This window comes from Rhinoraja longicauda, chromosome 3, assembly GCF_053455715.1.
Source record: "Rhinoraja longicauda isolate Sanriku21f chromosome 3, sRhiLon1.1, whole genome shotgun sequence".
NCBI lineage: Eukaryota > Metazoa > Chordata > Chondrichthyes > Rajiformes > Arhynchobatidae > Rhinoraja > Rhinoraja longicauda.
This window is the reverse complement of record NC_135955.1, coordinates 13,360,153-13,428,016: the sequence shown is the minus strand read 5'-3', so window position 1 is coordinate 13,428,016 and position 67,864 is coordinate 13,360,153. Positions and strand designations below refer to the sequence as shown.

The window sequence follows — 67,864 nt, the reverse complement described above, 5'->3', positions numbered from 1 at the left end:
AGCTTTGAAGAGGGATTTCATCGGATTTGTTTTTAGAAGTCATAAGAAAAGTTCTTTCTAAACAAGGGGTTATAACCATGGGGGACATTGGCACATTGGAATCTGGGCATCATTTCCCATTGAGACACATCCAAAACTGAGGCTATCTCAATTCATCACACAGACACCCCTCTTCCCCCCCCCCCCCCCCCCCACCCCATCCCATTGATTCCATCTCCACCTCACGCTGCCTTAGGAAGGCAGCCACCATAATCAAGGGTCCCTCATAGCCTGGCCATTCCCTCTCCAGCCCGCTCTCGTCAGACAGAAAATACAAAAACTTAAAAGCACGTCCCACCAGATTCAGGAACAGCTGTAATCAGACTACTGAACAGACCTCTCATAAGCCAAGGCTGGAGACCCATCTCCCAACCAGAGACACAAGGAATTGCAGGTGCAAACTCCCACAACTATCTAGACTCCACTTCTTTCCATTCCGTCCCCCTGCAAAGACTCTATCCCCCTACTCCCAATTCCTCAGTCTACGCCGCATCAACACCCCACGATGAGGTGTTCCATACATCTGAGAGGTCCTCATTCTTTAGGGAACAGGGGTCCCCCTCTTCTATCATAGTTGAGGCCCTCGCACATGTCTCTTCAGTACACCGCACTTGCTCCCCCCTACCCCCAATCGCAACAGGGACAACATACCCTCCGCCCAGTCCTTACCTTACTCTATTCAAGCCAACACAGTTTGAATGTGGACACAAGGAACTGCTGATGCTAGTTTACAAACAAGACACAAAGTGCTGGTGTAACTCAATGGACAATAGGTGCAGGAGTAGGCCATTCAGCCCTTCGAGCCAGCACCGCCATTCAATGCGATCATGGCTGATCACTCTCAATCAGTACCCCGTTCCTGCCTTCTCCCCATACCCCCTCACTCCGCTATCCTTAAGAGCTCTATCCAGCTCTCTCTTGAAAGCATCCAACGAACTGGTCAGGCAGCATCTCTGGAGTGTACATGAATAAGTGACACTTCGGGTCGGAAACCTTCATCCTGATTGCCAGCTTCGGGGGGGGTAGAAGAAAGCTGGCAAAGAGGAGGGACAAGACAGACCGGACAGACCATGGCCATAGGTGGACACAGGCATTGTGGGGGGTTTTGACAGGCAGATTGCAGGAAAAAGGCCAGAGATGAAGAGAGAAGTCGTAAGCCCAAAAAGGATAAAGAGTTGTGAATTGTTAAGCTAGGGGATAGTAAAGCTGCGAATTGTGTAGCTATTGGAGAGGGTTCAGATAGAGGGGGAGGGGGAGCAAGGTCAACCAGGGTTTGACCCGCTGAGTTACCCCAGCATTTTGTGTCTTTCGTTGGATAAACCAGCATCTACAGTTCCTTGTTATTATATTAGCACATGCCTGGCTAACCTATTGCTCAAGCCCACTGGGTCAGGAGGTCCACATGAGGAAGTTTAGTAATAAGTGGATCCGACTGGAACGAACTCCCTGAGGCGGTAGCTGTGGCAGGTACTATTACTCTCATTTAAAAGAGACTTGGACAGATCCATGGATTGGAAAGGACAAAAGGGATAAGGGCCAAATGTGAGCTGATGGGACCAGCTTAGATCTGAGTTGAGTTTAGTTCGTCTGCGTTTCATTTATTATCACGTGTACCGAGGTACAGTGTAAAGCTTTGTTGCGCGCTAACCAGTCAGCGGAGAGACAATACATGATTACAATTGATCCATTCACAGTGCACAGATACATGAGAAATGGAATAACGTGAATAACGTTTAGTTATAACGCAAGATAAAGCCAGTAAAATCCGATCAAAGATAGTCCGAGGGTCTCCAATGGGTAGATCGTAGTTCAGGACTGCTCTTTAGTTGTGGTAGGATGGTTCAGTTGCCTGATGACAGCTGGGAAAAAACTGTCCCCGAATCTGGAGGCGTGCTTTTTCACACTTCAATACCTCTTGCCTGATGGGAGAGGAGAGAAGATGAAACGGCCAAGGTGCGACTCGTCCTTGATTATTGGTGGGGTATAAATTGAGTGAATTGAAGGGAGGTTGGTTTGTGTGATGGTTAGGGTTAGGGTGGAAAAAATTGGATGGGGCTGTTCCAAAACCATGCCGTGCTGCTTAGATGGAAGGGCCTGTTTCCATGCTGTATGACTGTATCGCTGTGGCATGGGAGCACTAGTATTCCCGTAAACTGCATCAACATCAACAACAAAGGGAAACGAAATGACTAAGACCAGTCACCTACGGAGGAATGAGAAGATCTTGGTCTGACTGCCTGGCTGCCTAGCGCAGTAACCCCAGTGACCACGTCGCTTGCAATGGCAGCGTATTGGGCACTTTGAACACAGGAAGCACCTCGTAACACGGAACGGAGAACATTGAACACGAGAATGCAGTTCCAGGATTTAAACCCAACAGTGAGCAAAAAAACTATTGTCTATTTTGAAGCAAGTGCCCTTGTCCATCTTGTGGGCAGAGGTCACAGGTTAGTATTATTGCCACATGTACCGAGATAAACGTGAAAAAAATATTGTTGTGTGTGCTGTCCAGCTAAATCATATCATGCATGTGCACAACACACAGTTCAAAAGATAAAATAAACAGAGGGCAGAATATCGTGTTGCAGCTGAAGACACAAAGTGGTGGAGTATCTCAGCGGGTCGGGCGGCATCTCAGGAGGACAAAGCTAGGCGAGATTTCGGTCGGGACCCTTCTTCAGACGGATAGGCGACATTTTGGGTCAGGACCCTTCTTCAGCCACTTTTGTAAACCAGCACCTGCAGTTCCTTGTTTTAACCCCTCTTCTCCCCTCTCCCTTCAGGCAAGAGGTACAGATGTGTGAAAACACATGACAGGTGGTCAGCATCACCTGATAGTGAGGTTTGCAGATGATACAACTGTGACAGGGTGGGTAGTTAGGGCAGTGGATGAGGTGATCGTCAAGTGGACTTTAGAGTCTCAACCAAAGACCAGGCCTGTCAAATCCCTCCACAGGTGCTGCTTGACCCAATGAGTTGCTCAATCACTTTGTGTTTTGCTCAATGTTTCAGCATCTGTAGTCTCTTGCACCTCCATGGAATGATACAGCGTGGAAACAGGCCCTTTGGCCCAACTTGCTCACACTGACCAATGTGTCCCATCTACTCTAGTCCCACCTGCCTGCGTTTGGCTCATATCCCTCTAAACCTGTCCTAACCATGTACCTGTTTAAATGTTTCTTAAACGTTGTGATAATACCCACCTCAACTCCCTCCTCCGACAGCTCGTAATGTAGAAACAAAGAATTGCAGATGCTGATTTATGCCAAAGATGTACAAAAAGGGCTAGAGTAACTCAGCGGATCAGGCAGCATCTCTGGAGAAAAAAGGGACATTTCGAGTCAGGTCTGAAGAAGGGTCCCGACCCGAAACGTCACCTATTCCTTTTCTCCAGAGATGCTGCCTGACACGCTGAGTTACTCCAGCACTACGAGTCCATCTTCTGGCAGTGCATTCCATGTACATACCACTCTTTGTGTAAAAATGTTGCCCTTCAGGTTCCTATTAAATCTTCCCCCAACCCCACCTTTAACCCACATCCTCTGGTTCCTGATTCCATTGGACAGCTTTATCATGCACACCAGCGAATTCCTTACCAGCAATCATGATTATAGTCCAAAGTACGTGCAGCTTTGGCTGAGAAATACTGTAAGCTGGCAGTAGGCCATGAGCAAGTTTGTTCTTTCCAAACCACAGGTGACAAAGAGTCAGGTAATTTTACAGAGAGCAAACACTTAAATGGTGTTACAGTAACACTTCACCTCAGAAATTTCCAACCGTAGGATATAACCTACTCATTCACGGGCAGAACTGACTTAAGAGAGACAAGGGTTAGACATGTTTAAGGAGCAGGTTAAGAAGCCTGGCAGGACTGGTGCAAGGATGACACGGAGCATGTATGCGTTTTCAAACTTCTATACCTCAGCTGTCAACAGGCAACTGAGGAAGAGTCTCGACCTGAAACGTCACCCTTTCCTTCTCGCCAGAGATGTTGCTTGTCCTGTTGAGTTACTCCAGCTTTTTGTGTCTATCTTCGGTTTAAGCCAGCATCTGAAGTTCCTTCTCACCCACCCTCTCACCAACTAGAGAAAGATACTGACCTACCATCTACATCGTTGAAGACCCTCGCATTATCTTTAATCTGACTTTGCTGAACTTTATCTTGCACTAAATGCTATTCCTTTATCCTGTATTTGTACACAGTGGATGGCTTGATTGTATAGTCTTTCCGTTGACTGGATAGCAACAAAAGCTTTTCACTGTACCTGACATGACAATAAACAAAACTAAATGTTTCCCTATAGCATTACAACTGTAGAGAAAGTGCAGGAAAAAAAATGTGCAAGGGCCACAACAAGGTAGATTGGAAGGTCATAATGTGCACATATGGAGCCCCTGCCTCACAACGTGAGGCCCCCGGTTCGAACCTGACCTCGGACGTTGTCTGCCTGTGTAGTTTGCACAATCTGCACTCGGCTTGCCACCAAAGTGGATAACCACACATTTATCCACATTATACTGCATCTGCCCACACACCCAACCTATCTAAGTCACCCTGCAGCCTCAAAGTATCCTCATCGCAGCTCACATTGCCACCCAGCTCTGTGTCATCCGCAAACTTGGAGATATCACATTTAATTCCCTTGCCTAAATCGTTAATATATATTGTCAATAACTGGGGTCCCAGCACCGAGCCTTGTGGCACCCCATTAGTCACTGCCTGCCATTCTGAAAAGGACTCGTTAATTCCTATTCTTTGCTTCCTGTCCATGTCAATACCCTACCCCAATACCATGTGCTCCAATTTTGCACACTAATCTCCTGTGTGGGACCTTGTCAAAGGATATTTGATCGTCTATATACACCACACCCACTTGCTCTCCTTTATCCATTCTACTTGTTACATCCTCAAAACATTCCAGAAGATTAGTCAAGCATGATTTCCCCTTTATAAATCCATGCTGACTCTGACCGATCTGTCACTGCTTTCCAAATGCGCTGCTATAACATCTTTAACAATCGACTCAAGCAATCTCCCCACTGCCGATGTAAGGCTAACTGGTCTCACCAAGGCCCTGTACAACTGCAGCAGAACCTCCCTGCTCCTAAACTCAAATCCTCTTGCTATGAATGTCAACATACCATTCGCTTTCATGATCATACAGAGAAATGGGGAATTATAGACCAGTTAGCCTAACATCGGTAGTGGGGAAAATGCTAGAGTCAGTTATTAAAGATGTGATAGCATCACATTTGGAAAGTGGTGAAATCATCGGACAAAGTCAGCATGGATTTACCAAAGGCAAATCATGTCTGACGAATCTTATAGTATTTTCGAGGATGTAACTAGTAGAGTGGATAAGGGAGAACCAGTCGATGTGTTATATCTGGACTTTCAGAAGGTCTTCGACAAGGTCCCACATAGGAGATTGGTGTACAAACTTAAAGCACACGGTATTGAGGGTTCAGTTTTGAGGTGGATAGAAAATTGGTTGGCGGACAGGAAGCAAAGAGTAGGAATAAACGGGTCCTTTTCGGAATGGCAGGCAGTGACTAGTGGGGTACCGCAAGGCTCAGTGCTGGGACCCCAGTTATTTACAGTGTATATTAATGATTTGGACGAGGGAATTGAATGCAACATCTCTAAGTTTGCGGATGACACGAAGCTGGGTGGCAGTGTTAGCTGTGAGGAGGATGCTAGGAGGCTGCAGAGTGACTTGGATAGATTAGGCGAGTGGGCAAATGCATGGCAGATGCAATATAATGTGGATAAATGTGAGGTTATCCACTTTGGCGGCAAGAACAGGAAAGCAGAGTATTACCTGAATGGTGACCGATTAGGAGAAGGGGAGATGCAACGTGACCTGGGTGTCATGGTGCACCAGTCATTGAAAGCAAGCATGCAGGTGCAGCAGGCAGTGAAGAAAGCGAATGGTATGTTGGCATTCATAGCAAGAGGATTTGAGTTTAGGAGCAGGGAGGTTCTGCTGCAGTTGTACAGGGCCTTGGTGAGACCGCACCTGGAGTATTGTGTGCAGTTTTGGTCTCCTAACCTGAGGAAAGACGTTCTTGCCTTAGAGGGAGTACAGAGAAGGTTCACCAGATTAATCCCTGGGATTGCGGGACTTGCATATGAGGAAAGACTGGATAGACTGGGCTTGTACTCGCTGGAATTTAGAAGACTGAGGGGGGATCTTATAGAAACATATAAAATTCTTAAGGGGTTGGAGAGGCTAGATGCGGGAAGATTGTTCCCGATGTTGGGGGAGTCCAGAACCAGGGGTCACAGCTTAAGGATAAGGGGGAAGTCTTTTAGGACCGAGATGAGAAAACATTTCTTCACACAGAGAGTGGTGAGTCTGTGGAATTCTCTGCCACAGAAGGTAGTTGAGGCCAGTTCATTGGCTATATTTAAGAGGGAGTTAGATGTGGCCCTTTTTGCTAAAGGGATCAGGGGGTATGGAGAGAAGGCAGGTACAGGCTACTGAGCTGGATGATCAGCCATGATCATATTGAATGGCGGTGCAGGCTCGAAGGGCCGAATGGCATACTCCTGCACCTATTTTCTATGTTTCTATGTTTCTATAATTCCCTGTTTTCTCTCTCCCTCCTTTCTCAAAAAGTGGGATTACATTGACTACCCTCCAGTCTTAGAAACATAGAAAATAGTTGCAGAGGGAGGCCATTCGGACCTTCGAGCCTGCACCTATTTTCTATGTTTCTATGACTGGAGGGTAGCCAATGTAACCCCTCCCCACAAAGGAGGGAGGGAGAAAACAGAATTATAGACCAGTTAGCCTTACATTGGTAGTCCACAGGAACTGATCCAGAGTTGAGAGAACATTGGAAAATGATCACCAATGCATCCATGATTTCTAGGACCACCTCCTTGAGTTCTCTAGGATGCAGACCATCAGGCCCTGGGGATTGATCTGCCTTCAGTCCCAACAGTTTACCGAACACCATTTCCTGACTAATGTGGATTCCCTTCAGTTCCTCCCTTCCACTAGATCCTCAGTCCCCTAGTATTTCTGGGAGATTATTTGTGCCTTCCTTAATGAAGACAGAACCAAAGTACTCGTTTAACTGTTCTGCCATTTCCTTGTTTTCCATTATAAATTCACCTCGTTCTGACTGTAAGGGACCTACATTCGTCTTCACTAATCTTTTCCTTTTTACATATCTAAAGAAGCTTTTAGAGTCAGATTTATATTCCCCGCAAGCTTTCTTTCATGCCCCTTTTCGCCCCTCTTAATTAACCACTTTGTCCTCCTCTGTTGAGTTCTAAATTTCTCCCAGCCCTCTGGTTTGCTGCTTCCTCTGGCCAATTTATATGCCTCTTCCTTGGATTTAACACTATCCTTGATTTCCTTTGTCGATAGGCCTTCCTCGTTTTATTTTTTCGCCAGACAGGGATGAACAATTTTTGGAGCTCATCCATGGGGTCTTTAAATCTGAACTAGGTTAGAGGGACAAAGTTTAAAGATGAGTGGGGCAAGTTTCTTTTTAATACACAGAGGGATGAGTCCCTGGAATGCACTGCCAAGGGTGGTGGTGGTGAATGCAGGTACGATCATGGCATTTCAGATAGTCACATCGGTGTACAGGGAATGGATTGCATGCAGGCAGAGGAGATTTGTTTAACTAGGCACAGTTACTGCAGGCTGAATGACGTTCGGCCTGGTTCCTCTGTCGTATTGCTCTGTGTCGACAACTTAATATTAAACCAAAGGCATAGATGTCCCATAAAATGTTGAACTACTTAAAAATTAGTGGGACATTCCACAAACTATTCCAACCTTAATTTTCAAATCAAAATATAAGTTTGCATTTCTAGCATCTGCAAGTCTGACAAAGCTTGATATGCTGGATGGAGCCCTTTCACCTGACTCAGCGGGACAGCCGGCATCTACGGAGAGAAGGAATGGGTGATACTTCGGGTCGAGACCCTTCTTCAGACTGAGGTCAGGTCAGTCTGAAGAAAGTTCTGTACCTGAAACGTCGCCCATCCGTGACCTCCAGAGACGCTGCCTGATCCACTGAGTTACTCCAGCACTCTGTGTTCTACGCAAGATTCCAGCATCTGAAGTCCCAGTATCTCCTGCTAAACCTTTCCTACCCCCGATACATGTCTAAATATATATGTTAAACATTATAATTGTACCACTTCCTCCAGCAGCTTGTTCCAGATATCCACCACACTCTGTGTGGAAATATTTGACGCTCAGGTTCCCTTTAAATCCTCTAAATTGTTATTTCCATCTCCCAAGACCAATATTCTCAGGGTGGTGAGTACCAGGAATACACTGTCAGGGGTGAAGGCAGATGCAATAGTGGCATTTATGAGGCTTTTAGATAGGCACCTAGATATGCAGGGAATGGAGCAATATGGATCATGTGCAGGCAGATAAGAGTTGGTCTTGGCAGCATGTTCAGCACAGACATTGTGGGCCGAAGGGCCTGTTCCTGTTCGTGTTCTCTAACGTTTGATAACTGCCACTTTGATCTGGCCCAAGACTTTCAGGTTTGGTTTAGTCTGGAAATGTTGGGCCTCAACGCAAATACCAAGACACCGGCAGCGGTAGAGTTGCTGCCTTACAGCGCCAGAGACCCGTGTTCCACCCTGACTACGGACGCTGTCTGTACTGAGTTTGTACGTTCTCCCTGTGACCACGTGGGGTTTTCCCCGGGTGCTCGGGTTTCCTCCCACACTCCAAAGACTTGCAGGTTCTCCCACCATCACCCAACCCCAGTCACCCTGCCTGCTCCTTCCTTCTCCCCGTATGCTCACTTCCTATCCCCGAGTCCCAGATTTCCTTTTATTCCCCCCCCCCCTCTTTCCTCTTCCACCCCCCCTCTGACTTTACATTTCACTCCTCCCCTCATCTGACACCTTTTTGCCTCATTTTCACCTCTAGCCTTTGTCACTTATTCCACCCATCAACCCCACCTCACCTGTATCCACCTATCACTTGCCTGCCATTGTCCCAATCCAACTCTCTTTTCCAGCTTTCTCCCCCATCCTTCAGTCGTCTGCCCATTCCCTCCACAGATGCTGCCTGGCCCGCTGAGTTCCTCCAGCACTTTGTGCATGGAAACAGAAACTACATCCTGATAGCTCCTTTCCAACTGTAGATAAGACCATTTGGTGACTCCCACGGGAGTGGTTGTTGGAAAGGCGCTTTTGAAGACTGATTTTCGGAATTTAACCGGCTGTAGGCTTGAAACAACAAGAGACTCAACGCCAGTCGAAATCTTTGGTTCTTGGAAGCTCTGAACTGCCCTCAACACTCGATGGAAACATTCCTTTCCGTCTCGGCGGCACCCAATGCTCTTATATTTTAGAGTGAGAGTCGCAGGTGGAAATCCCATTAAAACATTGCAGAGGGTCGTGCCTAGAAATGACAGGAGAGGCGAATGGGAAGTATTGCTCTCTCCCTGAAACTCTCCCCTTGGGCCATTGCAGCCTGACACCCAACCACCACACACACACACAAATGTGTGCCCGGAATAACCACCACACACACACAAATGTGTGCCTGGAATAAACACCACACACACACCACACACACACAAATGCCCGGACGAAGCTCGTGTTTCCACTGGCTGTAGGCGAACATTTTCCACTAACACCGAGAGAGGCTGCAACCTACACACACACACGCTTGACGCTTTGTCAAAACTCACAGTTTACATTGCACTTAACTCAATCCAACGAAACTCTATTAAAAAAATTAATATGAATGTTGCCTTACCCGAGTAAAACTCCCAGCGGAATCCAACTAAACGCTCTTTCAGTAGACAGTCATTTGGGATGAAGTATTTCCCTCGTTATTTGAGCCCCCCCCCCTCCTCCCCTCTCTCTCTCTCTCTCTCTCTGTCTCTGTACTTCCTCAAAACGATACAACGACTTCGCAGCGTCCTTCTCCCCTGAGACGCTGCCTGACCTGCTGAGTTACTCCAGCATTTTGTGAATAAATACCAACGGGTTTCTTTCTGCAAAGTTGGAAGCGGCGAGGAAGAAGTCGGTGAAGCCTTTGCCAATGATGTTTGTGAGAGTTCAGTTTCTGAATGGCATTCTGGTGCTGGATTCTCCGAGCGGGCACTTACTTGTGTGTCTAGCTAGCGCCTCTCCCCCCTGGGGCTGGGGACTGAGATGGTGCCTGGACGTGTGGAGGCGGAGTTGCCTTACTGCGCTAGGACTGCCTGCAGGCAGTGTTGCCCAACGAGAAGCGTCCAGCGTCAATAATTGTTATGTGTAACAGCTCAACAGCCCTGCAAACACAGCATACACAGATAAGGTATAGTACCCAACAATCCGATAAATGAATAACCACAACACTGGTACAAAACAAAACAACCCCAAATTCATTCGTGCAACAAGAGATTCATAGTTGAGGTTCGTCACAAAACACGGAAACAGGCCCTTTGGACCAACTTATCCCTTGCCAACTAACTGAGGGCAGCACAGTGGCTGGTTGTGTTGCTGCCCTCAAGTGCCAGAGACCCGGTTCGATCCTGACCACGGGTGCGTGAGAAAATAACTGCAGATGCTGGTACAAATCGAAGGTATTTATTCACAAAATGCTGGAGTAACTCAGCAGGTCAGGCAGCATCTCAGAAGAGAAGGAATGGGCGACGTTTCGGGTCGAGACCCTTCTTCAGACTGATGTCAGGGGAGGGGGGGACAAAGGAAGGATATAGGTGGAGACAGGAAGATAGAGGGAGAACTGGGGAGGGGAAGAGAGGAACAGAGGAACTATCTAAAGTTGGAGAAGTCAATGTTCATACCACTGGGCTGCAAGCTGCCCAAGCGAAATATGAGGTGCTGTTCCTCCAATTTCCGGTGGGCCTCACTAAGGAACTGGAGGAGGCCCATGACAGAAAGGTTAGACTGGGAGTGGGAGGGGGAGTTGAAGTGCTCAGCCACCGGGAGATCGGTTGGTTAAGGCGGACTGAGCTAAGGTGTTGAGCGAAGCGATCGCCGAGCCTGCGTTTGGTTTCGCCGATGTAAAGAAGTTGACATCTAGAGCACTTCAACTCCCCCTCCCAGTCTGACCTTTCTGTCATGGGCCTCCTCCAGTGCCATAGTGAGTGAGGCCCACTGGAAATTGGAGGAACAGCACCTGATATTTCGCTTGGGCAGCTTGCAGCCCAGCGGTATGAACATTGACTTCTCCAACTTTAGATAGTTCCTCTGTCCCTCTCTTCCCCTTCCCAGTTCTCCCTCTATCTCCCCTATATCCTTCCTTTGTCCCGCCCCCCTGACATCAGTCTGACCCGAAACGTCAGCCATTCCTTCTCTCCTGAGATGCTGCCTGACCTGCTGACCACGGGTGCTGTCTGCACAGAGTTTGGACGTTCTCCCTTTACCGGGTGCTACGGGTTCCTTCCACATTCCACAGACATGGGGGGCTTGTAGGTTAACTGGCTTCAGTAAATTGCCCCCAGTGTGCAGGGAGTGGATGAGAAAGTGGGATAGCATAGAACTAGCGTGAGTGGGTGATCGATGGTCAGAGGTGACCGCGGTCGCCTCTTTCTCCCCCTAGAATCTTCCTCTTTGGAATTAAAAGTTCCGAGTTACTCCCAGAAATTCCTGCCATTGCTGTTCCACCGTCATCCCTGCTAGGGTCCCTTTTCAGTCAACTTTGGCCAGCTCCTGCATCATGTCTCTGTAGTCCGCTTTGCTTAGCTGTAATACCAACACATCCGATTTCACCTTCTCCCTCTCAAATTGCAGATTAAAACTTATCATATTGTAGTCGCTACATCCTAATGGTTCCTTTATCTTGAGACCCCTTATCAAATCAGATTCATTACACAATACCCCTTCTCCTTTTCCCCAGAGATGCTGCCTGACCCGTTGAATTACTCCAGCTTTTTGCATCTATACAAAGAGGGAGAGACCAGGACCAAAGTCCATAGCTTCAGAGTAAAAGGACGTACCTTTAGTAAGGCGATGGGAAGGAATTTCTTTGGTCAGAAAGTAGTGAATCTGTGGAATTCATTGCCACAGACAGATGTGGAGGCCGTGAATTGATATTTTTAAGGTGAAGATTGATAGATTCTTGATTAGTGTGGGTGTCAGGGGTTTTGGGGCGAAGGCAAAAAGAATGGGGTTGAGGGGGAAAGATAGATCAGCCATGATTGAATGGCAGAATGATGGGCCGAACGGCCTTATTCTGCGCCCAGACTTATGAATTTATGAACTTGTACCAATAGCAGTAGCAAATTATGCGCTTAGCTCCATCTGCTGGCCATGAGCAGAAAGCCAGGTTCATTGCCAAGGTCACAGAGCTTCTATCAAACAATGAAAGGCACGCCACTCTACGCTGTCTTTCACATCCTCAGGAGTTCCCAAAAATCTTGACATACCTTTGAAGGCCCGTCACTATTGCAATACAGGAACTGCAGCAGGTCACTTCTGCATGGCAGCATCCCACAATAACCAGAGAACCATAATCTGAAGAAGGGTCACGACCCAAAATGTCACCCTTCCTTTTCTCCAGAGATCAGACCAGAGTCTGATCCGCTGATTCAATCCAGGGGGAGGGGGAGGGAGAGGGGGAGGGGGAGGTAATGTGTCCATCTTCGGTGTAAACCAGCATCTGCAGTTCCTTCCTACATCTTATATAGTCACTTTGACTGGGGTAATTTTTAGTTTAAATTAGTTTAGAGATACAGGGTGGAAACAGGCCCTTGGCCCACCGAGACCATGCCAACCACCAATCGATCACTCGTTCACACTAGTTCGATGTTCTCCCGCTTTCACATCCACTCCCTACACACCAGAGGCAATTTCACAGAGGCCAATTAACCTACAAACCCGCACGTCTTTGGGATGTGTGAGGAAACTGGAACATCCAGAGGAATTGCACGCGGTCACAGGGAAAAGGCACAAATTCCACACAGACCGCCTGAGGACAGGGTCAACTCTGGGTCTGTGGCCCAGAATATCTCGGGCGAGAACTCCACATCTCTTCCTCATGATGGATTCACCTGGGCTTGCTGTTTCACTGTCCCACACTGCTTCCTAGTAATCCTTATCCTTTATTTGTGCACTGATTTGTGCACTGTGGACGGCTTGATTGTATTAATTTACCGTCTTTTGTTTGACCAGATAGCACGCAAACAAATGTTTTTCACTGTACCTCGGTACACGTGACAATAAACTAAACTAAACTAATCTAATCCAAAGGCTAGGGCCAACAATGCAGACACCTGAGTTTGAATCCCGCCAATATCTGCCATACAATTTAAATAGACTGAATAACCTGCAATTTTAATTAAAATTAACTAATCGTTGGTCCATAAACGAGATATTCTCACAGTTTCCTGGCCAGAATTGTTAAAGAAAACTTTAAAACACAGCGTAAAGATTGGGTAGGGCAGTCAAGACTTTTCTTAAGAGCGTCAAATACAGCGATCACTGGGAGCGATCTTGTAGATTGCTCACCGAACAAGGATTTATCTGCTCCTTATATATAGAATATCCCTTTGATTTGTTGTTTACTGTTCCAAGCACTTAAGCATTTATTCCTTCTTCAGAATTGTCTTATAACAATTATAAATCGTGCCCCTCCGAAAGACACCGATCAACAAACGCATCTCAATCCCACCCTACAGTAGATAAACTGATGTCCTGTTATCCTTTCGACCTCTTTTTCTTGTTTTACAATTGCCATTTGTCCTTCACAATTCCCCCCTTTTGTACTTTTACAACAAAGTACAAATTTTACTCCCTATTTGTTAATTGTCCCCAATGTTTGTGATCACATGTACATTTTTTTAACAATTATTTCATGCTGTCCAATGCACATGTGATCACAAGGCTCTATTTGCAGGGTGACTAAGACCCTTCTAAACGTATGTTTCCCAAAACCACCTTGGTGCTCGACGCCCCGTACTTTGGGAAAAAGGGACACTTTGTTCCATCATCCTCACAGCAACATTCAAAAGCGCAAAAGCAACATACAATACAAGGATGATAATAATGAAAACAATGGAATCCTAACGATCCCAACTGTAATGTCCATTGTAAGACCCTGTTGTGGCTAGCACAATGAATATACATACGCCCAACATCTTGTAAGAAGATTTTATTAATGATCCATCACCAGGAAAGTTCTAGAAGGTCACCTGACCTCAGTCACAAGGCACAAGCCCATTGGCCAGCTTCTGCTCTTGGCCTCAAGGGAGAACTGGCATTTATATTACATATACATCACACCAGCCATCTCATTGCCCAGCCCCACAGAGACCATGTACCCCCCTATTACTGTTATGTAACTTGGCTGCCTCTTTCCGGATACCGTCAGCCAAGTTGATAATGTTTTATCTTGCATCAGCAATAACATTGCTGAATCACAGGTATCACATTCAGATCATAATACAGCACATGGTCCCACTCCTTCGGCTGGAAGGAAATCCAAAGCCATTTGGTTCTGCAGAGCAACTGTCCGAATGACCACCGTCTCTGCATTTATTTCTTCCAAGGTTAAGGCAATGTCATTTTTGCGGAGATTAGATTGATGCTCTCTCCCTCCACCATTTCCCACTCTGTACTAAGAGAACCTTTCAGTCTCAGTGACAGCCCTTTTGATCTGTGTTGACATTGAGTGCATTTGGGATAAGGAGGTGGAACGGCAAACGAAAGGCACCACATAGGCGAAATAACAGGAAGCTGACCAATTCTGGGGCACCCATAATCACAAACAAAGTAGGTACCATTGCAGGCGGTGAAGGATTCCACTGAGTGGGGGGACCAGGTGTCCTGGAAAGAGTCTCCAGTTGAACGATTGGGGGCCGTAATGTGACTGAATCCCGTGTGTGTACCATCAGAGGGACCATCAGAGACATTGAAATATTGATGGAACAAACTGTTCTCCACTTTGTGGCCTCCCCTCTATTGCCTGATATGGCAAATTGCCCCTTCTATCCTCCCTTCACCAGAGGTATTCATAAGAGTCAAGAAAGGGGAAAGTTGGGATTGGTTGTGTTTGGGCAGGTCCCACCCCAAGAAAGTACTTAAGGGGTAACCAGTTGATTTCCAACCCGGTAGAATAGTTGCAACATTCTCTCGAAAGAGAACCATCAGCCCTTCTGAGAATCATACAAGCAGACCGAAAGGTGGGAAATGTACCGTTCGCTCATTTCAGACACGTTGAAGGGGATAGGTTTGAAGGGGATACCTCCTTTCGAATGGGTGGGCACATTGGAAAGATTGTGGTGGAAGGAACTGCAGATGCTGATTTACACCAAAGATAGACACAAAATGCTGGAGTAATTCAGCGGGTCAGACAGCATCTCCGGAGAAAAGGAATAGGTGACGTTTTGGGTCAAGACCCTTCTTCCATCTGAGAGTCATGGGAAAGGGAGATACAGATGGTGATAATAGAGAGATATAAGACAAATGAATGAAAGATATGCAAAAAAAGTAACAATGATAAAGGAAACGATCCATTGTTAGCTGTGGTCTGTAGGTGAAAACGAGTTATACAATGAAACTCACGAGGATGAGTGAACTAGTACAACGACGAGGGTGGTTATTCCTTTCTGCATATGTACATAAAATATATAACAATGTATTAACATTTAGCTCCCTCTTGAGTCTTATATCGTTCCCTCCCCTCCTTTCCTACTCTTCAACAAATCTGTCGTGCCTTGTCACCACAGGGTATGTAGCAATCTTTACTTCAAACACCAGTTTTTGCAATTTTATAAAAGGTTGCACTGAGTCCTGCTAATCGTGTCAGTGTCCAGTTCCTTACACTGGGTTTCACTAAAATCATTGTAACTTGTTACCGTTTTGCTAAAACGTCAATAATACACAGTTTGATTCACTGATTCTTCACATATTTTCTGGCTAATTTCATTCTAGTCCACCAAGATCAGATAGATAATGGCCCCATCGCAGAAGCGTCCATGTCGCGGGGCTGGAAACTGGAAGTGTCCCGAGCTAATTCTGCTACCACCATCATCTCTTGTACAATTGATGGCTCCCACTGATTGTCGCCGGAAGCTTGTGCCCTTTTCAGGACGGACGATGACAGCGATGGGACATTTGAAACGTGGATGATGGACACGAAAGAAGACAGATGATAGTCAACTGGTACTTCGTTTTTCACTGTCCTGGTTCTTCACCGGTTTACAATGCGAAGCATGACTCCAGTTAGTTTTTCCTGCACATTTTACTGGAATATTTGTTATCAGAGGCACCTTATATGGAGTCTCCATTTTGGAGCAAGGGCATGTTTCTGTTTATAGACATTAATCAAATCCCCCGGACTTGTACTGTGACATGGCTCCGAAGCTACTTGCCTTTGCACCTTCTGTAGGCGTTCCCTTTTTCCTTTTGGGCCGTCACAATTCTTGCAGAATATTCTACCCATTTGTCTCCCTCTCCTGATAAAGTAACTTCCTACCGACCCTCTCGTCCTAATGGTGTTCTCATTATTCTTCGCATGAATATGGGTCTCAACCTGAAACATCACCCATTCCTTCTCTCCAGAGATGCTGCCTGACCTGCTGAGTTACTCCAGCATTTTGTGTCTTGCCATGATCATCTCATATGGGCTTTGTCCTGTCCGGCGGGTCCAAATTCATTCTCGTATTCATTATATACAAAGGGTGGTGCATCAGGCCATTTCAGCCCAATTTCGTGGCAATATTTTGCTAACTTGATCTTTTCCATGTCTTTATCATGCCTAATTATTTTAGTTGATGCAGGCAATGTAATTTCTGTTTAACTCCCAGTGCCTTGCAAACTACTTGCATTTATTCACAAAGTGCTGGAGTAACTCAGTCTTCAGTCTGAAGAAGGGTCTCGACCCGAAACGTCACCCATTCCTTCTCTCCCGAGATGCTGCCCGACCTGCTGAGTTATTCCAGCACTTTGTGAATAAATACCTTCGGTTTGTACCAGCATCTGCAGTTATTTTCTTAAACTACTTGCATTATTTCCCTTGTGTTATAATTCTGACAAACTGCATATCTGGTGCACTATCCCAGTGTTTGTGTACTAATTTAATCACCCCACCCCCTTTGCTCACGTGACTTTGTCCGTTAATAAATCCGTTAAATAAGGGAACATTTGTTTAGCGGCAATTTCCTGAATGTCCCTGAATAAATCCGTCGGCATTCCCAGAGAAATCATGAGATGGTAAAGGAAAGAATGAGTGATAAAGGGCCTCGTCGAAGCCCTTTTGGCTGTCTTATTAGCCATATCATTACCTCCTGTATGGACCGTACACTTTATCGCAGGTATTTATTCAGGCTTTTGTAGATGTTGGAGAAGAGTATCAATGAAAGGGCCTTTGCGAATGGGGTTTCTGCAGAAGTGCAGTGACCCCTCAGTTTCCACAGTGTGCCATCATCATGTACTACCACAAAGGCATAGCGAAAGTCCGTACAAATGTTCACACCGAATCCTTGGGCTGAAAGACATCCCCGTAGTTAAAGCGTGTAACTTGCCTTGTTGTACTGTGTAATGGGAGGGTAAAGGAGCATTCGCGATCACCTGATGCTGGGTACAAGCTGCATAAACTGAGACGGGATTACATTTATGATCTCGGGATACCATTACATCGACAAAATATTCCAGATCAACATTCACGATGGAGGGCTCCAAAAGATCGAGCAGGTAGTCTGGTTTCAAATGAGACAACCTCAAGACAATCATGGCAGATGCAATATAATGTAGATAAATGTGAGGTTATCCACTTTGGCGGCAAGAACAGGAAAGCAGAGTATTACCTGAATGGTGGCCAATTAGGAAAAGGGGAGATGCAACGTGACCTGGGTGTCATGGTGCACCAGTCATTGAAGGCAAGTGTGCAGGTGCAGCAGGCAGTGAAGAAAGCGAATGGTATGTTGGCATTCATAGCAAGAGGATTTGAGTATAGGAGCAGGGAGGTTCTGCTGCAGTTGTACAGGGCCTTGGTGAGACCGCACCTGGACTATTGTGTACAGTTTTGGTCTCCTAATCTGAGGAAAGACATTCTAGCCTTCGAGGAAGTACAGAGAAGGTTCACCAGATTGATCCCTGGGATGGCAGGACTTTCATATGAAGAAAGACTGGATAGACTAGGCTTATACTCGCTGGAATTTAGAAGACTGAGGGGGGATCTTATAGAAACATATAAAATTCTTAAGAGGTTGGAGAGGCTAGATGCGGGAAGATTGTTCCCGATGATGGGGAAGTCCAGAACTAGGGGTCACAGCTTAAGGATAAGGGGGAAGTCTTTTAGGAACGAGATGAGAAAACATTTCTTCACACAGAGAGTGGTGAGTCTGTGGAATTCTCTGCCACAGAAGGTAGTTGAGGCCAGTTCATTGGCTATATTTAAGAGGGAGTTAGATGTGGCCCTTGTGGCTAAAGGGATCAGGGGGTATGGAGAGAAGGCAGGTACGGGATACTGAGCTGGATGATCAGCCATGATCATATTGAATGGCGGTGCAGGCTCGAAGGGCCGAATGGACTACTCCTGCACCTATTTTCTATGTTTCTATGACAATCTCTGTCTTGCTCAGTAGGGAGGAGAGAGGCTGGGTTCAATAGCAGACACTTTTCAATAGTGATATCGCCATTTGCCAACAGTATTAGCTCATAACAAGTTAATCTAGCATTAGTAATATGTTGTGTAAGAAAGAAATGCAGATGCTAGTTTAAATCGAAGGCGGACACAAAATGCTGGAGTAACTCAGCGGGACAGACAGCATCTCTGGAGAGAAGGAATGGGTGACGGTTCGGGTCGAGACCCTTCCTCAGACTGTTGTGTTTGGTTTCCAGTGAGTAATACATGTGATTCCTTAGTTAAAAGTAACTAAGAGAAAACAAAGAATAAAAAGTTAATTTCCAAATAGATAACAAAGGACAAAGGGATTAGTGTGTGGTTCCACGTCACAAAACCTATTAAAGATACACTACCCCTTATAAACAAAACACACCACAAATATATTTCACTTGGAGGAGTAGTATCATTCAGCGACACATCCTATTTCATAAGGACTATAGGATTAATTCAACATTCTCCCAGAACCGGTCCCACAAGTAACAATCTTTGAACTCACTTACAATGTGCCTTTTGTTTTACTTATTTGCATACTAATCAAAATCCACTCGTCAGTTGCCACACTTCATGCAATGCGCTGAATCTCTCAGATATCCACACACTTAAAACAATACAATTCTAACTCAAAGTAAAATACTGCCATACACGCCCCCAAGGAAATCATTCAAATCCTTGAGACCCTGATACACCAAAAGACATTGTTCATATCAACACATACATTTACACATCACTAGTACCCCAATTCCAGGGGTCTAGCCACTTGCAAGTCCTTAGATGTTCCAAATTATGGTACATATAAAATGCCGGCGTTTCTTTAGGAGACTCTAATATCCTGCCTCCTCCTTGTCCCATTTTTCCTTAGTTCCCTCTCACCTCCTCCTTTGCTCTGGAAATTTCTAAAATTCCCTCTACTTCTCACTTTCCCTTGCCTTCAAGAATTCCTACTTTCACTTCCCATTTTCCTTAGTTCCCTAACGCCACCTTCTTTGTTCTGGAAATTTCTAAAATTTTCCCTTCTTCTCACTTTCCCTTACCTTCTCCTATTTTCACTTCCCCAATGAGACCCGGGGAAAACCTCGCTCTTACCTTAAGTGTTGAAAGCTGCCTTTCTGGTTCGGCTCGGATGACGTGTGCTGAACTTTGTTCCTCTTAGAATCTTTAAACAAAGACTCAACAAGCTCTTCTCCTGCTTTCTTCAGTCATGGTCAGCCGAGCCACGGCACTAGTTCTGCTAAAGAAAAATACCAGAGTGCAGAATATAGTTCTACAGCGTTATAGTGTCACAGTTAAAGAGAAAGTGCAGATTAAAAAAGTGCAAAAGCAACGATGAGGTAGATTGGGAATTAGAGACCACTCCTTTAGGTCAGCACATTGAAGCAGCTGGTGGAGTCGCTGCATCGCAGCACCAGACATCCGGGTTCGATCCTGACCTCGGGTGCTGCCTGTGTGGAGTTTGCACGTTCTCCCTGTGAACACGTGGGTTTCCTTGGCGCTCCGGTGGAATGTGGGAGGAAACCAGAGCACCAGGACAAAACCCACGCAGTCACAGGGAAAATGTACAAACCATCGTCAGGATTGAACCCGGGTGTCTGGCGCTGTGAGGAAGCAGCTCTACCTCTGCATCATTGCGATGCCCAAATTGTAGATGGAGTCAATAGTGGGGAGTCTGGTGTGTGTGATGGACCGGGCTACATCCGCGACTCTCTGTAATTTATTGTGATCTTGGGCAGAGCAGTTCCAAAACTGTAGCCCGACAGTATGCTTTCTATGGTGAATCTGCAGTCGTTTGTAACTAAGCCACACTTTTCCTTATGTGCAGGAAGGAACTGCAGATGCTGATTTATACCAATGATAGACAAAAAATGCGGTGCGAAAATTTGTGAACTTCAGCGGGTCAGGCAGCATCTCTGGCGAAAAGGAATAGATGACATGTTTGGTGAGGAACAGTCTGAAGAATGTTTCTAGCCCAAAACATCACCAATTCCTTTTCTCCAGAGATGTGGCCTGACCCACTGAGTTACTCCAGCTTTTTGTGTCAAACACTTTATCTTAAACAGGTTCTGCTTTCTCCCTCCCATAGGTAACTTCTTTTCCACTGTAGGGACATACGGATTGGCCAGGGGGTCTCGAACCCTCGGATTGGCTAACGGGTCAGGAGGTGCGGGAGCGCGGGGAATTCATCAGTCTGGCGCCAAACTCTCAAGATTAGGTAGTTAAGTAAGTGTGTGTCCTAAATTAAGTGCGTTGCGGTTTGTCACGGGTTTCACTGCAGAATAAACTCTATTGGCAACATCACCCGGTTTGGACTTGCTACATTGGTGACCTCGAACATGAGATTTGAAGAGCACAGCAGCATGTCACAGGTGGGAGCGAGCGCGGGCGAGGTTCACCTACCGCCGTTCTGGGCCCATCAGCCGCACCTGTGGTTCGTGCAAGCGGAATCCCAGTTCCATCTTAAGAGGGTGGAGGAAGACCAGGAGAAGTTTCACCACCTGGTGAGCTGTCTACAGCCGGAGGTGGCCGCGCGGGTGGGTCAGTACCTGATCAGCACTCCCCAAAACGAGCAGTACGTGGGGCTCAAGAGGCTCCTACTGAGGACTTTTGGCTGGAGCCAGAACCAGCGGGCTCTGAAGCTCCTCCATTTACCAGAGCTGGGGCAGCGGCTACCGTCGGAGTTGATGACCGAGATGCTGACATTGATGGGCGACCATCAGCCGTGCATGGTTTTCGAAGCGGCTTTTCGGGAGAAACTGCCCAGGGACGTCAGGTTAGTGTTGGCGGACGTCTCGTTTGAAGATCCGGTAGCGTTCGCCGAGAAAGCCGACGCGCTCGTCAGGGAGCGACACACCCGAGACGACTCGGTTAATCGGGTTTCGAGGCCCAGCGGCAGTCGGCTGAGCGGCCGAGAGAGCGACGCATCGGCAGCTATTTCGCAGTCAGCCCGACAAGAAGGGGCTGCAGCACCTGCTTATTGGCAGCGGGCTCGAGCAACAGGGCCGCATAGATGCGGCTGGTGTTTCTTCCTTCAGCGGTGGGGCAGTGAGGCTCGAAGCTGCAGAGCCCCGTGTTCGTTTCCGGGAAATGCCTTGGCCGATCGTCAGTCTGGCGCCAAACTCTCAAGATTAGGTAGTTAAGTAAGTGTGTGTCCTAAACTAAGTGCGTTGCGGTTTGTCCAGGGCCGTCTTAACGCATGGGCCTGATGGGCACTTGCCTGGGGGCCCACGAGCATAGGGGCCCCATGCTGATCTGTGTATGTTAAGTGACTTGCAATAAATAAATACTACTTTAAAAATGTAGGTTCAATAAGTGCTTTTTTCGCAACATTTTCGGTCACTAAGTGCTTCTCACAGCGATCTGTAAGTGCTTTTCGCAACAATGTAGCACCCTAAGTCCATCGCTAAGTGCTTTTCGGTAAGTGCTTTTCGCCGGCACGACGGTAGGGAAAGGGGGGTGGGGGAGAGTAACGGTAGGGGCCCCAGTACACTGCTTTGCCCGGGGGCCCATAATGCTGTAAAAACGGCCCTGGGTTTGTCACGGGTTTCACTGCAGAATAAACTCTATTGGCAACATCACCCGGTTTGGACTTGCTACACCACATCCATTGTGCTTAACATTCACATCTTTTGGCACATTCATTTACCGTCTCCTTATGTAACTCAGTCGTGCTGGGAAAGTATGTTGGGACATTTTGTGACTATAAACAATTGATAATGCAAATAAAGATCAATGTGTTGGAAATACAGCAGTAACTGGTCAAACTGAGAATAAAGGGGAGGCCATTAAAAACTGAGGTGAGAAAAACTTTTTCACCCAGAGAGTTGTGAATTTGTGGAATTCTCTGCCACAGAGGGCAGTGGAGGCCAATTCTGGATGAATTTAAAAGAGAGTTAGATAGAGCTCTAGGGGCTAGCGAAATCAAGGGATATGGGGAGAAGGCAGGCACGGGTTACTGATTGTGGATGATCAGCCATGATCACAATGAATGGCGGTGCTGGCTCGATGGGCCGAATGGCCTCCTCGTTCAAAAATATTTTCTATGTTTCTATGTAACCTACACAAAGTGCTGGAGGAACTCAGAGGGTCAGGCAGCATCTGTGGGAGGGGATGGACAGACGACATTTCAGATCGGGAGCCTTCTTCAGACTGATTGGAGCAGAGGTGCTAAAGTTTATGAACTTCAGCCCTGTAGCCAGAGTATTGCAGACTTCAAGTGAGGCATTGGGAAGCTCTCCTGCTGGTCATTTGTGGAATATCAGGGAATGTTGCCGACTGGCCCGCTCCAGACTGCGGGAGTACGTGCTGAGGGACGCACTGAATCTGTGTTAAGATCTCCTCTCATCCTTCTAAATTCCAGTGTATACAAGCCTAGTCGCTCCAGTCTTTCAACATATGATAGTCCCGCCATTCCGGGAATTAACCTAGTAAACCTACGCTGCACGTCCTCAATAGCAAGAATATCCTTCCTCAAATATGTGTTATCCTACTTTCTCAGTCATTCCCTACATACTGGGGTGAATTTACAGAGGGCCAATTAAGTTAATTTACCTACAAACCTGCACGCCTTTGGACGCGGGAGGAAACCGGAGCACCCGGAGAAAGCCCACGCAGTCACAGGGAAAATGTGCAAACTCCACACAGACAGCATCCGAGTGCAGTAATGGACCCAGGTCTCTGGCGCTGTGAGGCAGTGACTGCCAGCTATGCCACTGCGCCAGCTTTCTTGAACGATAGGCCCCAACACTACTGAGTATTGACACTGTTGAAATTATAGACACCGAGAATGCCTGATGAATTTTTGCACAGTGTTTGTTTTGTATATATTTTTATTTAATTTTTTGAAATAAAAGAAAAAGATCAGAAACTACAGGTTTATAACAGCAACAGCACAGAAGCAGGCCTTTGCTCCTGGGCGGGAGAGGAGGCATTCAGCTGCTCTCACTCGCCACCTGCTGGCCACTTCTGGAATACTTTAGGCCTCAGGACTTTTTGCAACACAGAAGGCAGCCAAATATAGACACAATACAATACAATATATCTTTATTGTCATTGTACACGAGTACGACGAGATTGGGAATGCGCCTTCCATATGATGCAATAAATTAATTAGCTAATCAGTATAAATTTAAATAACTGAGTGAAACAAAATTAGAAACAGTTTTAAAACATAATAAAGTTCAAGTAGGTCTGTGCCGGTTCACTGTGCGATAATAATAATAATAATAATAATATTCATTTATTGTCATTGCAACGAGTACAACGAAATTAAAAAATAGCCAATCCTGACGGTGCGTACAAACATATATGCAATAAATGCAAAAACAAATAAATACATAAATACAATTAAATACAATTATATTAAGTACAAGATTTTTTAACGGTGTTGCCTAGTGCAAAGGTAGTGTTCAGTTCTCGTATGGCCCTGGGGTAAAAACTGTTCTTAAGTCTGTTTGTTCGGGATTTGATCGACCTGAAACGTCGACCAGAGGGCAGATGAACAAACAGACGGTGGCCGGGGTGGGATGGATCTTTTATTATTTTGCCTGCTCTACTGAGGCAGCGTAGGCTGAACAGGTGCTCCAGGGAGGGCAGTGAGCAGCCGATGATCTTCTGGGCCGTCGTGATGACCCTCTGAAGGGCCTTCCTGTCCTTTTCTGAGCAGCTGGCATACCATGTGGTTATACAGTATGCCAGCACACTCTCGATGGAGCAGCAATAGAAGGACAACATGAGCTTCTCCTGCAGGTTGGTTTTCCTGAGGATCCTCAGGAAGTGGAGTCTCTGCTGTGCCTTCTTTACTGTGGTGATGGTGTTGGTAGACCAGGTAAGATCCTCTGCGATGTGCGTACCCAGGAACCTGAAAGCTGGTACCCTTTCCACACAGACCCCATTGATGTAGAGTGGGTCGTAGTCTACACTGGTTTTTCTAAAGTCAATTATAAGTTCCTTTGTTTTGGAGGAGTTCAGGACCAGATTGTTCACTGAACACCATGCTGCCAGCCTTTGGATTTCATCCCTATAGGCTGTCTCATCTCCTTCTGAGATGAGTCCAACCACAGTCGTGTCATCCGCGAACTTGATGATGGTGTTGGTGGGATGGGTGGGGGCGCAGTCGTGAGTGTAGAGGGAGTAAAGGATGGGGCTCAACACACAGCCCTGTGGTGAGCCGGTGCTCAGTGTAATGGTGGAGGAGAGGTGAGGGCCTATTTTGACGGTCTGGGGGCGGTTGGTCAGGAAGTCCTTGATCCATTGGCAGATGGTTTGGGAAAATCCAAGGTCGGAAAGTTTGGTGACCAGTCTGCTCGGGATGACCGTGTTAAAGGCAGAGCTGAAGTCGAGGAAGAGCATCCTCACATAGCTCCCCTGGTGTTCAAGGTGGGTCAGTGCAGTGTGAAGAGCAGTGTCGATGGCATCCCCTGTAGACCTATTTGCTCTGTAGGCAAACTGGTGTGGGTCGAAGGTGGGTGGGAGGCTGGCTTTGATGTGCTGCAGGACCAGTCTCTCGAAGCACTTTGTGATGACCGGTGTGAGTGCTACCGGACGGTAGTCGTTAAGACCGCTGATGACAGACTTTTTCGGCAGTGGGATGATTGTGGCGGACTTCAGGCAGGGAGGGATGGTGGATTTTAAAAGGGACAGGTTGAAGATTTTTGTGAAGACCTCAGATAATTGGTCTGCACATTCCCTCAGCACTCTGCCCGTCACACCATCGGGGCCTGCAGCTTTCCTGGGATTCACTGCTCTGAGCACGCGCTTAACATCATACTCCTGCACAGTGAAGGTGTTGCTGTCAGGTGCTGGAGAGGGTGTTATGTCTGCCACTGTAGCTTTCACCTCGAAACGAGCAAAGAAACAGTTAAGTTCCTCTGCCAGCGAGGCGTCGCCGTCGGCAGTCGTGCGGTTGCTGGTCTTGTAGTTGGTGATGTGCTGGATGCCTTGCCATACCCGCCGTGGGTCATTGTTGGAAAAGTGGTCCTCAATCTTCCTCTTGTAGGACGCTTTGGCATCCTTGATGCCTCTCTTCAGGTTGGTTCTAGCAGCACTGTATAGAGCTCTATCACTAGACCTGAAGGCGGTGTTACGGTCCTTGAGGAGAGACCTGACATCCTTTGTCATCCAGGGTTTTTGATTGGGATACAACCGGATGCGTTTGTCGACGGTGACATTGTCAACACAGTTTTGGATGTAGCAAAGTACAGTTGATGTGTACTCCTCCAAGTCCTGATCCTCAAAAATATCCCAGTTGGTCCTTTCGAAGCAATCCTGCAGCTGCGAGGAAGCTCTTTCAGGCCATGTCTTAACAGTCTTTATGGTGACTGGAGCTTTCCTCCTGAGTGGGGTGTATGCTGGAGTTAGGAATATGGACAGGTGATCTGACTGCCCCAGGTGTGGTAGTGGTGCTGACCTGAAACCCTTCTTAATATTTGAGTAAACCTTGTCTAGTGTGTTTTTCCCCCTGGTAGCACATCTTATGTGTTGTTCAAGTTTCGGGAGAACTGACTTTAGGTCTGCATGGTTGAAGTCCCCGGCTATGATGTGGGCTGCTTCTGGATATGTGCTCTGTTGTGAGTTTATTGCACCGAGCAGGTAGCCTAAAGCTGTGCTAGCGTTAGCATTCGGTGGGATGTAGACTGCTGTTACTATAACCCCTGTAAATTCGCGAGGAAGGTAAAAAGGCCTGCATTTAACTGTTAGGGACTCCAGATCAGGAGAACAGTGGCTATCTATGATTTGGATGTTAGTGCACCAGCTGTTGTGCACGTAAATGCATAACCCCCCCCCCCTTGCTCTTACCGGAGTCGATGTTTCTGTCCCAACGAAACGCTGTACGCCCGGCTAGCTCAATGGCTCCATCTGGGATAAGTGGATGAAGCCATGTCTCTGTTACTAAGAGAATGCAACAGTCCTCCACGAGTTTGTTTGCTGATATCTGTAGTTTTAGTTCGTCCATTTTGTTGATGATGGATCTGGCGTTGGTGAGAAACATGCTGGGTAGCGGTGGTTTGTGTGGCTGTCTCTTTAGCTTGGCAAGTATACCGGACCGGCAAGTATACCGTGACCATCCGGCTCAGCAGGACCGGTTCATAGCAGCTATGGCCCTGGGGATGAAGCTGTTCCTGAGTCTGGAGGTGCGGGCGTAGAAGGCCTTGTAGCGTCTGCCCGATGGTAGAATTTCGAACAGACTATTGCAGGGGTGTGAAGAGTCTTTGTGAATGCTGGTGGCTTTTCTGAGGCATCGTGTGTTGTAGATGCCCTCCAAGGCTGGTAGCTGTGTTCCGATAGTCTTTTGAGCTCTATGGACTACCTGCTGAAGAGCTCTCCTCTCTGCCTCCATGCAGCTGAGGTACCACACAGGGATGCCACAAAGTGCAGGAGTCACTCAGCAGGTCAGGCGGCCTCTCTGGAGATAAAGGATAGGTGGCATTTTGGGTCTGATCCCAGGCAAGCCGCAGGTTGCTGCAAGGCCTCCAGCCATCGTCTTCGTCCAATCGTCCAGAGAACCGACGTCCCTCTCCTCGCCCGTTCCTCCCCCTTCAGCCTTCGTACCCCAGAGGCTCCTCCCGCAGCTGACCTTAGGGGCGCAGAAGGCAAGACCCCGGTTCACTTCCCTACCGGCCCTTGGTCCTCGCGCACGTCGTCGCCGGCTCCCTCCTCTTTGCTTCTCCGGTCTTCAGGGGACAAGCAGGAGCCGAGCTCCGTGGTTTCCCCCACTGAAGCCCGCGGGTGGGTCTGTCCAGGCGGTTTCCTGGTCCACGGTGGGTGAGCCAGGACCGCTGTCTGGTGTAACTGTGGCCCACCGGGATCCTTCCCACCAAGGGCTCTGTTCTGACACTCACACGTTGCAGGAGCCAAATTGGGCCATTCGGCCCATCTAATGCACTCCACCGTTCAATCATGGCTGACCTACCATTCCCACTCAACCCCGTTCTCCTGTCTTATCTCCACACCGTTCTATGTGAGCTTTTTCTGGGGAGGAAACGCAAGCATCCTTTTTCTCTCTGAGATTCGTTCCCACTGACGTGTTTAGAAAGGACACAGATGAGATATCCTACCCTCCACCAACTCAATGTGAAACTGACCCGTCTATTAGTTGAGTTGTGACTATTTAGAGCATTTAACCCACTCTTCCCACACCCACACGCACACACAGGGGATGGACACAAGGGCCTCCCATGAGTGATGCGTTAATGTCACCTCCTGTTAGACTGCTGGTGTCGTGGAAATTGCTCGTCATCTGTGCCTTTTGGGCGACGTCACACACGTTGTCCCCAGAGGTACGAGTGTCCGTCACCCCTGTGAGTGAGATGAGTGGGTTCAACTCTCTAAATATTCACAACTCAGCTAATAAACACCTCGAAGGTCAGTTTCACATTGAATTGCCGGAGGGCAGGATTTCTCATCTCTGCCCTTTCTAACCACGTCCGTGGGAATAAATCTCAGAGAGAAAATGATGTGTAAGTTTCCTCCCCAGCAAACTAACAGAGAACAGAGTTTCCTTTAATTGATGCACAAGGGACTGCAGATGCCGGTTTCCAAAAAAAACACACAAGTGCTGGAGAGAGGGGGGGGGGGGGGGGGGGGGGGGGGGGAGGGTGGAGGGCTTTAGTTTCCAACGGTTCAATGGTTCTTTATTGCCACATGTGCAAACGCATGGTGAAATTCTTACAAGCAGTCCAGTAGAGTATTGCCATACCTAAGCACCATCCCCCGGTTAGCAAACTGTACAGGAATCGTCCACTGAGCCCGCATGCAAGAGTGTTGTATCTCTAAACTAACCTAAACTAAAGAGTTTAGAGATACAGGGTGGAAACAGGCCCTTCGGCCCACCGAGTCTGTGCTGACCAGCGATCCCCGTACACTAGCAATATCATACACACTCGGGACAATTTAGAATTTTTACCAAAGCCAATTAACCGACAAACCTGCACGTCTTTGGAATGTGGGAGGAAACCGGAGCACCCGGGGAAAACCGACACGGTCAAAGGGAAGATGTACAAACTCCATATAGACAGCACCCAGACTCAGGACCGAACCCAGGTCTCTGCTGCTGTAAGGTAGTAACTCTACCTCTGCACTACCACGCAGAATTGAGCCTTTTGGCCCATCGGGTCATTCAATCCTGGCTGATCTAACTCTCCCTCCCATCCCCATTCTCCTGCCTTCTCCCCATAGACCCTGACACCCGTACTAGTCAAGAATTCTCACTGATTCTGGAATGGAATACTTTATTATCACATGTGACTAGGCACGGTGAAATTATTTACTGTATACCCAACGTATACAAATAGCAGCCATCTAAAGCGCTGACAAAGTTACAAAGCACGCTGGCTCCTCCTCTTGTTCTCCCCCCCCCCCCCCACAATGGTTCCCCATTGCCCTTTGTTTCCCCACCCTCCCCAATTGTCCATTGTTAATTCTAGCAAGAATTAGATTTGAAGCTGCTGCTTCAGTTTTTAATATCTTTATACCCTGCGGGTTTGTGAACTTTTCTGGGTGGGTGGGTCACAGAGGGATGGAACGCACATCGTTCTGACTGAGAGCTGCAGAGACGCGATGGCTGGGAGCTCCACCAAATACCTGTTACTGAGATGAAATCAGGGGTTTCCACGACACAGAACAAACTGGTCAGCATGTGAGAAGATAAAAGTTTATCTGACTAGTTATTTGTTTCATTTGTTTGCAGTAGTCCCTGCAAGACAGAGTGTGGTGGGTATAAGGAACGAGCTGCCAGAGGAGGTGGTTGGGGCAGGTACTATAACAGCATGTAAAAGATATTTGACAGGTACATGGATAGGATGGGTTTAGAAGAATATGCGCCAAAACTTGGGCATGTGGGACTAGTGTGGATGGGGTATCTTGGTCTGCCTGGGTAAGTTTGGCTGAGGGGCCTGTCTCCATGCTGTATGATTCTATGACTCTTAATGGGACTAGCCCAGTATGCCAACTTGGTTGGCATGGATAAGGTGGGTGGAGGGGTCCGTTTCTATGATGTACAGTTTTATGAATATGACTCTAAGCCCCATAGCTTTAATCATACAGCAAAAATCAAACTGCTGGAGGAACTCAGTGGGTCGGGCAGCACCTGTGGAGGGAAATGGACAGACGATGTTTCAGCTCTAGATCCTTCATCCCATCTTGAAGAAGGGTCCCAACCCGAAACGTCGCTGTGCATTTCCCTCCACGGGTGCTGGCTGACCTGCTGAGTTCTTCCAGCACTTTATTCTTTGCTTCAGATTCCAGCATCTGCAGTTCGTTGTGTCTCAGCTTTAATCCTTGTTGTATCCCTGAGGGTCCTGCCTGAGATTTGGCCACTTTACCCAACCCCGTGACCATTCCTCCCTTTGATCACTGCTATCACCAGCGAAAACAAAACATTTTGAAGTCGAACGAGGGACCCGATGGAATTAACACGAAAAAAGAGAATTTCAGACAGAAGCCGAAGATAGGGGGGGAAGGAGGAGTGGGTGTCAATTAAAATAGGGATGGCACAGTGGTGGAATTGCTGCCTTACAGCACCAGAGACCCGGGTTTGATCCAGACTACGGGTGTTGTCTGTAAGGATTTTGTACGTTCTCCCTGTGACCATGTGGATTTTCTCCGGGTTAATAGACAATAGACAATAGGTGCAGGTGTAGGCCATTCGGCCCTTCGAGCCAGCACCGCCATTCAATGTGATCATGGCTGATCATTCACAATCAGTACCTCATTCCTGCCTTCTCCCCATACCCCCTGACTCCACTATCTTTAAGAGCTCTATCTGGCTCTCTCTTGAAAGCATCCAGAGAATTGGCCTCCACTGCCTTCTGAGGCAGAGAATTCAACAGATTCCCCGGTTTCATCCTACACTCCAAAGACGTGCAGGCTTGTAGGTTAATCAGCTTCTGTAAATTGTCCCTAGTGTGTAGGATAGTGCTAGTGTACGGGGTGATCGTTGGTCGGCTCGGACTGGGTGTGCCAAAGGGTCTGTTTCCTCACCGTATCTCTGCATCTCTAACGTTTAAAGTGTAAAGAAATTGTCGTGGTTTCGTTTAGAGATGGACACAATGGACGCAGGACCTTCGGCCCACAGAGTCCACGCTGACCAGCGATCACCTGTAGACCAGTTTTATCCTACATCTGTACAATCAATACCCATAGTCAGGATTTAACCCAGGTCTCTGGCGCAGTAAGACACCAACTGGACCGCTGGTGAAACATTAAACTTATGTAAATTGTCCCTAGTGTGTAGGATAGAACTAATGTATCGCTGGTTGGTGTGGACTCGTTGAGCTGAAGTGCCTGTTTCCATGCTGTGTCTCTAAAACTAAAATTAAAACTAAAAATCATAATGTATCTGCTTTGACCACCGCCCCTGGCAGTACATTTCCAGGCACCCACCGCCTTCTGAGTGAAGAAGAGACTGGTATGTGTGATGGACTGGCCTACATCTACAACTCTCTGCAATGTTTTGGGCAGAGCTGTTGCCAAACCAATGGAGCATTTGTAGAAGTTGGTATTATTCATTGCCGAAATCATGTACAATAGATAGAACAAAGGGGAAGGTGCAGAGTGCAGAATATAGTTCTCAGCATTGGAGCACAACAGTTCCATTGACAAAGTGCAATGACCGCAATGTGCTAGAGATGCAGGTTGGATCCTGACTCCAGGTGCTGTCTGTACGGAGTTTGTACGTTCTCCCTGTGACCACGTGGGTTTCCTTCGGTGCTCCGGTTTCTTCCCACATTCCAAAGGTTTGTAGGCTAAATGGCTTGGTAAAATTGTAGATTGTCCATAGTGTGCGTAGGATAGTGCTAGTGTGCGTGGATCACTGGTCAGCGCTGACTAGCAGGGCCTGTTTCCGCATTGAATCTCTAAGCTAAACTAAACTAAAGGTGAATTGGACAGTACCCTGGGTTATAGAAGGAGAGAGACCTAGGGAGAGAGCTAGATAGAGCTCTTGAGGATAGCGGAGTCAGGGGGTATGGGGAGAAGGCAGGAACAGGGTACTGATTGAGAATGATCAGCCATGATCACTTTGAATGGCGGTGCTGGCTCGAAGGGCTGAATGGCCTCCTCCTGCACCTATTGTCTATTGACCGTTCTTGGTGTTCTGAGCAAGCAGAGGCATGGTGTGCTTTCTTAGCCAATGTACTTCAATGTGGTTGGACCAGTACAGATTGTTGGAGGTATTAACGCCTTGGAACCAGAAGCTCTCAATCATCTGCATTTCGGCACCTTTGATAATGATTGGAGTGTGTAGACCACCTTGCCTCCTGAAGTCAATAACTAACTCGCATGTAATAAAAATAAACTGTAGATGCCGGTTTACACCAGAGACACAAAATGCTGGAGTAACGCAGCAAGTCAGGCAGTATCTCTGGGAGGTGATGTTTAAGGTCGGGACCCTTTTTTAATCTGCAGTTTATAATCAGTTTGGAGAAGGGTCCCGACCTGAAATGTCACCTATCCATTTTCTCCAGAGATGCTGCCTGACCTGCTGAGTTACTCCAGCACTTTGTGTCTTATCAATAACCAACTCCTTCGCCTTGATGACATTGTTCATACGTTATAGGAGCAGAATTAGGCCAATCGGCCCATCAGGTCTTCACTGCCATTCAACCATGGCTGATCTATCTTTCCCTCTCAAACCTATTCTCCTGCCTTCTCCCCATAACCCCTGACACCCGTACTAATCAAGAATCTATCGAACTCTGCCTTAAAAATATCCATTGACTTGGCCTCCACAGCCGTCTGTGGCAATGAATTCCACAGATTCACCAACCTCTGACTAAAGAAATTCCTCCTCATCTCCTTTCTAGAAGTACATCCTTTTATTCTGAGGCCTTGACCTCTGGTTCTAGACTCTCCCACTAGTGGAAACATCCTCCACATCCACTCCATCCAGGCCTTTCACTATTCGGTAAGTTTTAATGAGGTGTCCCCCCCCCCCATCGTTTCTAAACTCCAGCGAGTACAGGCCCAGTGCCGTCAAATGCTCATCATATGTTAACTCAATAATTCCTGGGATCATTCTCGTAAACCTCTCATTCCATTCTCATTCTCGTCAAGGGAGAGGTTGTTGTTTTGACACTATGTTTCTGAGCCCTCGATCTCCTCTTAAAGCCTGCCCACATTCATGCTAAAATTAGTCACTACTGCATGACGTCACTACCGGAGTAACATCTTTATTGGCACAAGGTGTTGAGGTCATCAGTAAGTCCCTCTTCGCCCCCCCCAACCTGGTCTAAAAAAAGCCTGATTATCAAAACCATACCCCAGGATGATTGAACCTGTACCGCTGCAGAATCACCTGTAAAGTTAGAGTACCTCATCAGAGTCAAGAGATTTCCTCCTGTGTGGGGATTCCCAAACCAGAAGCCTGAAATAGAAGCAAAGTCACAATAAACCCCCTCACAAATTTGGAGGAAACAATTTAACCCTGGATGCACAGGCTTGGGGACAGGAGGCAGGGACTGGGCACTAGTTATAGGAATTATCAGTGGTACTTTATTATCACATGTTCCTAGGTACAGTGAAAATCTTTGTCTGCATACAGTGCAGCAACAATCTTAAGACACAAAGTGCTGGAGTAACTCAGTGAGTCAGGCAGCATCCCTGGAGAACATGGATAGGTGATGTTTCAGGTCGGGACCCTTCTTCAGGCTACAGAAGGGTCCGGACACGAAATGTCATCTATCCATGTTCTCCAGAAATGCTACCTGACTCATTGAGTTACTCCAGCACTTTGTGTCTTTATTTTGTAAACCAGCATCTGGAGTTCCTTGTTTCTACATACTCAGTAACAATCATACTATACATTCAGAACAACCATATTTCCAATGATGTGCAGGTCTGTAGAACAAATTGGCTTTTGTAAATTCCCCCGAGTGTACAGGATGCAAAAGTGGGAAACATAAAACTAGTGTGCAGGTGATTGTTAGTCAGTGTGGACTCGGTGAGCTGAAGGGCGTGTTTCCAAATGTCTTTTAAATGTTATCATTAACAAGTAAAAGAGGAGGAAATGTTAGCAGCGGGTGTGAAAGGAACAATGCAGTCTAGGAGAGACCAGATGAGACTTTGCTGGGTCCTTCAGTGTTTTGTTTAGACATACACCATGGAAGCAGGCCCTTCGGCCCACTGCGTCCGTGCCATCCAACGATCCGCAGACCCTTCGGCCAACCGATTCGGCAACGATCACCCCCTACACCAGCACTATCCTACACACTAGGGACACTTTTACAATTTTACCGAAGCCAATTAACCTACAAACCCGTACGTCTTTGGAGTGTGGGAGGAAACCGGAGCACCCGGAGAAAACCCACTTGGTCACGGGGGGAACATACAAACTCCATACAGACGGCACCCGTAGTCAAGATTGAACCTACCGTAGTACTAGGAGTATACCCAACGCCTCTTTGGATTGATGCCTATTCATTCCTGTATGACGATGTAAAAAAGAAAGTCAAACACACCTGTGACCGCAAAAAGATCTACTTCAGAAACGTTATCTAAATCGGAGGGTTCACGGTTGCTGCAAAGGACACCAAAAAGCGTTGACAAGATATTGATAAGACTGAATTGATTGTTTGAAAGATACAGCACGGAAACAGGCCCTTCGGCCCGAGTCCACGTCGACCATCGATGACCTGTTCACACTAGTTCTGTTATCCCACTGTGCTTCCCATTGATATTGAGAGTGGAATGTTAATAGACAATATATTGACGATATTGGTATTGTCAAGATATTGACTTGATATTGACAAGATATTGATAAGATATTGATAAGATGTTGACTTGATATTAAAAATATATTGATAATATATTGACAAGATGTTAAGGTATTGACAATATATTTAGAGTGACATGGTATTAAGATAATAAGATATTGATAAGACATTGATATTGATATGTATTGACCTTGACAAGATCTTCACTTGATATTGATAAGATATTGACTATATATGGACAAGATATTGACATATATGGACAAGATATTGACATATATGGACAAGATATTCAAGTCAAGTCAAGTCAATTTTATTTGTATAGCACATTTAAAAACAACCCACGTTGACCAAAGTGCTGTACATCTGATTAGGTACGAAGGAAAAAATGAAACATACAGTAGCACGCAAACATAACAGCACATACAAAACAGTTCACAGCGCCTCCTCAATGAGCCTCAAACTATATATGGACAAGATATTGACTATATATGGGCAAGATATTGATGATATTGACTATGGACAAGATATTGATAAGACATTGAGATTGGCGAGTATTGATCTTGACAAGATCTTCACGTGCTATTGACAACCAGTGATGATGATTATACGTCAAGATACAGACAGGCAGACAAGATATTGACAAGACGCCAAGGGAACCAGCCGCGGACAATGAACTGCGCAAAACCAATACCCAAGCTCATAACTGGTGGAAAGGCCGATGATTGGAAAGGCTTGCTTGCTCCAACTGCGTAAACGTGACACGTGGGGCAGGAAAGGAAGCGTCTGAACGTCACTCGAAGCGTCCACCAAATCATGCAACTTCCTTCCAGTTCGTTCCAGTACCCAACTTTGCCAAAAAAAAAGCTGTCCGCCTTTAATTTCTCATAAGGAAACACGGTTGGAGATTTTGTTTTCTTGGGACAAACCAGACACGTGCGATGTTCTCCGTGAGCCGGAGAAGGTAAAATAAAAAAAAGTCCGCGAAAAACCCGGAGAGGGAGAGGGGGGGGATTCCCAGAGAGGAAACCCCCGGCGCGGTGGATTCTGAAATGACACGGCGACGGGATGGAAGGTATTCAGTGGCTGCTGGTGAACAATCTTCACATTCACTGCTCGTGTCAAATCTTCACTCAGACTCCTAGAACCAGCATTTACCCACAAGGTTTTTAGTTATTATTTTAACAAGATAAAGATCGAGGGGTTAGTTACTTTTTTTTCCCCCTCTAGAAATTTGATACTTCTGTAAAAATGTATCAAGATTTAGATACTTTTTGTCTCAATGTATTCAACGGGCAACATTCCACTTATTTCGATGTTTTAATAATGTCTTAATCGGAGACATTCGTTGCTCGACTTTCAACAGGCAATTTTGTTTCGCTGCTTTTTGTTTTATTGGGGTTTTTGTTTGGATTTTTCCTTTTGGCTTTGACTTCTGCCTGCACAATGTCTGTGGACAATGTCGGCGAGCACAGACTGATGGCGAGTTTCGGGCAGTTACAAGAGCTGGTGGATAAGTTGCAGAAGGAGAACTGGTCGCTGACGGGCAAGTTGAAGAGCTGTTCCACCGTGGGCACTTTCTACCACGAAGCCAGGCAGGAGGTGCGCCGCCTGGGCGAGCAGCTGTCGCTGAAGGAGGCTTTGCTTCAGGAGTTGCAAACCCGCCTGGCCGCTTACCAGAGCAGCTCCTTGCTCCTTGCTCAAGGAGCCCCTTGCTCCTTGCCCGGCGTGGCGCCGTCGCTGCTGGATGGCCTGCTACACGAGATCGACAGGGTGAAGAAGGAGCAGGCGGACTCGGCCCAGGACTGCCAGAGAGAGCAGGAGCGGCTCAATGAGGTGAGTCCCAAAGGCCGCACTGAACAAAGAGAGTTAGTTATACAACGTGGAAACCTGCCCACACCGACCAACATGTCCCATCTACACTAGTCCCACCTGCCTGCGTCCCCCTAAACCTGCCTCATCCATGTATCTGTCTAATCTATATACTAAAACTCTTGTTTGTTTGTTTGTTTGTTACTGAACTACAGCCAAAACGCCGCACGATAGTGCGACAATTTTAGGCCCGCCTTACTCACTGTCGCCCCTTTGGTGCTAATGGAAGGAATCGGTGTTATATTTTTTAAGTTGTTCGCATTTTAAAGTTTAAATCTATCTCCTGGGGGTGGGGGGGGGGGGGGTTGAGGGGGATGGGAAGGGGGAGGGAGAAAGGGGAGAGGGAAGGGAGGATAAGGGGGGTTGAAGGGGAGGGGGAGAGGGGGGAGGGAGAAAGGGAAGGGGGAGGGAGAAAGGGGGGAGGGTGAGAAGGAGAGGGGGGGAAGGGAGGGGGAGGTAGAAAGGGGGGAGGGGGAGAAGGAGAGGGGGGGAGGGAGGGAGAGGGGGGGAAGGGAGGGAGAGGGGGGGAAGGGAGGGAGGGGGGGGAAGGGAGGGGGAGGGGAGGGAGAAGGGGCAGGGGAGGGGGAGGGAGAAGGGGCAGGGGAGGGGGAGGGAGAAGGGGCAGGGGAAGGGGCAGGGGAGGGAGAGAAGGAGAGGGGGGGAAGGGAGGGAGAGGGGGGGAAGGGAGGGAGAAGGGGCAGGGGAGGGAGAGGGTGCTGCAACCAATGCAGGAGAGGTTTGGGCCCCAACGGGTCCACTTGGTCTAGTTGTTTCTTAAACGTTGCGATAGTACTTGCCTGAACTACCTCCTCTGGCATCCCGATCCATGCACCCACCACCCTTTGTGTAAAAAAAGTTAGCCCTTGGGTTCCTATTAAATCGTTGCCCCCTCACCTTAAACCTGATATAATTAACCAGTCGATTGTAGATGCAAGTAATTCTCCAATTTTAGGTAATTAACCAATAAACAACTTCTCCCCAGCCCTGCCTGGTTACACACACATCACTCCCCTTCATTCCTTCCTCTGGCTTGACAATTTGTACTTCCTTATCTCACATCTTTGGTCGTATCATCTCTGGCCTTTGTCCAACCATCTGCTGAGAACCTTCTCTCCTGGGAAGAGGAGTTACAATGGTTAGCAAGCGGGAGATCGGTTGGCCTTGGTGGACTGAGCATGAGTATTTGGCGAAACTATTGCTGAGTCTACACTTGATCTTGCCAATGTACAGGAGGTCACATTGGGAACCTGCACACTGGTGGTATTTCTGGGCTGGTAACACCCAGAGTACCAGGCCACTGGTCCCTGAAATCATCTCCCACTATGGCAGAAGGGAAACTTTGAACAAGGAATTAATTAAGTCCTGATGCTGCTAGTTTAGTTTAGCTTATTGTCATGTGTACCAAGGTACAATAAAAACCTTTTGTTGCATGCTCACCAGTCAGCTGAAAGACTCTACATGATAACATTCAAGCCGTGTACAGATATAGAATAAAGGGAATAATGTTTAGTGCAAGATAAGTTCAGTAAAGTCCGATTAAATATAAGTACTATCGCAACATTTAAGAAACATACATGCAGGTACATGGATAACATAGAAACGTAGAAAATAGATGCAGGAGCAGGCCTTTCGGCCCTTCGATCCAGCACAGCCTTTCAATATGATCGTGGCTGATCATCCAAAATCAGTACCCCATTCCTGCTTTCTCCCCAAAACCCTTGATTCCATTAGCCTTAAGAGATATATCTAACTCTTCCTTGAAAACATCCAGTGAATTGGCTCCGCTGCCTTCTGTGGCAGAGAATTTCACAGATTCACAACTCTGGGTGAAAAGGTTTTTCCTCATCCCAGTCCTAAATGGCCTACCCCTTATTCTTAAACAGTGATCCCTGGTTCTGGACTCCCCCAACATTGGGAGCATTTTTCCTGCATCTCGCCTGTCCAATCCCTTAAGAATTTTGATATATTTCTATAAGATCCCCTCTCACCCTTCTAAATTCCAGTGAATATAAGCCCAGTAGATCTAGATCTTTTCATCGTATGTCTGTCCCGCCATCCCGGGAATAAACCTGGTGAACCTATGCTGCACTTCCTCAATTGCAAAAACGTCCTTCCTCAAATTAGACCAAAACTGCACATAATACTCCAGGTGTGGTCTCACGAAGGCCCTGTACAACTGCAGTAGGACCTCTTTGCTCTGCCACTCAAATCCTCTCGTTATGAAGGCCAACATGTCATTTGCTTTCTTTACTGCCTGCTGTACCTGCACGCTTATTTTCAATGACTGATATACAAGGATACCCAGGTCTCATTGCACCTCCCATTTTCCTAATCTGACACCATTCAGATCATAATCTGCCTTCTTGTTCTTGCCACCAAAGTGGATAGCCTCACATTTATCCACATTATACTGCATCTGCCCACTCACCCAACCGATCCAAGTCACCCTGCAGCCTCATAGCATCTTCCTCGCAGCTCACACTGCCATCCAGCTTTGTGTCATCCGCAAACTTGGAGATGTGACATTTAATAGGATAGGATAGGTTTAGAGGATATGGGCCAAATGCAGGCAGGTCAGACTAGTGTAGATGGGACATGTTGGTCGGTGTAGGCAAGTTGGGCGAAGAGCCTGATTCCACGCTGTATGACTTATGACTCTAAGATAGTCCGAGGGTCTTCAATGAGGTAGATAGTAGCTCAGGACAGCTCTATAGTTGGTGATCGGATGGTTCAGTTGCCTGATAACAGCTGGGAAGACACTGTCACTGAATCTGGAGGTGTGCGTTTTCACACTTCTGTACCTCTTGTCCGATGGGAGAATGGAGAAGGGGGAGTGACCGGGGTTGAGACTGGTCCTTGCTTATGCTGGTGGCCTTGCCGAGGCAGTGATATGGAAAGCCATCTGAGTCATTAAGAACTATCTGGGAAGGACACCTTTGTCATAATTTATGCGAGTGCGGGGAAGGAGAGGGTGACCAGAAGGCAGCGTGGGGAGTGATGTCTGTGGCTGGTGAATTAGTTCACTAATAACTAGTGATGACTGAGTGAAGGAAGTGTGGAGAAAGATTGTTTTAATGCAGACAGTGGTAGTAGGGAAACCAGCCATTTGTACCAGAGATAGTCATAAAGTGCTGGAGTAACTCAGCGGTTCAGGCAGCATCCCTGGAGAAAAAGGACGGGTGACGTTTTGGGTCGGAACCCTTCTTCAGACTCGGAGACTCAAAGAGGTGGGAACAGATTCTGTCCTACCTGGGGAAAGGACATTGGGTGGTGACTTAGAGCAATGCAGCATGGGATCAGGCCCTTCGGCCCACCATGTCCATGCTGACCAAGTTGGCATACTGGGCTAGTCCTTTTTGGCCCATATCCATCTCAACCCTTCCAAACCATAAATCTGTCCAAATATCTTTTAAAAGTTGTAATGGTACCCATTTCTGCAGCTTCCTCTGGCAGCCCATGCCAGATACGAACTACCTTCTCAGAGCCCCTGAGGTTCCTGTTAAATCTGTCCCCTCTTACCTTAATCCTATGCCCTCTAACCTCGCTTGACCCGGTGGTACAGTGGCACAGTGGTAGAGTTGCTGCCTTACAGTAAATGCAGCGCCGGAGACTCGGGTTCGATCCTGGCTATGGGCGCTTGTCTGTACGGAGTTTATACGTTCTCCCCGTGACCTGTGTGGGTTTTCTCCGAGATCTTCGGTTTCCTCCCACACTCCAAAGACGTACAGGTATGTAGGTTAATTGACTGGGTAAATGTAAAAATTGTCCATAGTGTGTGTAGGATAGTGTTAATGTGCGGGGATCGCTGGGCGGCGCGGACTCGGTGGGCCGAAGGGCCTGTTTCCGCGCTGTATCTCTAAATCTAAAAATCTAAAACCACTAGAAAAAGAAATGGGACCATTTAGTTTAGTGATTCAGCATGGAAACAGTCCCTTCGGCCCACTGAGTCCACGCTGACCATCCTGTTCACATTAGTTCTATGTTATTCCACTTTCCCACCCACTCCCTCCATACTAAGAACCAACAAACCCGCACATTTTAGGGATGTAGGAGGAAATCCCACGTGGTCACAGGGAGAACTTGCAGCAGCCGAGGCCAGGATAGAACCCGGGTCTCCAGCACTGTGAGGCTGTAACTCAATCGGCTGCATCACTGTGCCGCCCAAATAGTTTTGCTCTTCATTGTTAGTACAGACTCGGTGGGCCAAATGGCCTTGTGGACGGCACGGTGGCACAGCGATAGAGTTGCTGCCTTGCAGCGCCAGAGACCCTGTTTCAATCCCGACTACGAGTGCTGTCTGTACAGAGTTTGTACGTTCTCCCTGAGACCGCGTAGGTTTCCTCCCACACTCCAAAAAGAGGTACGGTTTGTTGGTTAATTGGCTTCTGTAATTTGTAAATTGTCCCTAGTATGTCGGATAGTGCTGGTGTATGGGGTGATTGCTGGTCAGCACAGACCCGGTGGGCCGAAGGGACTGTTTCCACACTGTACCTCTAAACTCAGCTAAGCTAAGCTAAACCTCTAGAGTGTGGGATTGCCATGGGTGCCATTGTTTTGGGTGAGATGCTCGGCCAAGGAAGATGGATCCTGGTGCCCAGTTTGTACAAGCAGGGAGACTATCTCCCCTTTGCCCCACTCACTGCTCTCTGTGGGAGCTTAACTGCGTACATATTGAACCACTGTGGCCACACTTACCACATCAACACAACATCTATTCTTCACGAAAACACCAATGCCTGTGCAGGCATTTGTGATGTTTAGTTTAGAGATACATTGTGGAGACAGGCCCTTCGGCCCACCGAGTCCATGCTGACCAGTGATCACCTGTACACTTTCTCTGTGGCTGTAACACTATATGTGAACTCTGTGCCCATCCTCTTTGCACTACCTATTATAGTCATGTATGACATGTTTTGTCTGGATTGTATCCAAAACAACGTTTTTCACTGCATCTCGGTACATAGTTTAGTTTAGAGATAGTGTAGAAAAAGCCCCTTTGGCCCATTTAGTCCACACCAACCAACAATCACCGGTACACTAGTTAGATCCTCCACACTGGGGACAATTTATAGAAGCCAATTAACCTACAAACTTGCATGTCTTCAGAATGTGGGAGGAAACCAGCGCACCTGGAAAACGTGCAAACTCCGTACAGACAGCGCCTGAGGTCAGGATTGAACCCGGGTCTCTGGCGCTGTAATACAGCAACTCTACCACTGCGTCACTGCCGCCCATTCTGAGAAGGATGATCAAATCACTATAGGAATGCAGTCCTTTTCACTTTAATTCAAGCTGACTGACAAGAGTCTTTGTCCCAACTCATCCATGCCGACCAAGATGCCCATCTAAGCCAGTCCTACGAGGCAATAACTCTTAAACCTACTTCCTCTGGTTATAGTCATGCAATCGTACACCACAGGAACACTCCCTTCGGCCCAACTTACCCATGCCAAAAAGATGCCCCAACTACACTGTTTCTACCACTCTGCATTTGGCCCATATCCCTCTGAACTTTTTTCTATCCATATACCTGTCCAAATGTATTTTAAATATTGTTATTGTACCTCAACCATTTCCCCTCGCAGTTCGTTCCATATAGGCACCAGCCTCTGTGTGAAAATGCATCAATGGTTATGGGGAAGAAGGCAGGAGAATGGGGTTGAGAGGGAAAGATAGATCAGCCGTGATTGAATGGCGGAGCAGACTCGATGTGTGGAATGCCCAAATTCTGATCCTATGTCTTGTGGTCTAACTAGCAGGAATGAATGTAGGTCAGATTTTTAAATTCAATAATATAATGTGAGCTTGTTCATATATAGGAATGTCCATAAGTCGGTGTCTGTAACCCAGGGATCTTTCATTCTGTAGGAATGAAAGCAGACTCTAATGTTAATGCTGTTTCCTTCTCTGTAGGTGTAAGGTGAGGGGGAAAAGATTTAATAAGAACCTGTGGGCAACTTTTTCACACAGCGGGTGGTCGGTATATGGAACAAGCTGTCAGTGGAGACAGTTGAGGCCAAACAACAACATTTAAAAGACATTTGGACAGGTACATGGATAGGAAAGGTTTGGATGGATATGGGCCAAATGTGGCCAGGTGGGACTGCCTTAAAGGGCATGTGTGTCGGGATTTGCAAGTTGGGCCAAAGGGCCTGTTTCCATGCTTTATGACTCTAACCTTCCATTTAACAACATCTCAGTAATTCTCCTCTATGCCTCTCTGGAAATTATCGATGGATTTTTCAGTGATGATTCTGTGTTTGGTTTTTACCACTGGGAATACAGCATACAAACAGGCCCTTTGACCCACCAAGTCCACGCTGACCAGCGATCACCCTGTACACGAGTACTATCCTTCCTACACACAAGGGATAATTTCACTGAAGCCAATTAACCTACAAACCTGTATGCCTTTGGAGTGTGGCAGGAAACCGGAGCTTCCGGAGAAAATCCACTTGTCATGGGAAGAAGGTACAAACTCTGTACAGACAGCACCCGCAGTCAGGAATCCACCCGGGGTCTCTGGCGCTGTGAGGCACCAACTCTACCGTTGTACCACTCTGCTGCCCTTTATAAGACAACTATATAAGACACCTACACCTCAAAAAGATCACCCTTTATCCTCCTGCGCTCCAAAGTTGTTGCTTCAACTACCCAACCAAACCTGTGCTCAATTCTAAAGATTTTGCATTTGTGGAGAACAGAATCCAGTTGAAGTCAAGGAATGATCTTTGATATGCAGGAGGAGGAAAGAACATTGTAGAATTGAACCAAAGGTAAAGTATCCGACAACTGTGGTACAGAATGCTGCCTACAAACCACAGTTGCCGCATATCAAAGATCATTCCTTGACCTCAACTGGATTCTGTTCTCCACAAATGCAAAAATCACTGCCTGCATTAGAGAGTATTCAGTATTGGACAAACTTGCATGGATTGGTTCCTCTGGAATGTCAAAGGCTGAGGGGAGACCTGACAGAACCATATAGAATTATCTGGGCCATAGATTATGGGCGGCACTGTGGCACAGCGATAGAGTTGCTGCCTTACAGTGCCTGAGGCCCAGGTTCGATCCTGACAATGGTGGCTGTCTGTATGGAGTTTGTACGTTCTCCCTGTGACCGCGTGGGTTTTTTCCGGGTGCTCCGGTTTCCTCCCACTCTCCAAAGACGTGCAGGTTTCTACGTTGGGTGGCTTTAGTAAAATTGTCCCTTGTGTGCAGGACAGTGTTAGCCTATGGCAGTGGTTCCCAACCTGTGGGTCGCGACCCCAAACGGGGTCGCGACACCAATGCCATGGGGTCGTTAAATGATTTTGAGCTGATATGAATCTATCTATCTATATACTATTAAAACTCAGATCTTGTATCTATATATATATATTCCACGATGTCGGTGAACCGTAGCGCCACGATTTTTGTACCGCCTTAATCAGCATGCGGTTCGCTGCTGGAAAATGATTTTTTTATTTAATTCTGTCGCATATTTTTTAAGTTACACAGGTTTTAAAGCAATGCCCCCCCCCCTTATTGAGGTTTCGATAGAGGGCGCTGCGGTCCGGCAGTGCTCAGTACGCATGCGCGGAATCTCCTCACTCTGTACTCAGCACGCATGCGCGGCATCTCCACACTCGCACCAGGACGCCGTTAGCGGCGCAAGCCCGCGATCACCGGCTCATAAACATATTTTACATAACGGTGGAAATTTGTGTGTTCGAACAATTTTGAATTGATTTGCAATTAATTAATGTTTGTAGGAGCTTTGGAATTTTTTATGAATAAATAATCTATAATTCAATAATCGCAATATATGGCAGTTTGTTGTACAAAAACCGAATGTATATATAAGATATTTTAAGGGTTGGGGTCGCTTCATGATTGCTTGTTCTAAAATGGGTCGCTATATTTGAAAGGTTGGGAACCACTGGCCTATGGGCAGGACGAAGGGCCTGTCTCCACGCTATGCCTCTGAAGTCTGGTGTAAAAGTCTAAAGATAAGGTAGACAGTGAGAACCTTTTTCCCGTCAGAGTAGTAATGTCAAAGACAAGAGGGCACAGCTTTAAGGTAAAAGAGGTAAAGTTTAAAGGAGATGTGTGGGGGAATTTCTTTTAACGCAGAGTGATTGGAGTGTGCTAGAGGGAGTGGTGAAGGCAGATACAATAGGGACAGTTAAGGGGCTTTTAGATAGGCACTTAGATACACAGGGAATGGAGGGAATAGAGGGGGAATTGCGGGAGCCCTGGTTGAAATTTACGAGTCGTCCTTAAAAACAGGAGAGGTGCTAGAAGACTGGAGGGTGGCAAATGTACCTCCATTCAAGAAGGGCTGCAGGGAAAATGCTGGGAACTATAGGCCGGTGAGCTTAACATCTGTATGTGGAAAGTTACTGGAGAATATTCTGAGGGATAGGTTATACAGGCATTTGGATGGGCAAGGGCTGATTAGGGATAGTCAGCATGGTTTTGTACGTGGGAGGTCGTGTCTCACAAATCTGATTGAAGACGTAATCAAAAAGGTCAATGAGGGCAGAGCTATAGATGCTGTATACATGGATTTCTGTAAGGCATTCAACAAGATTTACGAGGATGTTGCCAGGACTCGAGGGTCTGAGCTATAGGGAGAGGTTGAGTAGGCTGGGTCTCTATTCCTTCGAGCGCAGGAGGATGAGGGGTGATCTTTTAGGGGTGTATAAAATCATGAGAGGCATAGATCAGGTGATGCACAGAATCTCTTGCCCAGAGTAGCGGAATCGAGGTCCCGAGGTCATAGGTTCAAGATGAAGGGGAGGATTTAATGGGAATCTGAGGGGTAACTTTTTCACACAAAGAGTGGTGGGTGTATGGAACAAGCTGCCAGAGGAGGTAGCTGAGACTGGGACTATCCCAACGTTTAAGAAACAGTTAGACAGATACATGGATAGGCCAAGTTTCGAGGGATATGGACCAAATGCAGGCAAGTGGGACTAGTGTAGCTGGGACATGTTGGCCGGTGTGGGCAAGTTGGGCCGAAGGGCCTGTTTCCACACTGTATCACACTATGACCCTATATGGATTACTTGCAGGCGGATGAGATTAGTTTAAGTTGGCATCCTGTTCAGTGCAGACATTGTGGGCTGAAGGGCCTGTTCAATGTTCTATGCTCTCTTTACCCGAGGGTGAATGACAATCAGGCCATTTGAGCTGATTAATTTAGTGAGTTGCGCTTGCTTTCTGGTAATCATCCACACATTATTACTTGATTCTCCACTTATACCACACTATGACCATAAATGCCACAAGCCCTCATGACAACACACTTCCTCCTACCATGTTCACAGAGCTCTTGGCTTTTCTCACTGAATTTGCATTTGAAGAGCGCCTTCAAAGCCTCAGGCATCCCATGGCACCATGAGGTTCTTATGAAATACCGTGCCCGTGGTAATGTCATTGTGAGTGAAGTCAGCGACACAGAAATGAGCTGATTGTCAGATAGAGTCTCACACTGTAGCATGGAAACTGGCTCCTTGGCCCAACTTGCCCGCACCGACCAACGTGCCCCATCTACACAGGTCCCACCTGCCTGCATGTGGCCCATATCCCTCTAAACCGATCCATGTTCCTGTCTATCAAATCACCCCTCATCCTCCTGCGCTCCAGGGAATAGAGTCCTAGCCTGTTCTGACTTAGATTACCTAGATGTTCTGACTTGGTTCCAGGCTCCAGGGAGAACAGAGCAAGAAGCAGCTCGGGGTTATTAGTTGAGGAATAACCTCAGGAGTTCTCCCTGGTGAATCCTGCTGGAATCCTGAGCCCAAAACAAAGTGCTGGAGCGAGCTGGAAAGAGTGCAGAGAAGACAGATTTGTCAAGAAGGCTTTCGGTACATTGGCCGTCATCGGTCAGGGAATTGAGTATGGAAGTTGGGATGTTATGTTACATTTGTACAAGACGTTGGTGAGGTCACATTTGGAGTATAGTGTTCAGTTCTGCTCACCCAGCTATAGGAAGGATGTTGTTAAGCTGGAAAGAGTGCAGAGAAGTTTCACGAGGACATTGCCAGGATTTGAGGGCCTGAGCTACAGGGAGAGGTTGGGTAGGCACTTTATTCCTTGAAGCGCAAGGAGGTTGAGGGGTGATCACAGAGGTGTGCAAAATCATGAGGGGAATAGATAGGGTGAACGCACATTGTGTTTTACCCAGAGTAGGCTAATTAAGAACCAGATGACATAGGTTTAAGGTGAGAGGGGAAAGATTTAATAGGAACCTGGGATGCCACACGGAGGGTGGTGGGTATATGGAACGAGCTGGTGGCGTAGGCAGTTCGGGCAGTACCATAACATCAATTAAAAGACATTTGGACAGGTACATGGATTGGATAGGTTTGGAAGGACATGGGCCAAATACAGGCAGGTGGGACTAGTGTAGATGGGACATGTTGATTGAGTTTGAGGAGTTGGGCTGAGTGGACTGTGTCTGTGTTTCTGTGACTCTGTGTGTATCTCTGTGATGCCCTTGCCTGAGCCTTGCCCGGAGATTGTACCTCACCCTGTGTGTGTGTGTGTGTCTCTCTCTCTCTCTCTATCTATCTTACCCTCTCCCACCCTTTCTCTCCCTCACTCCCCCCCTCTCCCTCCCCCTCTCTCTCCCTCCCCCTCTCTCTCCCCTTCCCCTCTCTCTCGCTCCCTTCCCCCCTCTCTCTCCCCCCCGAGACTGTGCCTCTCTCTTTGTGACACTTTGTCTTTCCCTCTCTCCCACCCCCCCCCCCCCCTCTCTCTTTGTGACTCTTTGTGTCTTTCCCTCTCTCCCTCCCTCCCCATGTCCCCGAGTCTGATTCTGAGATTCACGCTGAGTCTCTCTGTGCCTGGGACTCGAGGCTTCGTTAATGAACCGCAAAGTCTGAGGTTGGAGGCCATTGATGGGTCTGTGTGTGTGTCCCCCTCCAGGAACTGCGTGAGACTCAGCGGCAGCTGAGGGAGGAGCAGCAGCGGGTGGAGCTGATGCTGGGCCGTTCCCCGTATGAGAAGGATGCTGAGATAGCGGCGCTGCATCGGGCGCTGCGGGAGACGGAGCGGCAGCAGGCCACGCGGGAGGTGTGGTGCCGTTCCCTGGCGGAGCAGAGCGAGCAGCTGCAGCTGCGGCTGGCCGGCACCGCCAACATGTGTCAGCACCTGGCACAGCAGCTGGAGCGGCAGAGAGACCGGCCTAGCGGCACAGAGCAAGCGGGGCCCACCGACAAGGCCACCGAGGTGATGGGGTGAGGGGGCAAAGGTGGGAGAGGGGGGGAGGAGGGGACAAGGAATGGGGAGGGGGTGAGGTATGATGCAGGGGGTGAGGATGCGGGAGAGGGAGGTAGGGGGTGGGTCTGTGATGGAGGAGGTGAGTGACGGGGTGACGGAGGGGGCAAGGGAAGGTCGGAGATGGAGGGGGTGAGGTGTTGAGGGAGGAGGTGAATGGGTGAGGAGGTGAGAGAGTGATGGGGAGAGTTAAAGGCAGCGTGGGAGTGCTATGGATGGAGTGAGAGAGAGATGGGGTGTTAGGGTGTGATCGATGTCCGGCGTAAACCCAGAGGATTGAAGGGTCTGTTTCCAAGCTGTGTCGTTCAGTCACTCAATCCTGCAACCTTTGAAGTTCTGAGTAGTCAAGGTTCCCCTCGACGATCTGTTTTCCAAGGGATGGGTTGGAAACTTCCCCGTTTTGTGTGTGTGTGGGTGCGCGCGCGATGCGTGCGTGCGTGTTTACTTTTAAAGTTCTCGTTCTTTTGATCAAATCCTGCTTCCATGCTGTATCTTGGAATTAATCAATCAAGACAAATAGTACGTTGACCACCTTTGCATGGGGGTTTGATGTGTTCTACAGTGAAACAGGTCAGCATAGACTCGGTGGGCCAAAGGGCCTGTTTCCATGCTGTATATGTGAGCCAAACTTAACTAAAACTAAGCAGAGGTGGCCTCAGCATGAGAAGGTGGACTTTCCCTTCCCCGGTCTTGATCTGATTTGATTAATGACGGGACTTTCCAGCAACATGCACTGATGAGCCAAAACATTATGACCACTGTCAGGCAAAGTGAATAACATTTTCGGTTATCTTGTTACAATGGCACCTGTCAAGGGGTGGGATATATTAGGCAGCAAGTGAACAGTCAGTTCTTGAAGTTGATGTGTTGGATGCAGGAGAAATGGGCAGGAGTGCAGACCTAAGCGACTTTGACAAGGGCCAAATTGTTATGGCCAGACGACTGGGTCAGAGCATCTCTGAAACGGCAAGACTTGGGGGGGTCGGCGAAAGGATCTGCTGCTAATGTTTCAGTGCCAGATACCACAGGACACCTTCAGGGGTCTTGTATGGTCCTTGCCTCAGCAGGTCGGCGCTGTTTTGGCGGCACATGGAGGACCATCAGCATATTAGGCCATATTAGGTCATAATGTTTTGGCTCATCAGTGTACACAAGACTACAGAAAGTGAATTGTAAATGTAACAGTGACAAACATGAGGTCAGACACTCCTTCCTCATCAATCACTTTCGGCACCTCCTCAAAATAACTCAATCAAGTTAGTAACACATGACCTGTGTGTACAAAACCGTGCTGACTGTCCCAAATTAACCCCTTATCTTCCAAGTGGGGGTGAATCCTATCCAGAAGATTCATCTCCAAGAGCTTCCCTACTGTTGACATGTGGCTCACTGGCTTGTAATTCCCTGGATTCTCTCCACTTCTCTTCTTAAACAAAGGAACAACATCAGCTCCAGCAGTAGCAACATTACAGTCCATTACTCTGGGACCTCGACTGTAGCTAGAGAAGATGCAAAGATCTTCATCAAGACTCCCATTATCTCTTCTCTCAACAGCCTGGGATAGATCCCATCAGGTTCTGGGGATTTATCCACCTTAATGCTCTTCAAGAGCCCCAACACCTCCCCCTACTTAATCTCAAACTATCTTTGCACATTAGTGCTCTCCACAGTCTCGCTGTCCTCCATGTCCTTCTCCTTGGTGAAAACAGATGCAAAGTTCCCGTTTAGTACCTCGACTACATCCCCAGACTCCAAGCACAAATTCCTTTATTAATCCATGAACAGTCCACCTTCTCCCTGGTTATCATCTTATGTTTAATGTAGGCCCTTCGGCCTACCTTGTCTATGCCAACCAAGTTGGCATATTGGGTTTGTCCAATTTGCCTGCATTTGGCCCTGTAGCTCTCCAAATCCATTCTCCCCATGTGCTTGTTCAATTGTCTTTAAAAACCTAATTGCATCTGCCTCAATGGTTTCCTCTGGTAGCTCTTTCCAGATACAGACTCCCCTCTGAGTGAACAAGTTGCCCCCACGATTCCTCCTTCAATCTCTTCCCTCTCACTTTAAACCTCTGCTCTCTAATTTTCGAATCGTCTATCCTGGGGAAAAGACTGTGAGCGATCACTTTATCCATGCCTCTCATGATCTTGTAAACCTCAGTAAGGTCACCCCCCCCCCCCACAACCTCCTACACTTTAAAGAAAAAAGCCTCAGACTATCTAACCTGTCCCGAAAATTCAAAGCCCACAAGCCCAGGTAACAGCCTGAGATTCAGGAACCTGCCCGAAGGCTCGGCAGACCATGGAACCGGGAGGGAGCTGCTTGGAGACGTCAGACGCGAGGAGCGAGAGTAGGAGGGTGAACCGACCGGGGTATGGCCAACAGCGCCTCAAAATGCTGCAGGGGGTGCCCCCGGGACACAAAGATGGCCGGGCGAGGAGAGGGACGTCGTTTCGCGGGCCAATCCGGTGGCAGGCGACGGGCCCTGCAGGACCCTGGGGCTGACCTGGAACAGAAACAGGAACTGTTCCAGTAGACCCAGCGCACGGGTGGAATGGACATTGGAAATGGCGCCAAAACATGGCGGCGCCTGCATGTGTAAATATGCAAAAAAGGATTTCACTGTGCAGTGGCACAGGTGGAAAATAAAGCACCATTTAACATCCCGGTGACCTGCTGGGTTTTTAGCGTATTTCCTGGTTATCTTTCAGAATAACGTCATGATGTGTTTCTACAGTAACATTAGAGCAAAATTCAGGGCCTGGTTCTGCTTTGACGCTAACTTTTAACCAAAGTTGTCCCTTTGTCTCAATAGCAGCGACAAGGAGATACACCCGAGACCACCCTGTCAAGAGTTCAAGAAGAGAACGGCATTCTGAAACAAAAAGTTATTTACGTGAGTGAGATCCGTGTTACTTCCAATATTGAAGGGGGCTCACCGCCATTAAAACTCCTCCCAAATCCCGCTGCGGTATTGCGGCCCTCTCCTGCCTCTTCCTCCAGTTCAACAATGGTTCCACCATGATTGAATGACAGAGCTCCCTCGATGGGCCGAAGAGACTTATGAACTTCTCCAATTAGCTGCAGGAAGCGTTTGGGCAAATTTGAATCATTTTCTCATGAACGCCAGAGGATTGCAGGGAGACCTGAAAGAAGAATATAAAATTGTGAGAAGCATAGACATGGTAGACAGTCAGAACCTTTTTCCACATGATGGAAAAATCAAATGTTAGAGGGCATAGCTTTAAGGTGACAGGGGCACAATTTAGAGATGTGCGGGGCTATTTTTTTTTTAACATGGAGGGTGGCACCCGAGGTCAGGATTAAACCCGTGTCTCTGACGCTGTCTCGGCTCTTCCCGCTGCGCCACTGTGCCGCCCATTAATGTGATGGTTTCCTGTCTCTTCGGTCCATCGGCAGGTGGAAGATCTGAACACCAAGTGGCAGAAGTATGACATCGGCCGTGAGGACTACGTGAAGAGGCTTCACCTGGAGCTGAAGGAGCTGCGGTCCCGGCTGGGGCAGCCGGCAGGATTCGGAGCCCCGCAGGCCAGCGGGGACATGCTGCGGCAGGAGATCGCCAGGCTCAACGGCATGCTGGAGGAGAAGATGAAGGAGTACCAGTGCCTGGCGGGCTGCAGGGACGGGCTGGACAAGGAGAGGACCATCAGCCACCAGCTCCGCCAGCAACTCAACGACCTGCAGGCCGTCGGCGGGCTCACCAGGGAGCACGTGCAGATGTTGGAGCAACAGGTACGGTGGCGAGGGGGGGGGACAAATGGTCACGGTTCGAATCCTGGAACTCCCGCTGTTAAACACACCCGAGTGTACAGAGACAAGTGTGTTATTGTCATGTGTGGTGTGGCTGGAAACTCTTACTAAGTTTAGTTTTACGTTTGTTCAGTTCAAGATTAAGGTGATATAGCAGGGAAACAGGCCCCTCAGCCCTCCGCGTCCACACGACCACCGATTGATTACCTGTTCACACTCGTTCTATCCTATACACTAAGGACAATTTACGGAAGCCAATTAACCTACAAACCTGCATGTCTTTGGAGTGTGGATGGAAACGGAAGCACCCGGAGGAAACCCACGCAATCGCAGGGAGAACATGCAAACTCCGTACAAACAGCACCTGCCGTCAGGATCTATTGCTGCAGCTTTCAGTTTAGTTTATCATTGTCACGTGTACCGAGGTACAGTGAAAAGCTTTTTGTTGTATGCCAGTTCAGTCAGCAAAAGACTATCCATGATTACAAACTGTCCACAGTGCACAGAAACATGAAGGGTATAACGTGCAGTGCAAGGTGAAGTCAGATTAAAGGTCGTTCAAGGGTCTCCAATGAGGTAGATGTGGGTTCATGCCGCTCTCTGGCTGGTGAGAGGACGGTTCAGTTACCTGATAACACCTGGGAAGAAACTCCCAGAATCTGGAGGTGTATGTTTCCAAACTTCGATACCTCTTGCCTGATAGGAGAGGGGAGAAGAGGGAGTGGGACTGGCCCTTGATTATGCTGGTGGCCTTGCTGAGGCAGCGTGAAGTGTAGATGGAGTCCATGGAAGTGAGGTTGGTTTGTGTGATGGTCTGGGCTGCGTCCACAATTCTCCGCAATTTCCTGCGGTCTTGGATGGAGCTGTTCCCAAACCATGCCGTGATGGAGTGTTTATATAGAAACATAGAAAATAGGTGCAGGAGTAGGCCATTCGGCCCTTTGAGCCTGCACCGCCATTCAATATGATCATGGCTGATCATCCAGCTCAGTAGCCTGTACCTGCCTTCTCTCCATACCCCCTGATCCCTTTAGCAAAAAGGGCCACATCTAACTCCCTCTTAAATATAGCCAATGAACTGGCCTCAACTACCTTCTGTGGCAGAGAATTCCACAGACTCACCACTCTCTGTGTGAAGAAATGTTTTCTCATCTCGGTCCTAAAAGACTTCCCCCTTATCCTTAAGCTGTGACCCCTGGTTCTGGACTCCCCCAACATCGGGAACAATCTTCCCGCATCTAGCCTCTCCAACCCCTTAAGAATTTTATATGTTGCAATAAGATTCAATAAGTTTAAAGATACAGCATGAAACAGGCCCTGAAGATCTATAAGATCCCCCCTCAGTCTTCTAAATTCCAGCGAGTACAAGCCCAGTCTATCCAGTCTTTCCTCATATGCAAGTCCCGCCATCCCAGGGATTAATCTGGTGAACCTCTCAGGGGATATAGAGAGACTAGTGTGTAATTGTCATGTGTGGTAAGACCGGAAATTCTTTCTTACTGAAAACACAATATAACAAATAAGTAACCAATAAGTAGTAAATTATCAGTTATGCTAGGTAATCGGACTATACTTGGACAGGTACATGGATAGGAAAGGTTTAGAGGGTTACTAGATCAAGTGGACCCATTGGGCCCAAACCTCTCCTGCATTGGTGCAGCACCCTCTCCTCCCCTCCTCCCCCCCTCCCCATCACCCTCCCCTCCCCCTCACCCTGCCCCTCCTCCCCACCTCCCCCCACTTCATCCCCCTCAACCCCCCTCCTCCCCCCTCCCAGGAGATAGATTTAAACTTTAAAATCTTGGCCTTCTCCCCATGTATACTCTCCACAAACTGTTCTCTCCCATTCCCCAACCCTCTTCCAATCCATCCAGGAATAGATCGGGTAAAACGCACAAAGTCTCTTGCCTGGAGTAGGAGAATCGAGAACCAGAGGGCACAGGTTTTTATTGGAAAGATTTTATAGGAATCTGATGGGTAACCTTTTCACACAAGGCAGATAAGGAATCCAACCTCAGCACAAGAGAGGTTCATTCAGGGGACTGATAACAGCATGAAAGATGTTGTGAGAGAACCTATCTCTACCTCCTGGACGGAAGGTTTTCTTTAGAGATATACCACAAAAATAGGCCTTTCGGCCCACCAAGTCCATGCTAACCACCAATCAATCACCCATTCACACGAGTTCAATGTTATCCCACTTTCATAATGACTCCCGATGCAATAGGGGCAATTTATAGAGGCCAATTAACCTACAAACGCACACATCTTTGGGATGTGGGAGGAAAGCAGAGGCAACCTACGCAATCACAGGGAGGACTCCACACACAGATTACTCAAGTTCAGGATCAAACCCGGGTCTCTGGTGCTGTGAGGCAGTGGCTCTACCAACAGCAACACCATGCGCCCGGCTCCACGATGACCCCCTTTCAGGCAACAGGAGAGATATGAAGGCTTTGGAAAGGGTGTAGATGAATTCACCATAATGTTGCCTGGATATCTAGAGAGCATTAGCGATAAAACAGAGGTTGGAGAAACTTGGACTGTTTTCTGTGGAGCATCAAAGTTTGAGGAAAGACGATAGAGGTTTAGGTCACCCCATTACAGGAAGGACATGGAGGCTTGGAGAGGATGCGGAAGAGGTTTATTCACAAAATGCTGGAGTAACTCAGCAGGTCAGGCAGCATCTCGGGAGAGAAGGAATGGGTGACGTTTCGGGTCGAGACCCTTCTTCAGACTGATGTCGGGGGTGGAAGAGGTTTACCAGGATGCTGCCAGGATTACGGCTATGATGTGGTTGGATAAACTTGGATTGTTTTCACTGGAGTGTCAGAGGTTGAGGCGAGGCTTGATGGAAGTGTATAAATTTATGAGAAGTGGAGATATAGTAGAGTCAGAACATTTTTCCCCAGGGTGGAAATGTCATAGACTAAAGGGTATACTTTTAAGGTGAGAGGAAGAGAGTTTAAAGACCATGTGCGGGGCAAATTGTTTAACTTGGAGACTGGTGGGTGCCTGAAAAGAGGAAGGGACATGATGAGGTAGATTGGAAGATCGGGAATTTTGTCTTGGCTTATGAGAGGTCCATTCAAGAGTCTGATAACAACAAGAAAGCTGTTCCTGTATCTGGTGGTACATGCTTTCACGCTTTTGTACCTTCTGCCTGACGGGAGAAGAGTCTCGCCCTGGCCACTCCCTCTTCTCCCCACTCTCGTCAGGCAAGAGGCCAGAAGTGTGAAAGCACACACTTCCAGATTCAGGGACATTTTCTTCCCATCTGTTATCTGGCAACTGAACCTACCAGAGATTGGCAGATTCTTGATCAGTAACGGTGTCAGAGGCTCTGGGGAGAAGGCAGGAGAATGGGCTTGAGATGGAAAGAAAGATCAGTCATGATTGAATGGTGGAATAGACCTGATGGGCCGAATGGTCTAATTCTGTTCCTCTCAGTTATGAACATCTTATCACCAACTAGAGAACGGTCCTGACCTCCCATCTACCTTCTTGAAGACCCTCGGATGATCTTTAATCAGGCTTTCCTGGACCTTATCTTGCACTAAATGTTATTCGCTGTATCTGTACACGTTCGATGGCTTGTAATCATGTAAAGGGTCTCGACCTGAAATGTCACCCATTCCTTCTCTCCAGAGATGCTGCCTGTCCTGCTGAGTTACTCTAGCTTTTTGTGTCTATCTATAGTTTTTCCACTGACTGGATAGACAGCAACAAAAACTAACTGACGAACTGAACTAACGACCAGGTCTCCATCATGTACTTCCTCCTCTGATCTACCCTGGCCAATCTTTATCTCTCGTGCAATAATACAAGTCGGCATTGTGGTGCAATTGGTAGAGCCTTTGCCTCCCAGTTCCAACAATGTACGATACTCTCTGTGGAGTTTGCATGTTCTCCCTGTGACCACGTGGGTTTCCTCCCACATCCCTGAGATATGCAAATGGAAGGTTACTTCAGTTGAGTTTATTGTCACGTGAACCTGAGGTACAGTGAAAAGCTTTTTTTTGCATGATAACCAGTCAGCGGAAAGACAATACGTGATTACAATTCAGCCATCCACAGTGTACAGATACAGGATGAAGGGAATAACATTTAGTGCAAGATAAAGCCAATAAAGTCCAATCGAAGATAGTCTGAAGGTCTCCAATAAGGTAGATGGTAGGGTCAGGACCGCTCTCCAGTTGGTGGTAGGAAGGTTCAGTTGCCTGATAACAGCTGGGAAGAAACTGTCCCTGAATCTGGAGGTGTGCATTTTCACACTTCTGTACCTCTTGCCTGATGGGAGAGGGGAGAAGAGGGAGTGACCGGGGTGAGACCCATCCTTGATTCTGCTGCTGGCCTTGCCGAGGCAGCGTAAAGTGTAGATGGAGTCAATGGAAGGGAGGGTGGTTTGTATGATGGTTGGGCTGTGTCCTTGACGCCTGGGTGTGGGTGAGTGACACAATCTGGGGGGGAGTTGAATAAATTGGGATTGGTGTGAATGGCTGGTTGATGTGGATTCTATGAACCAAAGGACCTGTTTCCATGCTGCATGCTCAATAGTCAACAAACTAGATCAGATAATGCAGTAGTTAACAGAGTGCTGATTGTGAAAACCTGCTGTGTTGTGTATTGAGCATTATAGTCGTGACTACACGTCAAACACACCAGCTGTAAGTTGCTGTGGGACGTACAGCAATTGAGAATTATGTGTTTATTTTAGAACATAGAACAGTACAGCACAGTAACAGGCCCTTCAGCCCACAATGTCACTGCCGACTATAGAACATAAAACAGTACAGCACAGGACCGGTCCCTTCAGTCCACAATGTTTGTGCCGAACATGAAACCAAGTTACGCTGATATCATTACCTGTACATGATCCATATCCCTCTATTCCCTGCACCTCCATGTGCTTATCTAAAAACCTGTGAAACCCCACTATCGTAGCTGCCTCCACCACCACCCCTGGCAATGTGTTCCAGGTCCTCACCACTCTCTGTGTAAAAAGTAGCTTGTTCAGCACATCTCCATTAAACATTCCCTCTCTCATCTTATAGTTATCCCCTCTAGTGTTGGACATCTCCATCCTGGGAAAAAGTTCTGACTGTCTACCTTATCTATGCCTCATAGTTTTATACACTTCTATCAAGGCTCCCTTCAACCTCCAACGTTCCAGAGAAAATATCTAAGTCTATCCAACTTCTCCCTGTAGCCGAAACCCTCTAATCCATGCAGCATTCTTGTAAAGATAGTCAAAAAGTGCTAGAGTAACTCAGTGCGTCAGGCAGCATTTCTGAAGAACATGGATAGGTGACATTTCGGGTCGGGTGCCTTCTTCAGACTGATTCTGAAGAAGAGTCCTGACCCCAGACATCACCGATCCATGTTCTAGAGACGCTACCTGACCCGTTGAGTTGCTCCAGCGCTTTGTGTCTTTTTTTTTTTTAAAGCATACGAGAGGTTCATTCAGGAGTCTGATATCAGCGAGGAAAGAAGCTTTTCTTGAATCTGCTAGAATGTGCTTTCAAGCTTTTGTATCTTCTACCCGACACGAAAGGGGAGAAGAAGGAGTGGCGGGTTTATGTGCGGTCTTTATATTGGTGGATTTCTTTAAATGCATGGTGTGGATGAAGTGAATGAGGGGTGGGGAAGGAAAGCAGGTCTGTGTGATGGACTGGGCTGTGTTCACAACTCAATATTGACCAGGACATGGGAAACTCCCTGCTCAACGTGAATTAATACGAGGGGATTTTTACGTCTACCCAAGATGGGATAAGACATTGGTTTAAACAGTAACCAGGTGATGCCCCAGGCAGAATCAATTATGAGAATCTGAAGGCAGTAATCTCACCAAGGGATATGGATTTTTTTTTTAACTCGCTAGGATCCCAGGAATGATAGGGTTAACAATATAATGAGCGTTTGACGGCACTGGGCCTGTACTCGCTGGAGTTTAAAAGGATGAGGGGGGGACCTCATTGAAATTTACCGAATAGTGAAAAGCCAGGATAGAGTGGATGTGGAGAGAATGTTTCCACTAGTGGGAGAGTCTAGGACCAGAGAGCACAGCCTCAGAATAAAAGGACATACTTTAGAAAGATGAGAAGGAATTTCTTTCGTCAGAGGGTGGTGAATCTGTGGAATAGATATTTTCAAGATGAAGATTGACAAATTCTTGATTAGTAAGGGTTATGGGGCGAAGGCAGGAGATGGAGGTTGAGAGGGAAAGATAGATCAGCCATGATTGAATGACGGAGTGCACTTGGTTTACCGAATGGCCTAATTCTGCTCCTAGAACTTGTGAACTTATTATAGCAATCTTTTTTTTACCTTCTACTCTTCATTTAAGGAAGCTGCCTCACGAGGTGGGGGTCATGGATAGGAAGGGTTTAGGTGGATGTGGGCCAAATGCAGGCAAATGGGGGCAGCCTGGAATGCAGACTTGGGCAGCATGGGCAAGGTGGGCCGAAGGGCCATGCTCTACAACGCGATGATCTTGAATGCCAGCATCCACTGGACCTCACCCCGTTACCTGGATACAATGCTGTTCCCGGGGTTCATTGAGTGAACGATGTCCTCCAGAGATGCTGCCTGACCCGCTGAGTTACTCCTGCACTTTGTGTCTTTTTCTGAAAATCGGCAGCCGCAGTTCCTTGTGTCTGAGACTTTGTGTCTTTCATCCATTCCAGGTGCTGGTCTACAAGGAAGACTTCAGGTCAGAACGGGAAGACCGGGAGCGTGCCCACAGCAGGATTCAGGAGCTGGAGGAGGAAGTGGCTCGATTCAGGCTCCAGCTGCCGAGGAAACAGGTAACCCGGGCAACGAGACGTGGCTCTGCCCAGTCGGCACCCGGCAGCAAGCTGACCTGCGATTGGATGAGTGGGGGACCTCATTGAAACTTACCGAATGGTGAAAGGCTGGGAGAGAGCGGATGTAGAGAGGATGTTTCCACCAGTGGGAGAGTCTGGGACTAGAGGTCACTGCCTGGTAATAAAAGAACATACCATTAGAAAGGAGCTGAGAAGGGATCACTTTGGCTAGAGGGTGGTGAATCTGTGGAATTCATTGTCACAGACAACTGTAGAGGCCAAGTCATTGGATATTTTCAAGGAGGAGATTGCCAGGTTCATGATTAGTAAGGACGTTAAAGGTTATGGGGGAGAAGGCAGGAGAATGGGGTTGAGAGGGAAAGATAGACCAGCCATGATTGAATGGCGGAGTAGATCCGATGGGCCGAATGGCCTAATTCTGCTCCTATGACTTATGGACCAAGTGGAGTGTGCTCCCAGCCCCACCCCCACCCCACCCCTGGGGGTCGAGCACCGACTTTGGGGCAATACTTCCCTGGAGTGCTGCACTGTCACCGGTGCCACCCGAGGTTAAAGCCTGGCCCCACTCAGGTGGACATAAGACCCTGTTGTGTGGACCAGACCGTGTTGGCACAGTCATCTGGTCAATACTTTTCCCTTGCCAAACCAAACTAAGAAACCATTACTGGAGTGAGGCTGTGCACCAACTGGGGGACCATCGGTGAGCCCGAGCGTAGACACGGCGACCATTTCACCGAATATGTGCTCGGTCTCAATGTAGGTAACTAGCTGACAAACAACCCCCAGCCACTTCTCTCCCCCTCCCCTATGCCCCATCTGGACTCGCACCTATTTCACCCCTTCCACCAGCTTCATACCCGTTCTATTCTTACCTCACATGTCTCATCTTAGTCCTTTGTGCAACTGACTATCTGCCGATCAATCCCGCCCCCCCCCCCCCCCCCCCCACATCCCTTGCCAGGCTTGGTCCTGCCCCTCCTCTCTTCCACCTTTCTCCCCCATCCCATACAATCAGTCTGAAGAAGGGTCCAGACCTGAAATGTCATCTATGTTCTCCAGGGATGATGCTTGCTTGACCTGCTATTATTACTGCCCGAGTTACTCCATCTGCATCTGCTATTCCTTGCGTCTTAGAACCCATTATCTAGTTGTTGAACACTTACAATAAAACGAAACCAAAGCGTGCAACCAAAACAAAGTCCATAGTACTTTGTAGCTGAGGTAGGGTTGTGCAGGATGGCTCAAGAACCTAATGGTTGACATGAAGAAGCTGCTCTTGAACTTGAAAGTAACGGTTTTCAGGGTCCAGGACCTTCTTCCTGATGGTAGCAGAGAGAAGGGAGCATGGCCCGAAGGGTGTGGGGTTTTTGATGTTAGTTACCTTCTTGAGGCAGCAAGTCCTGTAGATCCGTTTGATGGTGGAGAGGTCAGTAACTGTGATGGCTTGGGCAGCGTTCACCACTTCCTTCGGCCTCCTTCGCTCTTGAGTGTTCAAGAAACCAAACCAAGCTGCGATGCAACCAGTCACCATGTCACTATGTTTAGTTTAGCTTATTGTCACGTGTACCAAAGTACAGTGAAAAACTTTTGTTGTGCTTTCCAGTCAGCTAAAAGATTACACATGATTACAGTCCAGTGGTCGACAAAGAGTTGGGATAAATGGGTCCCTTTCAGAATGGCAGGCAGTGACTAGTGGGGTACCGCAAGGCTCGGTGCTGGGACTGCAGCTATTTACAATACACATTAATGACTTAGATGAAGGGATTAAAAGTAACATTAGCAAATTTGCAGATGACACAAAGCTGGGTGGCAGTGTGAAGAGGTTGCTATGAGGATGCAGGGTGACTTGGACAGGTTGTGTGAGTGGGCAGATGTACGACAGATGCAGTATCAGGTGGGTAAATGTGAGGTTATCCAGTTTGGTGGTAAGAACAGGAAGGCAGATTATTATCTGAATGGTGTCAAGTTCGGAAAAGGGAAAGTACAATGAGATATGGGTGTCCTAGTTCATCAGTCACTGAAAGTAAGCATGCAGGTACAGCAGGCAGTGAAGAAAGCTAATGGAATGTTGGCCTTCATAACAAGAGGAGTTGAGTATAGGAGCAAAGAGGTCCTTCTGCAGTTGTACAGGGCACTAGTGAGACCACACCTGGAGTATTGTGTGCAGTTTTAGCCTCCAAATTTGAGGAAGGACATTCTTGCTATTGAGGGAGTGCAGCGTAGGTTCACGAGGTTAATTCCCAGATTGGTGGGACTGTCGTATGTTGAAAGACTGGAGCGACTGGGCTTGTATACTCTGGAATTTAGAAGGATGAGAGGGGATCCTATGAAACATATAAGATTATTAAGGGATTGGACACACTGGAGGCAGGAAACATGTTCCCGATGTTGGGGGAGTCCCGAACCAAGGGCCACAGTTGAAGAATAAGGGAGAGAGTTAGATGGAGCTCTTAATGATAGCGGATTCAAGGGATATGGGGAGAAGGCAGGAACGGGGTACTGATTGTGGATGATCAGCCATGATCACGGTGAATGGCGGTGCTGGCTCGAAGGGCCGAATGGCCTCCTCCTGCACCTATTGTCTATTGCCAGTGTACAGAATATAGGGATTTGTTCTTTCAGTCCAGTAAAGTCTAATTAAAGATAGTCCAAGGGATAGATGGGAGGTCAGGACCGCTCTCTAGTTGGTGATAGGGATGGTTCAGTTGCCTGATAATAGCTGGGGGAAAAAACTGTCCTTGAAACTGGAAGAGTACGTTTTTACACTTGCCTGATGGGAGTGGGGAGCAAGAGGGAGTGACCAGGGTGAGACTTGTCCTTGATTATGCTGGTGGCTTTGCTGAGGCAGCGTGAAGTGTAGATGGAGTCAATGGAAGGGAGGTTAGTTTGTGTGATGGTCTGGGCTGCGTCTGCAATTCGCTACAATGTCTTGCTGTTGCCAAACCCAAGCTATGATGCATCCTGATAAAATGCTTTCTATGTTGCATCTGTCGAAATTGGTGAGAGTCATTGGGGACATGCCAAACTTCCTAAGCCTTCTAAGGAAGTAGAGGAGTACCGTATATCTCAGTCATACAGCGTGGAAACAGGCCCTTTGGCCCAGCTTGCCCATGCCACCTAACATACCCATTCTGCACTAGTCCCACCTGCCCGCGTCTGGCCCATACCCCTCTAAACCTATCCTATCCATGTACCTGCCTAAATGTTTCTTAAATGTCGCGATAGAGGTTGCCTCAACTACCTTCTCCAGCAGCCCGTTCCAGCCACACGCCGATTTAATAGGTTCCTTTCTAATTTTTCCCCCTCAGCTTGAGACTATGTCTTCTCGTTGTCAATTCCCCCACTCTGGGCAAAAGACTGTGCATTTATCCTATCTATTCCTCTCATGATTTTGTATACCTCTATAAGATCACCCCTCATCCTCCTGCGCTCCAAGGAATATAGTCCCAGCCTGCCCCACCTCTCCCTGTAGCTCAGGCCCTCGAGTACCGGCAACACGCTCATAAATCTTCAGCTTCGACAACATCTTTCCAAAGGCATGGTGACTGAAACTGAACACAGTCCTCTAAATGCGGCCTCACCAATGCATTATATAACTGTGTAACTATGCATCTATGGAAGTTTGACATTTGTTGTGTACTTTGTCTGAACTTCAATTGATCGGTCGTCTCTTCTTTCACCCTGCAGGAGCTCCATGAGTCTGGTGCCAGTCGCCATGGCAAAACCAATGCCTGCCGGCTGGAGGTGGTCTCGGCCAGCCCCATGTTGGGTATGGGGACGGAATGGTCCCCGCCGGACCCTTCCGCCAGGAGCCCGGGGTCTGAGCAGAGGCCCCAGGGGCTCCTCCAGTGCCCCAAGTGCATGAGGCTGTTCAACGACGAGGTCAGCGAGGAATGCCTGAGGCACATCGCCGAGTGCTGCCAGTGAACCTCCCGACGGGCTGACCTCCCTCGCCCCCACCACCCCCTCTCCCGCGAACCCTGGGCCACGGACTACCACCAGCCAGCCTTCTCCCAGGGAAACACGGAGGCATGGACCGCCCTCCCATGGTGGGGGAGCAAGGACGCAAGTTGAGATGTGTTTGTAGCCAGGCACTGGTGGGAACCTGCCCTGCAGAAGGGATCCGACCCAAAACGTTGCCTCGCCATGTTCTCCAGAGATTTCATTCACGTTGTACCAAATGTTTTAAACAGTCCATTCAACCCATCAAGTCCATGCCGACTTTTGATCATCGATTCACACAAGTTGGAGTCACAGAGTCGTACAGCATGGAAACAGGCCCTTCACCCCAACCCGTCCATGTTGACCAAGATGCCCCATCCACGCTAGTCCCATCTACCCGCATTTGGCCACATCCCTCTAAACTTTTCCCATCTATGTACCTGTCCAAATGTCTTTTAAATATCGAGTGCCTGACTACTATGGCAGCTCGTTCCATATACCCATCTCCGTCTGTGTGTAAAAGTTGCCTCTCAAGTTCTTGATTAGTATGGGGGTCAGGAGTTATGGGGAGAAGGCAGGAGATGGGTTCAGAGGGAAAGATAGATCAGCCATGATTGAATGGCAGAGTAGACGTGACGGGCCGACTGGCCTAATTCTGCTCCTATCACTTATGAACTAATTAACCTACAAACCTGCACGTCTTTGCAGTGTGGGAAGAAACCGAAGCACCCGGAGAAAACCCACAGGGAGAACGTACAAATTGTGTACAGACAGCACCCATAGTCAGGTTCAAACCTGGGTCTCTGGTACTGAGGCTGCAGCTCGACCACTCCAGCTCTTTGTTTCTTTTTGTTTACTGATGAGAATGTTGAGGCAGAGGTGCCCGCTGGTGAAATTGGATCATCTCCTCCCTGTTGGCAGTTTTTCACAGGACTTCCACCTAATGTTCCAACAGTACTTATCTGTCGATGAACACCATTAGATTTCGACTTCTCTCCCGTCTGCTGGTGTTCACTGTGCAGAATTGGTTTCTGTTTCCATTCTGTGTACAAAATCATGAGAGGAATAGATCGGATAAACACAGAGTCTCTTGCTCAGGGTAGGGGAATCGAGAACCAGAGGACATGGGTTTAAGGTGAGGGACGAAAGATTTAATAGGAACCTGAGAGGCAACTTTTTGTTTACACAAAGGGTTGTAGGTGTATGGAACGAACTGCCGGATGAGGTAGTTGAGGCAGGTACTATCGCAACGTTTAAGAAACATTTAGAAAGGTACATCGATAGGATAGGTTTAGAGAGATAAGGGCCAAACATGGGCAGGTGAGAATAGTGTAGATGGGGCATGTTGGTTGGTGTGAGCAAGTTGGGTCGAAAGGCCTGTTTCCATGCTGTACAACTCTATGACGGTATATCTAAACTAAAGTATAAAGTTGAACCCGGGTGGCACAGCTGGTAGAGCCACTGCCTCACAGTACCAGAGTCCCGGGTTCAATCCTGACCTCGGGTGTAGTCTGCGTGGAGTTTGTAGGTTCTCACTAAGACTATGTGAGTTTCCTCCAGGTGCTCTGGTTTCCTCCAACATCACAAAGATGTGCGGGCCTGTGGGTTAATTGGCCCTGGTGTGTAAGGAGTGATGAGAAAGTGGGATAACATCAAACGAGTGTGAGCGGGTGATTGATGGTCAGCATGGTCTCGGTGGGCTGAAGGGCCTGTTTCCATGCTTTCTCTCTAAACTAAACATTGGTGTTCCAATGCTCTGCACACAGATGTGTGAGTATACTCCCCACAGTGTCAGCTTCTTCACAATATTGCACAGAGCTTTTGTTGTGTCTGCTTTCACATTATTAGTCAGATGTGCTAGTTCCTCTCTTATATATTTCAAGGATGTTCCTTTTTATTGTTAAAATCTCTGCTTATTTTGTTGTGAAGTTATTTTATTTGAAACTTAAAGTAAGAATATACAAAGTTTAACTTATTTTTATATTAAAATTGTTTCTGAGACGTTCTGACATGTTGTTAAAATTTTGTTGTGGGTATGTGGAACGCGCTGCTGGAGGAGGTAGTTGAGGCAGGTACACTAACAGCATTTAAAACTACTTTTGAACAGGTACATGGGTTGGAAAGATTTAGAGGGAGATGGGCCAAATGCAGGCAGGAGGGACTAGCTTAGATGGGGCATCTTGGTTGGTATTGACAAGTTGGGCCGAAGGGACTGTTTACGTGCTGTATAACTCTAAATGTAGACTGCATTGTGTGCTGATCTCTTGTGTACTTTGCTGCCTTGACAGAAAAATAAAATGTGTCGAGAATCTGAAATATAAATTGGGAATAGTCAGCATCTCTGGAGAAAAGGAATAGGTCACGTTTCAGGACATTAGACTGAGAGTCGGGGGAGAGTCACTAGTGGTATGAAAAGGTTCAGATCAGATCAGAGACAGCACTGGTGGTTAAAGAGCCCACACTGGTTCATTGTTGGCTGTGGAGGATCGAGGCTAGCTAATGGGAGGCCCAATCAGTAGTCTGATAACAGAGGGGAAGCTACTGGTTGTGAATCTGGACTTTTCCACTCTGGGGAAAAAGGTTCTGACTGTCTCCCCTATCGATACTTCTCATTTTTATTTACATTATCAGGTCTCACCTCAACTGGGTGAAAGGTGTGTATATATAATGATTATATAAAATATATAGATAGGCTGGACTGTCATATACCAGGAATTACTCAGGCATCATCTCTGGAGAGAAGGAATGGGTGACGTTTCGGGTCAAGACCCTACTTCTGAGTGGTTGAGGATAAGGGAAACGAGATATAGACAGTGATGTGGAGTGATAACAATGAATGAAAGAAATGCAAAAAAGTAATGATAATAAAGGAGACAGGCTGTTTGTAGGGTGAAAATGAGAAGCTGGTGCGAGTTGGGTGGGGGAGGGATGGAGAGAGAGGAAGTGCCGGGGATACCTGAAGGGAGAGAAATCAATATTTTTCCCATTACTACACAGACCTTTCTGTCCTCAGTCTCCTCCATTGTCAGAGTGAGGCTAAACGCAAATTGGAGGAACAGCATCTCATATTTCGCTTGGGCAGCTTACAGCCCAGTGGTATGAATATTGATTTCTCTCACTTCAGGTAGCCCCGGCATTCCCTCTCTCTCTATCCCTTCCCCCACCCAAGTCGCACCAGCTTCTCATTTTCTGGGTGATCATTGGTCAGCGTGGACTCGGTGGGCCGAAGGGCCTGTTTCCACCCTGTATCGCTAAAGTCTAAAGACAGGCAGCATCTTCATTGATCTCCATCAGTCAGGATATTGAGTAGAGAAGTTGGGACATTATGTCATGGTCGTACGAGATACTGGTGAGGCTGTATTTGAAGTATTGTGTTCAGCTTTTAGTCACCCTGCTATGGGAAGGATGTTGTTAAGCTGGAAAGGGCACAGAGAAGATTCACAAGGATGTTGCCAGAACCTCTGGGCCTGAGCTATCGGGAGAGGTTGAACAGGCTGGGACTGTATAAGTCTCAGACTCCCTGTGCTCCAAGGAAGAGAGGTGTATAAAATCATGAAGAGAATAGGCTTTGAAAAGAGTGCAGACAAAGTTTACCAGAATGCTGCCTGGATTGGGGGGGGGGGGGGGGGGGGGGGGGGGGTGGCAGTGGTCAGGTTGGACAGACTTAAGTTGTTTTCTCTGGAACACCGGCAGTTGAGGTGAGACCTGATAGGAGGATACAAAAGTATGGGAGGCATAGATAGGGTAAACAGTCAGAACCTTTTTTTCCCGTGGTGGAAATGTCAAAGACCTAAGGGCATAGTTTAGTTTAGAGATACAGCGCGGAAATGGGCCCTTCTGCCCACCGAGTCCGTGCCGACCAGCGATCCTTACACATTAACACTGCCCTACACACACTAGGGACAATTTACAATTTTACCAAGCCATTTAACTTACAAACCTGTACGTCTTTAGGGTGTGGGAGGAAACCGGAACTCCCGGAGAAAACCCACACAGGACATGGATAACTTAGAAACGTACAAACCTTGTACAGACAGCACCCTTAGCAGGATCGAAGCCGGATCTCTGGCGCCACAAGGCAGCAACTCTACCACTGCGCCACCTTGCTGCCCCAGTGGCAAAGCTTTAAGGCGAGAGGGGCAAAGTTTAAACGAGATGTGTGGGACAAGTTTCTATCACAGAGGGTGTGTGGAATGCGCTGCCGTGGAGACTGACACAGCAGTGGGATTCAAAAGGCTTTTAGACAGGCACATGGATATGGAGGAATGTGGATCACGTGAATGCAGATGAGTTACAGTCATACAACTGGGAAACAAGCTCTTGACCCAACTTGCCCACACCGACCAACATGTTCCACCTACACCAGTCCCACCTGCCTATGTTTGCCCCAAGCCTGCCCTATCCAATGTACCTGTTTAAATGCTTCTTAAATATTTCTCGAGTACCTGCCTCAACTCCCTCTTCCGGTAGCTCATTACATTCACATACCACCCTTTGTGTGAAAAAGTTACCCCTTAGATCACTATTAAGTCTTTCCCCCCTCACCTTAAACCTATGGTTCTCGATTTCTCTACTGTGGGCAAGTGACCCTGTGCGTCTACCCAATCTAATCTCATGATTTTGTACACCTCAATAAGATCACCCCTCATCCTCTGAGAACTCCAAGGAATACAGTCCCAGTCTGCTCAACCTCTCCCTGTAGCTCAGACCCATGAGTCCTGGCAACATCCTCGTAATTAAATGAGTTTATCTTGGCATCATGTTCGGCACAGATATTGTGGGCCAAAGGGGCCTTCCCCTGTGCTGCACAACATTGTTCTCTGTAATGTGCCAATGGTGGATCAGTCTCGGTCTCAGTCTCAGCCTCGAGGCATTAGGTGGTGGGATCGAGTGTGTTTCTAGCTGGCCTGACTAAGTCAGACTAATCCAATGGTGAATTGTCAGACCCACCATCTTCCTAGTGAGACACTGAACTGAACTCTCTCTGAACTGCTGAAGCAACGTCAGGAATTGCTCAGCCCGAAGACCAGGCCAGCATCTGTGACTTGAATCATTAGTTCAGTCTTATTGCAGGCTCATGACACATCCATGCTGGCTGGAAACCTTTGGGGCATTTTCTGGTTGCGAAAGGCAACACAGAAGAATAGTTTTATTTTTCAATGTTTCTCAGAGATTTCAGGCATCTCATTCACATGGCACCAAATGTTTCAGACCGAGTCCATGCCGACCTTCGATCACGGAGTCACAGAGTCATACAGCACGGAAACAGGCCCTTCAGTCCAAAGTCCATGCCGACCAAGATGCTCCATCTATGTTAGTGACATTTGTCTATATCCCTTTAAACCCTATCCATGTACTTGTCCAAGTATCTTTTAAAAGCTATAAGAGTACCTGCTTCAAGGGTCGAAACCCTTCTTTTTTAGCCTGAAGAAAGCTCCATGTTCTCCAGCGATGCTGCCTGACCTGCTGTCTTACACCAACACTTTGTGTCCTTTTGTGCATGCACCTGTCCAAATGTCTTTACAATGTTTTTCTAGTACCTGCCGCAACTACCTCCTCTGGCAGCTGTTTGCATATGCCCACCACACTGTGGAAAACGTTGCACCTCCGGTTCATATTAAATCTTTCCCCTCTCACCTTAACCCTATGTCCATTGGTTCCTGATTCCACAACTCTGGGTAAAAGACTGCAATCAAAATAGCTCAATGTTATCCCACTTTCAAATCCACGCTCTGCACTCGGGGCAATTTACAGAGGCCAATTAATCTACACATGCAAAGATAGACCCACTGAGTAACTCAGCGGGTCAGGCAGCATCTCTGGAGGAAAAGGATGGGTGATGTTTCCTCAGGATCCTTCTTCAAGGTAGGGT

At 47.6% G+C, this 67,864-nt stretch overlaps 2 protein-coding genes across 2 annotated transcripts in view; one reads left to right on the top strand and one right to left on the bottom strand.

Moving 5' to 3' along the window:
* Positions 1-10,174, bottom strand: part of sh3bp2 (SH3-domain binding protein 2) — a 66,549-nt gene extending 56,375 nt beyond the window's left edge. The window contains exon 1 of the mRNA XM_078396852.1: positions 9,795-10,174. The gene's annotated coding sequence lies outside the window, so the exon portion shown is untranslated. The remainder of the gene's footprint in view (positions 1-9,794) is intronic.
* A 24,978-nt stretch (positions 10,175-35,152) lies between these two features.
* Positions 35,153-64,212, top strand: tnip2 (TNFAIP3 interacting protein 2). The gene is made up of 6 exons (XM_078431921.1): positions 35,153-36,148; positions 47,102-47,404; positions 50,268-50,348; positions 50,873-51,205; positions 57,910-58,029; positions 61,738-64,212. The coding sequence occupies exons 1-6, from the start codon at positions 35,759-35,761 to the stop codon at positions 61,975-61,977; spliced, it is 1,467 nt and encodes a 488-aa protein (XP_078288047.1). The 5' UTR covers positions 35,153-35,758; the 3' UTR covers positions 61,978-64,212.
* The last annotated feature ends 3,652 nt before the right edge of the window (positions 64,213-67,864 follow it).

Excerpts from the sequence above, each read along its gene's own strand:
- tnip2 (XM_078431921.1), top strand. The coding sequence starts at position 35,759 with ATGTCTGTGGACAATGTCGGCGAGCACAGACTGATGGCGAGTTTCGGG. Across the intron at positions 36,149-47,101 it reads AGCAGGAGCGGCTCAATGAG|GAACTGCGTGAGACTCAGCG; the intron begins GTGAGTCCCAAA and ends GTCCCCCTCCAG. Across the intron at positions 50,349-50,872 it reads TGAAACAAAAAGTTATTTAC|GTGGAAGATCTGAACACCAA; the intron begins GTGAGTGAGATC and ends GTCCATCGGCAG.